The sequence below is a fragment of the Lathyrus oleraceus genome, chromosome 7, assembly GCF_024323335.1.
Source record: "Lathyrus oleraceus cultivar Zhongwan6 chromosome 7, CAAS_Psat_ZW6_1.0, whole genome shotgun sequence".
NCBI classification, from domain to species: domain Eukaryota; kingdom Viridiplantae; phylum Streptophyta; class Magnoliopsida; order Fabales; family Fabaceae; genus Lathyrus; species Lathyrus oleraceus.
In genome coordinates, this window is record NC_066585.1 from 229,902,148 (window position 1) to 229,974,236 (window position 72,089).

Sequence of the window (72,089 nt, forward strand, 5' to 3'; positions counted from 1 at the left end):
GATGAATGTACGATACCCGTGCAAAGCAAGTGGGAGCATCTCATGGAAATATTTATATGTGACAACCATCTTCTGAATCATCTTCTTGATGTTCTTGTTTGCAGCTTCAACCATCCCATTCATCTTGGGTCTGTAGGGAGAAGAATTATGGTGTGCAATCTTGAAGTCTTTGCAAAGAGCTTCCACCATATTATTGTTCAAGTTTTTTTCTTGATAAAGCTTACAACAACTTGCTTGATTACATTCGCATACGATGCTGCTTCAACCCATTTTGTGAAGTAGTCCATTGCCACTAAAATGAAACGATGTCCATTCGAAGCTTTGGCCTCAATCATCCTAATCATATTAATTACCCACATGGAGAAAGGCCATGGGGAAGAAATAACATTCAATAGTGTCAGAGAAACATGAATCTTATCTGCATAAATTTGACACTTGTGGCATTTCTTCACAAACTTGCAACAGTCAGATTCCATTGTCAGCCAATAGTAACCTGCTCTCAACAGCTTCTTTGACATTGCTTGTCCATTGGAATGAGTACTAAAGGAGCCTTCATTGACTTCAGTCATCAACAAGTTTGCTTCCTGTCTATCCATGCATATGAGCAGAACCATGTCGGAGTTTCTCTTGTACAGTACATCACCATTCAAGTAGAAATTGTCGGCTAATCTTCTCAAGGTCTTCTTATTTTTCAAAGATGCCCCAGACGGGTAAATCTGACTTTGAAGGAAACACTTGATCTCGTAATACCACGGATTTTCATATTTGACCTCCTCAACAGCAAACACATGAGTTGGTCTATCAAGACATGTCACAATCAAATTGGGAACCTCCTTCCAATACTTCACTATAATCATTAAAGCCAACATTGCAAGAGCATCTGCCATCCGGTTTTCATCTCGAGGGATATGATGAAATTCAACCTTTGTAAAGAAAGTTGAAATCCACCTCGCATAATCTCTATATGGTATCAAACCGGGTTGATTTGTCTATCACTCACCTTTGATCTTATTTACATCCTAAGTTGAATATCCATAGACATCTAAATGCTTGATTCTGAGATCAATGGCCTCTTCAAGCCCCATAATGCAAGCTTCATATTTTACCATATTGTTTGTGCACTTGAAAGACAATCTGGCTGTAAACGGAAAATGCGTGCCTTTAGGAGTAATAATCACCTCCCCAATGCCATTTCCATATTGATTAACAGCTCCATTAAATACCATGCCCCAACGGGAACCAGGTTATGGCCCTTCTTCAAGCAATGGTTCATCACAATCTTTCATTTTCAAGTACAAGATCTCTTCATCAGGAAAATCATACCGCATTGACTGATAATCTTCAATTGGTTGGTGAGCCAAATGGTCAGCCAAGATACTACCTTTGATTGTTTTCTGAGATCGGTATTCAATATCATACTCTAATAACAACATCTGCCAACGGGCAATTCTCCCAATTAAAGAAGGCTTCTCAAATATATACTTGATGGGATCCATTTTGGATATCAACCAAGTAGTATGATTCAACATATACTGATGCAGACGCTTAACAGCCTAAGCCAATGCACAACAAATCTTTTCTAGCATAGAATACTGAGTCTCAAAGTCAGTGAACTTCTTACTGAGGTAATAAATTGCAAATTCTTTGTTTCTAGTCTCATCTTGCTGACCTAGAACACAACCCATATTATCTTGAAGCACGCTCAAATACATGATCAACGGTTTTCCTTCAACAGGTGGAGACAAAACCGGAGGCTTAAGCAGATATTCCTTGATACTGTCAAAAGTTTTCTGGCAGTCTTCGGTCCAATCACATGATTGATCTTTCTGAAAAAGTTTGAATATAGGCGCACATGTGGCAGTCATGTGTTAAATGAATCTTGAGATATAATTCAAGCGGACGAGAAAACCACTGACTTGCTTCTTAGTTTTGGGCGCAGGCATCTCTCGTATTGCTTTGACCTTGGCGGGATCAACTTCAATACCCTTCTCACTAAAAATAAAGCCTAGCAACTTACCACAACGGACACCAAAAGTACACTTATTGGGATTCAAGCGGAGTTTATACTTTCTCAAACATTGGAAAAGCTTCAACAAATGCTCCACATGTTCCTCTTCATCAATTGATTTAGAAATCATGTCATCGACATAAACTTCAATCTCTTTATGCATCATATCCTGAAAAAGAGTAGCCATTGCTCTTTGGTAAGTTGCACCAGCATTCTTTAAACCGAAAGGCATCACTCTATAACAGAATGTTCCCCAAGGTGTAATGAATGTGGTCTTTTCCATATCTTCGGGTGCCATCTTGATCTGATTATATCCGGAAAATCCATCCATAAACGAAAAAACTTTGAATTTAGCTGTGTTGTCTACCAACATATCAATGTGTGGCAGAGGGAAATCATCTTTCGGGTTGACTTTACTCAAATCTCTATAATCGACACACATGCGGACTTTTCCATCTTTCTTCGGCACAGGCACAATATTGGCCACCCATTGCAGATACTCAACGGTCACAAGGAAACCGACATCAATCTGCTTCTGCACTTCCTCTTTGATCTTCACTGCCATATCAGGATGCGTTCTTCTCAACTTCTGCTTGACTGGTGGGAATTCTGGCTTCAACGAAAATCCATGCTCCACAATCTCAACATCCAAACTAGGCATGTCTTGATAGGACAAAGCAAACATATCTGAATACTCTCGAAGAAGATCAACCAACCCCTTCTTAACATCTAGACGCAGTCGAGGCCCAATCTTGACTTCCTTCACATCATCCTCGGAAGCCAAGTTGACTAACTCAATCTACTCTTCGAACGGCTGAATGGTCTTTTCATCATGCTCAAGAAGACGAGATAATTCATCACTCACTTCTTCATCACTTTCCTCCTCGGCCTCAAACACAGGGAATTCCAAATTTGGAGAAGGAGAAGGATAATTGTATTCAATAGGGCTAGAAAACAACCTGCATAATGATTTGACATTTTGATTTTAGAGAAGTGAATTTGTGACCAAATATTATGCAGATGGACAATTTATATTATTTATTTACGTTTTTTGTGATTACCATTTTCAGAATAAAGCAAAAAGTAAAAACAAAACATCATAGATGTGGATGAATAGAATTAATTTTATTAATGATCAACTTCAAAATGCCCAACAATGTTCACTCCTCCCTTAGGCATAGGAGAAGGGTTTTTAAACCATATAAAAGCAATTACTTATATCGATGCATAATAATAGGAACATCAACAACAGTCCAATTGTTGCAATCCTTTCCATGCGTCACAAAATTGGTGCAGTTTTCCTCTTCATCGTCCTCTAGCACAACAGTTAAGTGTTGTTCATTGCCATGAATGAATCCTCCGCTACGGAAGCTAAGTTACATATCCTCAGACCTAGCAATTGATGAACCTTGCTGAAAGCCTAGACCGGTTATTCCTTTGTTGTCGGAGACCTCTACCATGTGCCCCCACTGATCAACATTGCCTTCTCCAACAATCTTCTTTGCATCTTTCAATGAGGACATAGGTGCCCCAACCCTCTTTTCAGCAGCAATATATAAGGCTTGGGACGGAGTTCCAACCTCATCCTCAACTTCAACATAATAGAAAGATGACAGGTGGCTAACCAACAACACCTTTTCCCCGCCAACAATAACAAGCTTTCCATTCTTTAAAAATTTGAGCTTCTGATGCAATGTGGAGGTAACGGCTCCTGCCTCATGAATCCATGGCCTTCACAATGGACAATTGTAGGCCGGGTGGATATCCATTACTTGAAAAGTAATCTGAAAATCACTTGGACCTATCTTTACTGGAAGGTCCAATTCACCAATAACTGTTTTGCATGAACTGTCAAAAGCTTTGACGATTACACCGTTATACCTCATGGGCGCTCCTTGATATGATAGCTTTGATAGAGTTGACTTTGGCAGCACATTCAGTGACGACCCGGTGTCAACAAGCACATTAGACAAAGCATCATCTTTGCAATTCATAGAGATATGCAAAGCCAAATTATGATTTCTACCCTCCTCAGGGAGTTCTTCATCACAGAAACTGAGATTATTGCAGGAAGTGATGTTAGCCATAATATGATCGAATTGATCCACCGTAACATCATGTTCCACAAATGCTTGCTCTAGAACTCTTTGCAATGCTTCTCTGTGCACTTCTGAATTCATTACCATAGACAGTACTGAAATCTTCGAGGGGGTTTGGAGCAGTTGCTCCACCATATTGAACTCACTCTTTTTGATTAGACGAAGTACCTCATCATCATCATTAGCCTTCAAATTGCTGGATTCACCAGACTTACACTTTGAAGCACTAACCGGATCTACAGCAGGCACTTTCAGCTCCTTACTGACAGCTGATTATTCTTTATCTTTTGGGAACACCGGCCCAAACACACGACCACTTCGGGTCACCTTGGTAACATCAGCAATGCTCACTACAGAGCTAGTCGTAGGCAACGGAACCTCTTGACCATCCTTCAACATTGTTGCATTGTACTGATACGTGTAGCGGTAAATTCATGATCATCAAGTTATGGATAAGCTAGACATCAAATAACAAGAGTCTCCACCGTGTTTTTATTGTTTCCAAGGGAAAATGGGAAAAGTACGAACAAAACCCAAAAGTAAGAAGTTTTCAAATCAAAACTAATAAAATGTCAGAGATTACAGGTAAGGGGGTTGGTTACACAGAGGGAAGGTTTTAGCACCCAAAGTGTCATAGGTACTCCTAGGGAGCCCTTTTTGTGTGCATATGTATTTGGTATAAAAATGATGTTTTACAAACAAATAGAATGGGGGGATGAGAAAAGAATTTATTAATTATATTTTTGTGTTTGACAAGACCTTCGGACTTATGTCTACGTACCAACATAAAAATGAGAGATCAAAACCTCGTAGTTCGTGATACAAATTTCAAAGCGGATGCATTGCTTTTAACAAAAATTAAGTTTGAAAGGCACAAAGGCCTAAAAATGGTTTGAATGGGTTAGTTCTTTTTTGGCTTTTCTGAAAGTTTAAGTCAAGTATAGTTAAGTTTATTTACAAATTTGATTTAAGAAAAGAAGTTTGAAAATGCAATGGCATAAGGCCAAAGTTTCTATCTTTTTGCAAAGTGGTCAAAGTTTAGAACAAAACTAGTTCAAGCAAAGAAGAAAATTTTTAAAAAGGGAGGCAGAGATTTTGAAATTAAAGAAGTGGGAAGGAGATGAAGGGACTAATCCTATGCACAAAATTAAAAGTTAGGAGTTGAAAAGATATGACCGATGGGTAGCAATCCAATAGACAAGAATGCCAATAGAAACCTAGATTCCCTTGGACATTTAAAATCAAGCAACATACAAATGCACAATTATATTATCTTGAAGAGCAAAGGCATCAAATAAAGATAGCCACATCCAAGCTTTAGCCACTCCATGATCTTCTTCAAATTAGCCCATGCAACAGATGAATTCCACAAGTCACAGGTTCAAAATAACAGTTTCACAATGATCATATTGCAGATGAACTCAGAGGGATCTTGAATGATGTATCAGATGAAGTTTCAAATTGCAAGCACTTGGTTCCACAGAAAGTTGGCATTGGTCAAGTCCTTTAGCATAGGAATGTTGCATAAGTTCTAAGTCCATTTATCCAAGATCAAGCCAACAGTCCACACAAAAGTTTTTTAGGGTTTTTGTTATTATTATGTACATTAATGGTCAAAGACCACACAAACAAGCAAAGTATACACAAACAAGATATATCACACAATATGGTCCAATTGGACAAAGTGAAAATTGCATTAACATAAATAATTAGAATGGTATGAATAATCGCAAATGAATAAAGACTAAAATTAAATGACATTAAAGTAAATGGCTTCAAGTTAAAAGTTAGTTGTTAATGAGTTAGAAGTTAATATTGTTTTTCTTTTGCTTTTCATTTTTTAAGTCATTCTTTGGAGAACACTCAACCCACTTATCACAAGCATGGATCCTTGAACCAAGACATCTTTCAAAGGAAGGAAAAAAGGCCAAGTTTCCACACAATACCATGAAAGAGGGGAGACTTACAATCTTACTAACTAGAATGTTATGCCTTTTATGTCACAAATTTAGCGATATGTTAAGCAATCATAATTGGACTTATGTAGAAGTCACAACTATTTGAGATCGGGCAATAGAATTTTGGTGTTAATGCATGTTAGAGACATAGTATAATGGACTAGGCTCATAAAACATACCACACACAAAAAGCATATGCAAAAGAGGTGGCCTAATCTCATCCATAATTATGTTGATTTCTCAATCAACTAGCCTTAGGATTTTGAGATATCATAAGCCAAATGAGATGAGTGCATAAAGAATGGGAATGAGATGTAAAGGGAGGGGAATGGATCAAAACTCAAATTGGTCAAAGGAGTACTTTTACCAAATTAATATCATCCATTCATTTTGGGAGATGGAATGTACATTCCATGAATCCCCTAAATCCAATGATATTAACTTGACAAAGTCAAATCAACCTTGACCAAGGCCCAACAACAAGAGTCAAACTCAAACAAGTCATCATAATTGATCAACATAATTATTTAGAATTTATTCAAATTAAAAATACTAAAATAAGGCATTTAAATTAAATATAGTTTATCAAATTCCTAAAACCTCATCAAGACACCAAAGAAATGGCCATGAGATTTATCATTGGTCAAACAAGGTCAAAGGACCTTGGAGAAAAAAAATTAGAATTTTTAAAGACTTAAAAGTATTTTTAAACAATTAAAAATAATCACAAAGTCAATTAAATTATGAAAAAAATTAATAATGATCCAAAAAAATAAGTTTAATTCAGAATATGAAAGAGGAATTTATTTGAAATTTTTTGGTGAAACTCTCCTATTTTTTGGATCAATATTAAAATTAATATGAATTAATGAAAATAGAACAATTAAAATGAAATTCAAATAATCAAAAAAAGCGTGGGCCACTTGATCTCCCTCATTAATTGAGGTGGCAGATCAAGTGCCCATCAACGCGCTTTCCACCATAGTCACGAGTCAATGCGTAACACAAATGGTAATTACAAGCAACGTGTGAGATTAAAACGTTTTAAGTGAGATCAATGGCTCAGAACCTGTCCAGCACACCACCGGCGCTGGACCATCGGTCACCATCTTAGGCGAGGTCCACCGGACTGGTTCACTCATCACCATTAAGAAAATGAAAAAGGAGGACATGATCTGAAAGAAAAAATGGCGTAGAGCAGGAACCTGACCTCAATTTTAACTAACTCTACATATATAGAAAGATATGAGGAGTTGAATTTTGAGGTGTGTCAACTGAGTTGCTTTGATTTGACCTCTAAGCAACTCAATCTTCTTGCCTACATTGGTAGAACTTCAGACAACCAAAGATCCAAGAGAATTGAGTAGAATTGAGTGAGAATCGAAGAGATGGAGTTTTTCTGAAAATTACCTTCAATGTTTTGCAGTTCTTGTTGTTGCTTCCTCCAAACACGATCTGATCACACTTGAGAAGTTAGCAGGAAGTGATTAAAGAGGTTGCAAGGCTTTGGATCCTGGAGTTCTTGAATCTCCAACGGTTGAGATCCAAACTCAAATTTCAAATTGAAATTTCTCAGGTTTTCCTTTTGAATGAGACGGTTTCAATAGGGGGCAAAGCTGGCGCACGAAGTGTGATTCGAATGAGCACAGAGGTCATGTATTTATAGCATGAGTGAATGATATTTGCACACTTCAAAATCTGTCCAAAATTAGCAATGTGAATGGCACGAGTGCATGGGCATGTACAGGCCCATGATGCAATGCAAAAAGGTTTAAAATGATTCTAATTGAGGTCTGAATGAAGCTTGAATGGCAAGGCATTGTGAACTAAAGTTTGTGCAATTGATTCTTTCCAATGATGCAGCATTCTTAAATCCATGCACATACCTAGCAATCTTTGTCCAAAATGCATGAACCTGGGTTCTTCGGAAAGCTTGGATCAAGGGGAACAAGTTTGATATTGAACACTTTTACATTTGGAGCTTGGAACATGGAGAATTTTGAGGTGGAAGTTTGGAAATTTTAACATATTGAAAAATTTCCTAAGTGTCAAGCCATATACCTCAATATTCCACCTTACTTAACTTTTTATGTGAGCTTCAAATGAGAAAAGTGTATTCATAAAATTTGTAGCTCTTTCACCTTCAAAATAGTCACCAATTTAATGTCATTTGGATTTAGAATGATAGAGTTATGCATTTTTGAAGTTTGGAAAAATCACTTGTTCAATGGTATAGGTCAAAAATTACCTATAATGTAACCTCATATCATATGCTCATAAAAGTTGAATTTGATCTCACTCCAAACATAAAGGTTGAAGTAGACATCTTTAATTTTATTTCGAAACTTGGAAATATTTCATATAATAAAAATTGAGCAAGTTATGTCCTTGGGAAGTTGACATTCAAATTAGGGTTTAGACAAAATGACCTATAATGTTTCAACATAGAAAATGATTTTCCAAGAAAAACTAGCTCTAGGTCTCAACATGAAAGTTGTTTGGAATGTCATTTAGAGTAACATTTCTCTTGGAATCATTTTCATATGGTGAAAATTGTAGGAGATAGGGTCTAGGGAGACCCAACCTTGATCAGATGAATTTATCTGGCCAATCCACCATCAACCAACTTGCTAACCTTCAATTATTTGGACTTTATTGGCTCATGGTAGATCATATATGCATAAGATTATGAATTTTGAAGTGTCCCTTGAGAAATTCGATCAATTGGTGAGATATCTTGTTGGAGAAGTTACTCATGATACCCAATCAAACTAGGGTTTCCAAGGCAAATCATCCTCAAACTATTGAAGAAAACTTGATCAATATAATATGTAGCAATCAATGGAACTAATATATTATGCTTTGAGACATTATGGATCAATTCATGGTTGTGCTCTTTGTCATGAGGGTCTTAAACCCTAGATGTGAACTTGATAGATCAATGAGGATCATGCCCTACCTACAAAAAGTTAGGCAAACACAAAGACATATTTTTGGTTTTTTGGTTAGTGAAATGATAATATACAAGTATGATACAATCACAAAGTGCTTGGTGATCTCTCCCAAAAAAAACCAATGAAAAACGGGTAAGGAGGATGCCAAGGTCTAATCCCAATGTTAATGCTTATGATGAAATTGCATGAGGGGTCTTAGGGTCAAAATTTGGGTCTTACACTTTTGCTCCCCTTTTCACTCAAATTTTCACTAGGTCCACAATTTTCACACTTAGCTATTTTTTCCTCATTCTTTGATCATTCTTCTTCATTTTAGTTCAACTTTCACTTGTTTTGCTTTGATTCTTCGACTAAATATATGCAATGACAGGCTATCATCAGAACCCCAAACTTGAATAATTGTTTGTCCTCAAGTAATTCTCCTGCAACTCCATATTTCAACAGACAACAATTCACACAATAATAATCAAACATCACAAATTAACTATTTCTTTTACCTGACCATTGTTCTAGCTCCTAACTTTTATTCGGAGAATTCGTAAAACATCCTTAACATTGATGAGTACTCAAACTATGTCTCGCCTCATTATACTCAAACAACGGATAGGGTGATCTCTCCATCAACATGCAAAATCAATTATACTTAGCTTTATCATTTTCTAATAGAGTTCATCATATAAATCACAACACGCACACTAGAGGTCTTTTCAGGTTGTAACTTTGCTCATGTTTAGGTAGGATATTTTAAGGAAAGTAGGTTTAAACCTTTGGAGTTAGGTGCCTAATTCTCCTTCTATCATCATACCTCTTTGTCCCATTTTGACGGTACTAGAGAGTTTTAGTCCTTCCTATAATATCATTATTATTTTTTCTAAGTCTCTTTTTCCCACTTCTTTTATCTCAATTTTTTTTGAACTTTTGGACCATATTCTCTAGTACCCCCACCCTAAACTTAGAAGTTTGCTCACTTCTAAGAGCAACCCCAAACTTAATCTTTTGCATATCACCAAAGAACTAAATTTTCTACCTAAATCGAAAGAGAGGGTGGAACAATTTAATCTTTCAAGTCAATAGGCTAATAGATATGGCTATGTCACCAAAAAAGAACGCTTAGGCTCAAAGTTGTTAGCAATGAATATACCTATTACTACAGGGTGGTTTACAAAGGCTCAACGTTATAAACAAAAATGGCCTCAATGTGTGTCGGTCAAACCAGATACCTTAGTCGGAAATAGATCAAACCAGATAACTTAGTCGGAAATAGATCAAACCAGATAAAATAATAATTCATGGATACACTTTTAAAGAAAGAAAAGTGAACAATGGAATTTTTTTTGCCCAAACCTTACTAGATGAGGTATCTGTAGGTTGAGTAAAAATCCATTAATTTTTTTCTCATCCTTAGCCTTCAAGTTGCTAGTTTCTATTATGATGATCAAGTTTATTTTGGATTACTTGTTTAATAAGAAAGTGCTAAACTTACAAATTTGAAAAAAAAATCAAAACAGCTACAAACTTGTTTATCAAAGACAATATAGATATTCATGTAAGGGTTACACTTGAGTAGAAAATTCCTCTTGAGGATGGTCTTGAAAAAAAAATCTGCAAAATAAAACTGATTAAAAATGATAGGTTACTGTCGCATTACGCAAAAAACCGGCGGGAAAACGAAAACAACAGAGCCGCCACCGTGTGTTATTTATCCCAAAAGAGGGAAAGGAAACGCTCGAAGTAAACCTGGAAAAGACATGGTCTCGCGAGCAAAGAGAGATGGGATCGGGAGTCGGTTATGCGAAGGGAAGGTATTAGCACCCCTACGCATCCGTCGTACTCGACAGGATCCACGCTCAAAAGAAAGGACAAGGTTGCTAAAAACTGCTCACAAACTGCACACAAGCTGGAAGGAACACACAGAAAGACAAGAGAAACAGGACTCGGCAGGATATCGCATCCTGGGCCTACGTAGTCTGTCAGGCACAGACATCAGAGTCGACGTAGTTCGGGACAGGGGGAAACGTGCTCGCTAGGATGTCGCATCCTATGCATACGTATCTTCTCTGACAGAAGAAGAATCAGAGCACTCGTAGCTCGGCTAACGCACGCCAAACAAAACCACACAGGAAACCGACTGCCAATCGCTGGACTTACGTCAGACTCCACACAAACAGGCAAACATGGAAACCGAATGCCAATCGCTGGGCTTACATCAGACTCCGAACCAACAAACACACACACAGGAAACAAACTGCCAATCGATGGACTTATGTCAGACTCCAAACCCACACAAAGGGGTTGAAAAAGAAAAAGGGCGCCCGGAGAGATCAGCTCATCTCCTGCCTACGTACCTCATCTGGTGTGAGGATCAGGGCGACGTAGTTCCCCTACGCAGGGAAAAAGGACTAGCCTAACCAGATACAAAGGGAGACACAAACTACTAGGGAGACTACGACTCGAGCCTAGAAGTTGTCATGCATACGATCCCTAAGTTAAGGTTGCTATCTAACTTGCACAGGGAGCAAGCTATCCTAAACAGCACAGGCAAAGCAATCATACACACAATTAGCACACACTCTATACAAACAAAGTGGGCTCACACAAGGTTAGGCTGTGAAACACAAGCCAACTGGAATCGGGTGTAGTTAGCTCTTAACCCTAACATTGAGAGTTAGGGTGAAGCAGATGAAATGGGGAGTGAGGGTAAGACCTCACAGCTCTTATCCCTGGCCTGGGAGAGCTTCAGACAGATGAAAGTGGGAGTTCAGAAAGTAGGAACTCTTCTATCCACATATGACTGACACAACAAAGATCTTGGGTTAATATCCACAATGCATCAACACAAGGTGTGTGAGCAAAGTGGATGACACACTGAATAGCAGGAGATGCATTGCATATCTCTTTTATCTGCCAATTGCCTTATCAAAGGACTTTTCCTGCTTGGCACAAAAGTAAACAAACACAAGCATTGCCTCTTAAGGAGGGCTTCAGACAGGTGCCTGCCCAAGTAACAAGACAGGTCTTCCAGACTACATGAAGTCAGAGAGTTATACCTCAAATGGTTAAGCAACCAAGCAAAAGAAAAAGCAAGTTCAAATGAACTTAAGCAACTTATGCACCTGAAAAAAATCTAACTCAATCAGTATACAAGTCAAACAATCAAACAGACAGTCAATCACACAATCAGACAGACAAGCAAGCAATGCAACAATGAGCAAGGCACATGGGCACAACACAAATAACTTGGCATCAACCTACAAAACAACTCAAAGTTAGTCAATATCAACCAATTAACCAACTCAAATGAGTGAGCAACTCCAATCATAGCAATGTGCTTCTCAACCTGAAATCCACAACCCAAACAGTGAGTCCAAACCACTAGGTCAAAGCCTAGGGTCAAAAGAGGGTAAAACATTCAAAACAGAACATGAAATTCAACATGAATCAACTTCAATCAATCAAGAGCACAATCCAAAAGGTCTCATGTCAATAGCATTCACCAAATTCATTTCATGAACCAAATATGGCAAGGTATGCAAGTTGCAACCACATTGTGACAACAGAATGAACAAATGCACATTAACTAAAAAATGATTCAATTAATCTCAAGAAAATTCATGGCTAAACAGAACATACAACATGATCATCACACCAAAAATCAAGGCAATTGAGCAACATTAGGCATGGTAATCAAATTGCATAAGGCAAGGCAAACAAAACAAGCACATATGTGACACCAAATGTCACACCAACTTAGCACAAGCCTAAAACAGAAATGGAACAAGGTAAAAACCTCAAACCAAATCCAAAACAACCTCTAACATGTCTAGAAGGAGTATGCAAAGTTTCACATTCATAGGATAAAGCACAAGCATTTCACAAACAAATGAAAATCAAGACACTTCAAAAGTTCACAAATGACCATCCAGAATGAAAAATCTCAAACAAATCAGAAATGATTCCAAAAATCCCACCAAAAAATCATGAGCAATCATAACATGTATATCAAGCACCATACACAAAATCAAGGCATTTGGAGTTCATTTGGCAAGGCAAAGAAATTAATCAAGTTGGACATCACAAGGTGTGACACACATTGTCACACCTACATTCATATGATCATAAATCAGGAACCACAAATGATAAAAATGCAAACTCAACACCAAAATGTCCAATAAGATGTCTAGTTTAAGCATGAGAAATTTCATAGGCATTGGATTAACAATGCAAAAATTCCCATATTTTTTGAATCATTTATCAATTAGTTATGAATTTATGAAGTGAAAGAAAAAATAAAAAAAAACATGAGGCAAGCATATGAACATGGATGGAGGGAAAACAAATAAAATGGAATGCATTTGAAAAAATGTAACACGCTGGATTCGAACTGATGCAATATTTGAATTGGAGCGCGCAGTACATGAAACTCTGCGTTTCATTAATCTGACGTGGCAAGGCAATGCAACAATAACCAATCAAAAGGCCATGCGTATGCTGAATTGGACCAATACATGTTCTTCATTCCAAAAACACATGCAAACACGGATTACACATTATAAACGGATCAAACACGTTCTGGAAATGATTTTCTATCATCTTCATCAAGTTCATCATGTTCATACACGCTCAAGAACAAAAGTTGCCAGAAACTAAAAACAAGCATAGCATCGTGTTCACCTTTCAACATACATCAACAATCCATGCATGGTCTAACCTAATTCAACGTGTACACAAAGAATCGAGCACATACATTTTCATACATCAAACTTTAATCCACCATATCTAACACAATAATGCATGGAAATTAATGATTCGAAGCTCAGATTAACCAGTCTTCAAAGATCTACAGCAATGGCATAACAATTTCATGAATTAGAGAGATTAATTTTATGACCTCTTGAAGATGCAGAACTGGAATTGCTTGATTCAGGCCTTGAAAAGCTCAAACAGATCTTCCAAAGTGTTTGTATGGATGAATATATGAAGACTTGAGGCTTAGATGTGCACGATTCTTCCAGAAATTGCAACTGCCATGGATGAACTTCAAGCTTTAAACAGCTTCCAACTGCACGATTTCTACTGGATCTTGCTTCAATAATGCTCCATAATGCTCCATAATGCTTATAGATGATGAATGAATCAAGAAAAGTGCAATGTATTTGAAGAAAATTGATGAAAGTTTGAGAGAAAAATTTGGAGAAAATGGATCTAGATCTGAAAAAGTGATTATGATTATCCAGAAACAGTTATGCTTTGGGCTTTATACTCCCTCTTAATCATGCTGTTAATCACACTTAAGCATTTGGTAATTGGATTAGGGAAATAGAGGTGTAAATGCAAATTTGATAATTCACCCTTATGCATGGAATTTGAATGGAACAGTACACGAGTTAGGGCTTGGATTCACTCAAAATGTCATTTGGGAGCCAATGCAAGTGTTGGAATGATCAAATAATGAACCAAATTCAAACTTGAATTTTTCCCTCCAATAATCAAGTGATTTTCCAAAAAATTAAGACATGAAAAATGCAGAAAGAACCACTCCATTTGGCCTTTTGGTTTGAAAGTTATGCATGTTTGAAGTTCCATGTTCACTTGGTCATGATTGATCCATATCTCCTTAACCACACATGATACATCCATGATCTTGAACTTTTTGGAAAGGGGAGAGAAAGATCTTCAACTTTCATGTTGGACAAAATTTCATTTGAAGCTTCCTTGATGATGTAATCTTGAGGAGAAAACCTTTCCATTTTTGGCAATTTCAAATTACAGGTCACTTACTATTTTTGGAAAGTCTTGATCTGACCTCAAATTCTTCAATGTTGATGTTTGAAATGTCAAATGAGACTTGTTTGGACATGAACGAGGCATCTCTAACCATCTCCCACCTTCAAATCCATGGTTGAACTGACAGTTGACTTCTATTTACTTTCTAGGGTTTCAGATGATTTGCACAATGACTGATGCGCTCTGAGCCTTCAATGCTTGGCCAATCCACTTCAAAATGATCCTTGGGTCACATGAACTCATTGTACCAACCCTAGGGCTTTGATTCCATAAAAAACGCACTTGCTTGCTTGCACAGTGAAACCTCTTGACCAGTCTTGCCTGATGACTTGGTGGACTATGCAGATGATAATGCAATGAGCTATGCAATGGACAATGCAATGTTAATGACCTAAAAAATGAAATGAATGTACAAATGGGAGGTGCAAATTTGAGGTGCTACAGCTGCCCCTATTCAATCAACTGGGAACCCGAACGGATGAGAGCAACGACTGTCAGACTTTCAGGGTAAACAGGGATTGAATACCAAAGGACCGTAGAAATTTGCACTCCGCAGGGATCCAAGAAAGGAAAATTCACCAACGGGAGCTTCCTCTGGGATCTGATATTTGTCACTGAACCAGTCAAGATGTTTACCCATGACTCCACTGGGGACTTTGATTTTTTTTCAGCAAACAGGAACTACATCCAGACATCGAAGGACAATGAATAGTAATCACAACTAGACGCCAACGGACGACTAGGAAAAACTCGACGTTTATCGAAACCAACGGAGAGGTGACCAGACATCAACGGATGAATGGGAAGAGAGACAACCATATGTCAACGGACGCAATGGGAAAAACTCAACGTTTATCGAAACCAACGGAGAGGTGGGTATTGGGGAAAAAAGTTAACACAACCAAACGTCAGCGGACGATTGGGAAGAACTCGACGTTTATCGACACCAACGGAGAAGGAGACCAAACATCAACGGATGAATGGAATGAAATGGATGCAACCAGACGTCAACGGACAAATGGGAAAAACTCAACGTTTATCGAAACCAACGGAGAGGTAACCAGACATCAACGGATGAATGGGGAAGACTCGACCAGACGTCAACGGACGAAAGGGAGAAGCTCGACATTTATCGACACCAACGGAGAAGGAGACCAGACATCAACGGATGAATGGGAAGACTCGACCAGACGTCAACGGACGAAAGGGAGAAGCTCGACGTTTATCGACACCAACGGAGAGGTGACCAGACATCAATGAATGACTGGGAAGGACTCGACCAGACGTCAACGGACGAAAGGGAGAAGCTCGACGTTTATCGACACCAACGGAGAGGTGACCAGACATCAATGAATGACTGGGAAGGACTCGACCAGACGTCAACGGACGAAAGGGAGAAGCTCGACGTTTATCGACACCAACGAAGAGGGTGACTTTACTGGGGAAAAAGCTAATCACAACCAAACGTCAACGGACGATTGGGAAAAACTCAACGTTCATCGACACCAACGGAGAGGTGAACAGACATCAACGGACGACCTGTGGGGATAATACAACCATACGTCAACAAACGAACGGGAAAAACTCAACGTTTATCGAAACCAACTGAGAGGTGAACAGACATCAACGGATGGCCTGTGGGGAAAATACAACTAGATGTCAACGGATAACTAGGAAAAACTCGACGTTTAATGAAACCAACGGAGAGGTGAACAGACATCAACGGATGACCTGTGGGGAAGAAATGGGTGAGGTGTTACCGGTTAGTAAGTAACAAGCTCGGGAAGAATGAATATCAAAGACCGGTGTACGGGTGAGATATATCAATCAACCAAAAACATCTGAGGAAAACCTGATGAGGCATATTTCGACTCAGGAAAATCTGACTCCACAAGGGACCAAGGTTGCAAAAGGGAGCAGGAAGGAAGGAACACCAAGGATACCGGGTTGTAGGCATATAACAGGTGACCGACCAAGGCGTGAAATGGTTTGTGTTCCAAAACACTCATCATCCTGAAGAGAGCAAAAGCAAACTTGTTAAAGGATGGACATTCGATTCCACAAGGAATACCAATCTTACTCAACTGGGGAAACACGAAGGGCTTCGACCGAAGAGTGCATGAGATATATCATCTATAGCCGTCAAAACATAGATAACACACTCGCATGGCAGATTATCCATAACCGGGCTGTAGGTTGTTAAATGAATAGATCGACCGAAAACGTGAATTGGTTTGTGTTCCAAAACACTCATCATCCTGAAGAGAGCGAAAGCAAACTTGTTAAAGGATGGATATTTGATTCCACAAGGAATACGAGTCTTACTCAACTGGGAAGGACAAAACTTCGACCAAGGAGCGCATGAGATATATCATCTATAGCCGTCAAAACGTAGATAATACACTCGCATGGCAGATTATCCATAACCGGGTTGTAGGTTGTTAAATGGATAGATCGACCGAAAAGAAAGGCATCGGGATACCAGGACTAGGTATGTAAAGATGACCAATCAAAAGGGGAAACCACAAACATTACCGGCAAACGGTGAATGAAAGAGGACCCACCGAGGATAAAATTGCTTACTCGGAGCAATTACCCACAAGGAAGAGGAAGACCCGCTGGGGATAACGTTGCTTAATCAAAGCAAATATCCGAAAGGGGAAAGGAATATCAATACCAACTGGATAATGATAACCACAAAGAGGGGATTACATCTACCGGTTAGCAGGTAGAAAACCACGGAAAAGTAACCGTCATCACTAGGATGAACACAAGGGTTGACTCCACAAAGGGGAGAACAGAGGATTCACATCTACCGGTTAGTAGGTAGAAGACCACAAAGATATGACTTACAACTACCGGTTCGTAGGTAGAAGCCACAAATTCCGCTGAGGATAAGATGAATGAGTGCCGGTTAGTGAGCAACTACTCATTTATACCACAGGGAAGCACAAGAGACAGCCACAAGGAAGCCAATTTAGGATCGATCCAAAAAGGCAGACTGAATCAAGACTCATCCTAATGAGGAAAGAACTCAATAGGGAAAACCCATCCCGTTATGTGTGCAGGGAGGGAACGGAAACAACCGTCATCCACGAGGATATAACTCAGTGGGGAGCGCAGAAGGAAATGACAGACACTTTCTGCTTAAGGAGTCGACTCTATATGGAGAGATCAGACACACCCACGTCTGCTAGGGGAGATCTACTGGGGAGATCTGTATCACCAAATTGCAGGAGACAACCATCAACAGATACACGGCACAAGACGCAACATGAGTATCTGAATGCTATGATTATGCATGTATGCATTATGCATGAGGAATGTATGATGAATGTTGACGAACAGACATGCTCAACACACATAGGTCCAGGAATCAACCATCCGGTGCTACTCTTCCAGAGGGAAGGCCAAAATCACCAGAGAGCAAAGAAAAACCTGCTGGAGACTGGGACATCAGGGAACAACATCATCCTGCAGGGGAGAAAGGCCACAAGAGGCTGCAGAGGGGATCATCAATCACAACCGGGTGAAAGAGTTCCAAAATACAGGCAGACACGCCACAACAACAACTCGTGCTGGAGATCAGAGATATCAAGAAGCAACCAGATCTCTGATGAGGATAGATAGGCATTGATAAAGCTCATCATGCCAACAACTCCGCTGAGGAATCTATCCGAGGGAATGCCGGATTACTGGGATGTCAATCCACCAAATACCGAATCTTCCAAAGACAAGCACCCATGCCGGGGAGAGGAGAAGACTGCTCTGCTGGAGAGACGAAAGTTGAAGTCTTCAATAAACACTTTGCTTGGGAACTGGCCCACAAAAGTGTTCCAACAGCAAACTTGCTGGGGATGCCCCACAATAGGGCTCAAGCAGCACTCTACTGGGGATGCCCCACAATAGGGCTAACAGGGACTTGGAGGAAGAATGTTACACTGTCGGGGACATGAAGATGAACAACTTCAACCAACATTGCACTGAGCAACCTCGCTGAGGAGAAACCATAAGAGGTTCTACAGGAAAAAGATACAGTTATGCTCGAGATACGAACAAATGTCTTACCTGTTGGTAATCATACCACCCTTGGGAGAGCACTGTGGATCTCCTAAGTATCCTTCCATCATTGTGAATGTTCACTTTGTTTAAGAACAATTTTGTGAAAAAATTGTTTATTTTGAAAACAATGATACTTTATCAATTAAAACATGCAAAACATTTGTTGAGTTGAAACAAATAAGAGTGCAAATAATTGGATAAAAGCTCAAATTGATGTGATGGAATGGTAGTCTGCAAATGGCAAGACTCCATAGATCTGTACAAGTTTGAAATCGGTGATATATATTGGAGAGGGCTACATTGAACATAATGACCTCTTCTCTACCAATTCTGAATTTCGATGTATCTGAAGCTTCAGTCGACGACGAATCGAGAATTCCTGGCGGATGACAGATGTAGAACACGGTCTTGTCAGGATGCAGTTACTTGCCAAATCCCTAATTTTTTCCTAGATTGCCCCAGTGTGAGGTGCTCAATCTAGCGGGATGCAAATTATTTTTTTCAATGTCTCTAACTTTTTCCTGGATTTCCCTTTCGGGTTTTCAATCCGCCGAGACGCTCCTTTTTGCCTAAGTCACCCTTTGGGGTGTTCAACTTAGCGAGCTACTTTGTTCTTTTTTGTTTTAGGCAAAGTATTTCTTGACTGCATCGGAATTCACAGGACGAGTGAACTTCTCCATCCATTGTTGTAAGTGTCAAAGCACCGCCTGAAAAGGCTCTCTTGACAACATATGGACATTCATAGCTTGGGGTTCACTTGCCCCTGGAATCGGGCGCGAAAGACAAGACTTTCTTGAGCACAAGGTCACCTTCTCGGAACACACGAGGCTTGACCTTCTTATCGAATGCTTTCTTCACTCTCTGCTGATATAACTGACCATGACACATGGCAGTTAATCTCTTCTTTTCGATCGGATTCACTTGGTCGTAACGACTCTGAATCCACTCAGCATCAGCCAACTTGGGACTTTGAGGGTGCTATTTTTCTTTTGCTTCTTTCTTTCTTTTTTCTTTCTTTTGATTTTTGATTTGATTTTGTTTTTTTTTTATTTGCACCCTCCTCTTTCTTTTTTTTTCTCTTTTTTTTTTAAATGCCCCAGTTGGCTGTTCTGCTGATTCTCGAGATGCATCTGAGTGATCTTTTTTTCTTGCTCAAGAAGTCGGGAAATCTCATCAGGAATCCCTTCAACATCATCTTCTTCCGCTTCGAATACAGGGAATTCAAAATTTGGGAGATGGCGTTGGATCATTATGTTCAATGGGTTTAAGAATCAACCTGCATAATGATTTGATATGAAAAGCTTTTTGGAAATCAAACAAGACAATCATTATGCAGATGAAAAGATTGCTTTTATTCTTGTTTTTAGGGTTTTTTGTGATCACCAATTTCATGCAAAAAGCGAAAATGGAAAACAAATGGAAAAACAAATGTTTTAACATGCTTTTATTTGAATGAAAATATCATTGCTCAAATGTTGCCAACAATGTCGTCACTTCTCCTTTTGGCATGGGAGAAGGGTTTTTAAACAAAGTGATTATTACTCTGACTTATGAACAACTGTAGGAACGCCCACAGTGACCCAAATGCGACAGATCCCACCAGGGATGACAGATGTTAGTATCCTTTGCATCAGCAGCTTCTGCTTTTGAACAACCCTTTTCGTTGAGGACCTCAGAAGAAAAGCCGACGCCAGCCCGGGGCTTGTTATCTTCAAGCTTGATTAACATTGGGACCTAAGTCCTCAAAGCTCAGAATCCCTGATCTGATAAGGTCCTGCACCTTATTCTTCAACTGAAAGCAACTTTCCACATCATGACCAGGAGCACCCGAATGATACACACAATGTTGATCAGGCTTATACCACCACCGAGGGTTGACGGGTATAGCCGGCGGGTCTCTGGGAGTAATCAAGTTCCGCTTTATCAAAGAGGGATACAACTCTGTATACGACATAGGAATCGGGTCAAAAATGATCTTCTTCCTCTCATTACTCGTATTGGCTTGATTACCATTGTGAGGCTGGTAAGCCTGCTGTTGAGGACGATGTTGTTGTTGCTGATATTGCTGAGTTGGTCTTCTTTGCTGTTGTGATTGAGTTGCTGGAATAGTCACAGCAGCAACCTGACGGTACTGTCCTCTGTTCACATTCCTCCGACGGTGTACAGCATTTGTTTCACTTTCTCCTCTTCTGGGTGCCCCAGAGGATGGCTTCTTAGAATTCGAAGAACTTGAAGAGCCAGGATCTTGTATCTTTCCTGCTTTGATAAGACTCTCAGTCCTCTCCCCACAAACAACAACATCAGAAAAGCTACTGAACGGGAAACTCCCCATGCGGTCCATGAACACACCCTGCAGGGTCCCGATGAACATGTCAGTCAGCTCTCTCTCCAACATCGGAGGTTGCACCCTTGCGGCTAGTTCACGCCACCTCTGAGCGTACTCTTTGAAGCTTTCACCAGTCTTTTGACACAAGCTCTGCAGTTGGGTCCGGCTCGGCGCCATGTCCATGTGGTGCTTGTATTGCCTCAGAAAGGCTTCACCCAGATCTTTCTAGCTTCTGACTGATTCTTTCTTTAGATCCATGTACCAATCCAAAGACGCTCCAGACAAACTATCTTGGAAAAAGTACATCCACATCTTCTCATCGTCAGTGTATGCGGAGATCTTCCTGTAATAAGCCTGTACATGAGTGCGAGGACAGGAAGTGCCATTATATTTGTCAAAGGACGGCGCCTTGAATTTGTAGGGGATCCTCAACCCTTCCACCAGCCCCATGTCCGTTACATCGAAGCCCAAAGAGTTCTGACACTCCATGGCACGGAGGAGAGTAAACATATCCTCCTCAGTTCTCACAACTTCATCATCCTCACTGAGGAGAGTAAACATATCCTCCTGTCGGTCAACCAACGGAGCAGGATGGCGAACAGGAGCACGGGTTGCTCTGACATTAGCAGTCTCTGGAGCAAGAGGCTGTCCATTGATTCTAATACCCCTCAACTCATCACCCACAGCATAGTCATTGACAGGGATGTTAGCAGCAACTTGGTCATTAACAGGGACCCCCTCTGGTGAGGCACGATAGACTGGTGGAATCATAATTTCCTGTCTCTGGGCTAAGGCACGCAGCTCCTCTTGCCCTTGCACAACACCCTGCATCATGGTCATGAATTGGGCCATGTTTGCCCTCATCTCAGCGAATTCTGCTTGAACCTGGTCCATACTTCTCTGTTGATTCAGTCTCGTAGCGTAGCGGTGTGGACGATGATCAGCAATCCTGTCTCAGTCAAGAACCAGAGTGAGAAATCTCTCCCAAGCATGTCTGTAATGCAAGGATGATATGTGCATGATATGCATGATACGGGTACTATATTTTATCATGAATGATCCTGATAAAGGATATGCACATGCGGGTTAACTTTTTTCTTTATGCATTATTTTTTTTTTGAAATAAACATGTTATGATGCAAATGATGCGAACATGACTGGTTGGGCTGTGCATCTCGGAGCACAGGATCAAAGCTTCAGCCTGAATTCGGAACCGCAAAGTCATCTGAGACCCAAAGTCATCTGAGACAACCCAATCTGTAGAACCAAGAGTCACCAACAGGATCACAAGTCACCAACAAGTCACCGACAAGTCACCAATGGTACCTGTAATAATGATCATTCCCTCCCCACTCACGGGTGTCATCTAGGCCAGGGTAAAGTCGAGAGAAACGCAGCATAAATAACCCTTTCATAGAATAGCATCATATACACACCCGAAGTATGTAACGATAATACCCCATCAGAGTCTGAACTGCTCGTGATATCAATGTTCCGCTAAGTGGCGCAATACCACCCGCTTCCCATGAATCACTTTATTCCTAGGTGTCCTAGATTTCACTCATGGCCTGGGTATTGGGCCTTTTACCTCAAGTAACTCCCACCCCAACAGAGAGACAACACAGCACAGCCAGATGAACAGATGAATATGAATGAATGCAAACATAAATGCAAACCTAAATGCAAACAATAAATAAATGAATGCAATAAATGAAACAGCAAAAAGCAACCAAACCCTATACTAAAGAGCGCTAGGACTGACTCGCTTAGGGAAGATGGACCAGCAAGAGGTCAACTTCTCTTTATCCCCAACATAATGGTGTGGACGACGATCAGCAATCCTGTCTCAGTCAGGAACCGGCGGGAAAACAAAAACAACAAAGCCGCCACCGTGCGTTATTTATCCCAAAAGAGGGAAAGGAAACGCTCGAAGTAAACCTGGAAAAGACATGGTCTCGCGACCAAAGAGAGATGGGATCGGGAGTCGGTTATGCGAAGGGAAGGTATTAGCACCCCTACGCATCCGTCGTACTCGACGGGATCCACGCTCAAAAGAAAGGACAAGGTTGCTAAAAACTGCTCACAAACTGCACACAAGCTGGAAGGAACACACAGAAAGACAAGAGAAACAGGACTCGGCAGGATATCGCATCTTGGGCCTACGTAGTCTGTCAGGCACAGACATCAGAGTCAACGTAGTTCGGGACAGGGGGAAACGTGTTCGCTAGGATGTCGCATCCTATGCATACGTATCTTCTCTGACAGAAGAAGAATCAGAGCACTCGTAGCTCGGCTAACGCACGCCAAACAAAACCACACAGGAAACCGACTGCCAATCGCTGGACTTACGTCAGACTCCACACAAACAGGCAAACATGGAAACCGAATGCCAATCGCTGGGCTTACATCAGACTCCGAACCAACAAACACACACACAGGAAACAAACTGCCAATCGATGGACTTATGTCAGACTCCAAACCCACACAAAGGGGTTGAAAAAGAAAAAGGGCGCCCGGAGAGATCAGCTCATCTCCTGCCTACGTACCTCATCTGGTGTGAGGATCAGGGCGACGTAGTTCCCCTACGCAGGGAAAAAGGACTAGCCTAACCAGATACAAAGGGAGACACAAACTACTAGGGAGACTACGACTCGAGCCTAGAAGTTGTCATGCATACGATCCCTAAGTTAAGGTTGCTATCTAACTTGCACAGGGAGCAAGCTATCCTAAACAGCACAGGCAAAGCAATCATACACACAATTAGCACACACTCTATACAAACAAAGTGGGCTCACACAAGGTTAGGCTGTGAAACACAAGCCAACTGGAATCGGGTGTAGTTAGCTCTTAACCCTAACATTGAGAGTTAGGGTGAAGCAGATGAAATGGGGAGTGAGGGTAAGACCTCACAGCTCTTATCCCTGGCCTGGGAGAGCTTCAGACAGATGAAAGTGGGAGTTCAGAAAGTAGGAACTCTTCTATCCACATATGACTGACACAACAAAGATCTTGGGTTTATATCCACAATGCATCAACACAAGGTGTGTGAGCAAAGTGGATGACACACTGAATAGCAGGAGATGCATTGCACATCTCTTTTATCTGCCAATTGCCTTATCAAAGGACTTTTCCTGCTTGGCACAAAAGTAAACAAACACAAGCATTGCCTCTTAAGGAGGGCTTCAGACAGGTGCCTGCCCAAGTAACAAGACAGGTCTTCCAGACTACATGAAGTCAGAGAGTTATACCTCAAATGGTTAAGCAACCAAGCAAAAGAAAAAGCAAGTTCAAATGAACTTAAGCAACTTATGCACCTGAAAAAAATCTAACTCAATCAGTATACAAGTCAAACAATTAAACAGACAGTCAAGCAAGCAATGCAACAATGAGCAAGGCACATGGGCACAACACAAATAACTTGGCATCAACCTACAAAACAACTCAAAGTTAGTCAATATCAACCAATTAACCAACTCAAATGAGTGAGCAACTCCAATCATAGCAATGTGCTTCTCAACCTGAAATCCACAACCCAAACAGTGAGTCCAAACCACTAGGTCAAAGCCTAGGGTCAAAAGAGGGTCAAAAATTCAAAACAGAACATGCAATTCAACATGAATCAACTTCAATCAATCAAGAGTACAATCCAAAAGGTCCCATGTCAATAGCATTCACCAAATTCATTTCATGAACCAAATATGGCAAGGTATGCAAGTTGCAACCACATTGTGACAACACAATGAACAAATGCACATTAACTCAAAAATGATTCAATTAATCTCAAGAAAATTCATGGGTAAACAGAACATACGACATAATCATCACACCAAAAATCAAGGCAATTGAGCAACATTAGGCATGGTAATCAAATTTCATAAGTCAAGGCAAACAAAACAAGCACATATGTGACACCAAATGTCACACCAACTTAGCACAAGCCTAAAACAGAAATGGAACAAGGTAAAAACCTCAAACCAAAGCCAAAACAACCTCTAACATGTCTAGAAGGAGTATGCAAAGTTTCACATTCATAGGATAAAGCACAAGCATTTCACAAACAAATGAAAATCAAGACACTTCAAAAGTTCACAAATGACCATCCAGAATGAAAAATCTCAAACAAATCAGAAATGATTCAAAAAATTCCACCAAAAAATCATGAGCAATCATAACATGTATATCAAGCACCATACACAAAATCAAGGCATTTGGAGTTCATTTGGCAAGGCAAAGAAATTAATCAAGTTGGGCATCACAAGGTGTGACACACATTGTCACACCTACATTCATATGATCATAAATCAGGAACCACAAATGATAAAAATGCAAACTCAACACCAAAATGTCTAGCAAGATGTCTAGTTTAAGCATGCGAAATTTCATAGGCATTGGATTAAAAACCATCATTTCACAAATGAAATAGTAAGGCAAGGTCAAGAAAGCATGCATGTACACAAACCCTAGGCAAAATAAATTTTCAGTCAAGCACAATTTAGGGAAAAATAATCAAAAAAAACTAGACACAATAAGGAAAACAATACAAAAACTCCCATAGTTTTTGAATCATTTATCAATTAGTTATGAATTTATGAAGTGAAAGAAAAAATAAAAAAAACATGAGGCAAGCATATGAACATGGATGGAGGGAAAACAAATAAAATGGAATGCATTTGAAAAAAAGTAACACGCTGGATTCGAACTGATGCAATATTTGAATTGGAGTGCGCAGTACATGAAACTCTGCGTTTCATTAATCTGACGTGGCAAGGCAATGCAACAGTAACCAATCAAAACGCCATGTGTATGCTGAATTGGACCAATACATGTTCTTCATTCCAAAAACACATGCAAACACGGATTACACATTATAAACGGATCAAACACATTCTGGAAATGATTTTCTATCATCTTCATCAAGTTCATCATGTTCATACACGCTCAAGAACAAAAGTTGCCAGAAACTAAAAACAAGCATAGCATCGTGTTCACCTTTCAACATACATCAACAATCCATGCATGGTCTAACCTAATTCAACGTGTACACAAAGAATCGAGCACATACATTTTCATACATCAAACTTTAATCCACCATATCTAACACAATAATGCATGGAAATTAATGATTCGAAGCTCAGATTAACCAGTGTTCAAAGATCTACAGCAATGGCATAACAATTTCATGAATTAGAGAGATTAATTTTATGACCTCTTGAAGATGCAGAACTGGAATTGCTTGATTCAGGCCTTGAAAAGCTCAAACAGATCTTCCAAAGTGTTTGTATGGATGAATAGTAGAAGACTTGAGGCTTAGATGTGCACGATTCTTCCAGAAATTGCAACTGCCATGGATGAACTTCAAGCTTTAAACAGCTTCCAACTGCACGATTTCTACTGGATCTTGCTTTAATAATGCTCCATAATGCTTATAGATGATGAATGAATCAAGAAAAGTGCAATGTATTTGAAGAAAATTGATGAAAGTTTGAGAGAAAAATTTGGAGAAAATGGATCTAGATCTGAAAAAGTGATTATGATTATCCAGAAACAGTTATGCTTTGGGCTTTATACTCCCTCTTAATCATGTTGTTAATCACACTTAAGCATTTGGTAAGTGGATTAGGGAAATAGAGGTGTAAATGCAAATTTGATAATTCACCCTTATGCGTGGAATTTGAATGGAACAATACACGAGTTAGGGCTTGGATTCACTCAAAATGTCATTTGGGAGCCAATGCAAGTGTTGGAATGATCAAATAATGAACCAAATTCAAACTTGAATTTTTCCCTCCAATAATCAAGTGATTTTCCAAAAAATTATGTGATGAGAATGCATGGCATGTGATGTATGTTTTGGATAATATATGTCAAGACATGAAAAATGCAGAAAGAACCACTCCATTTGGCCTTTTGGTTTGAAAGTTATGCATGTTTGAAGTTCCATGTTCACTTGGTCATGATTGATCCATATCTCCTTAACCACACATGAGAAATCCATGATCTTGGACTTTTTGGAAAGGGGAGAGAAATATCTTCAACTTTCATGTTGTACAAAATTTCATTTGAAGCTTCCTTGATGATGTAATCTTGAGGAGAAAACCTTTCCATTTTTGGCAATTTCAAATTACAGGTCACTTACTATTTTTGGAAAGTCTTGATCTGACCTCAAATTCTTCAATGTTGATGTTTGAAATGTCAAATGAGACTTGTTTGGACATGAATGAGGCATCTCTAACCATCTCCCACCTTCAAATCCATGGTTGAACTGACAGTTGACTTTTGTTGACTTTCTAGGGTTTCAGATGATTTGCACAATGACTGATGAACTCTGAGCCTTCAATGCTTGGCCAATCCACTTCAAAATGATCCTTGGGTCACATGAACTCATTGTACCAACCCTAGGGCTTTGATTCCATAAAAAATGCACTTGCTTGCTTGCACAGTGAAACCTCCTGACCAGTCTTGCCTGATGACTTGGTGGACTATGCAGATGATAATGCAATGAGCTATGCAATGGACAATGCAATGTTAATGACCTAAAAAATGAAATGAATGTACAAATGGGAGGTGCAAATTTGAGGTGCTACAGTTACCTCCCATCCAGCGCTTCTTTTCCATCATTAGTTTGACGTCCCAAGCTTAAAACATGTCAGATGTAAGGGATACCCTCATGCTGGTGAAAAGTCCTTTTTTCCTTCTTTTGTGAACTTCACTACCTTTCTCTTCCAATTAATAGTATGTATCTAGATCCCCCACATATGGTGTCCATTTATATGCATTAGACACCACCTTTTCCTTATTAAACTTCAAAATCGATTCACCTATGTCTACATCTATAATTGCCTTCCTGATTGCGAAGAATGGGCACCCGAGAATCACTGCCCCTTATAAATCATTTTTCATGTTGATCACCACAAAGTCTACAGAGAAGGTCAAACCATCGACATGAACTAACACATCTTGTACAATACCAAGTGGATGTGTCACAGATGAATCGGCTAAAGTGAGTGTCATGTTGCTCGGTATGATCTCTTATATCTTCAATTCCTTAAATTTACACAGTGGTATGATATTGATGCTCAATCCTAAGTCACATAAATCATGTGGGATTTTCAACCCACCAATGGTACAAGTGATGTTAAACTCCCCTGGATCCTTCATCTTTGGTAGGACTTTCGGCGGTTCCGCCATCTCCACTTTCTTTGTCATGTTGACCTGTTCTTGAGTCAACTTCTGCTTTCTACCTTTCAGCAATGCCTGCATAAACTTAGCAAACTTGGGAATTAATTCTAAAATTTCATGAAAAGAGATATTTAACTAAATTTCTATCAACACTTCTTTAAATTTGTCAAACATTCCAGCCTCATCCTCATGTACTAGTTTATTCTTAATGATGGGATATGGTGGTTTCATGTAATCTGGTAAAGGTGGATTTGGTTCATTCAGAATTTGCTTCCTTGTTCTCCTCTAAGGAGAATTTTTGTCTATAAGTTGATAAATGGTGAATCCTCTTTCCTCCTTGTCAACTTTATTTTCACCATCCTCTTTTTCACTTCAATCTTCCTTTTCTCAATTTCAACCTCTTTAACTCTTTCAGCTTCACCCTTTTAAGTATCTACCCCAAAACCCATTTCCACAACCTTGCTTGTTTTATTCTTAGGATTATCAATCATCTTACTGGTGAATCCTCCAATTGAGCTTGGCAAAGCAGCTATTTGTCTGGATAATTGACCAATTTGTGTCTCCAAATTCTTGATTGATGCATCATGGTTTCTACTCATAATTTTATGGTTCTTATTTACCTGATCAAAGATACTTTGAGTGACCTTAATGAAATTCTACAAGGTTTTTTCCAACTATGATGGCTTCCTTTGAAATGGAGCTTGTTGGCTTTGTTGCATCCCTTGGTTAGCATTTTCATTTTGATAATTATTCCAATGGAAATTTGGGTCGTATTTCCATCATTGGTTGTATGTGTTTGAGTATGGGTTGTTCTTTTGAAAATTAGAAAATTTGTCATTCTCACTTGTTCCCTCCAACGAACACCTTCCATTAACATGTTCTCCTCCATATAAATCACATATAAGTATGTGTACCTGGCTCACGTTAGCTTTAACTAAGCTGCTTTCAACTAGCTTTTTATTTAACAATTCAATCTGAGCTAAAAGAGCAGTGTGGGTATCAATAGGTAACATACCTTTAGGCATACCCACGGTTTCCATCTTGACCGACCTTTCACTTTTGGAACCATACTCATTCATACACATCTTTTCAATGAAATGTTTTACTTGTGGTTCAGCCATTTGTCGGATAGTACCTCTCACAGAAGCATCAAATAACATGTGAGTTTGACTCTTGAGACCTTTGATGAAGTTTTGCATATGCAACATATTATTCATGTTGTGATTTGGGCATCTACGTAACAAAAGTTTGAATCTTTCCCAAGAGTCATAAAGTGACTCAGTTTCCTACTGCTCAAAATTCATAATTTTTGCTTGGCGCTCGCTAAACTGAGTAGTAGTGAAAAATATTTCTATGATTTTATCCTCCAATTCCTTCCAAGTTTGTATTGTTTCATTCATAAGGCAAAGTAACCAATCTTTCGGCCTTCCAATCAGCGAGAACCCAAACAACCTCAATTTAACCTAGTCTTCAGTGACATCAGTTGGTTTACACATTGATTTTTTTTTTGAAATTCTGGTATGCATATCCTGGATGTCGTAAACGATGTCATGACATCAGGGTCAACATATTATCACACCACAAATAATGTTAGGATTTAAATAACAACAAGATAGGAAATAACACAAGTAGTTGTAACCTAGTTCGGTGCAACATCACCTATATCTAGGGGCTACCAAGCCATGAAGGAAATCCACTATCATGGAATTAGTTTGAAGTTCTGAACAACCTTAGGTTTTACAAACTTCTCACCTAATCTCTACTCGTGGATGTTTCTGTCTAAGACTCTCCTAGATATGAGACCCCTCTCACATTCCTTCAACCATACAACAACTTATAACAGAAATATACAATCCACCCTTGCTTAAAAGCTTATAAGGGATTGACAGTTACAACTTAATAAATCAGGTCCAATTCAAGTATCGAGGAGATACTCGAGTGACTCACAAAATACAAAGACACGAAACCCTAATTTAGACAATATTTTGCACTACTTCGATACCTTCTTAGGTTTAGAAATGATCTATAAATAGCAGTGGAAACACATGGGCTTCAGGCTTGATTCACAGCAGGTCCAAGGACTCAGCACAATCTTCTGCAGATTTAATTTCAATCAGATCAGATGTTTCCTAAAAAACTTTGACATCTTTACTTCGTAAACAAGTCAAGGAAAAATAGTCTTTTGCTTTTTAGAAAATTCTCTACATATTTAGTCAACTGAATCTCCAGAGTATCTTCAGATAAACCCTAAAAGGAAACAAATATCACAAGATACTAAAATAGATCACACTCCAATGTTGAACCAACATGTTAGGAGATCTTTTTCAACATTTAACAATAATACTTGTTTTTCCAAAATGCAGCCAATCACTGCATATCAGACCTAACAATCTCCCCCTTTGGAAAATTTCGGCTAAAACAACCTTTGCATAGACCAACAAGAATGAGGGTAAGGATCCTAGTAAGAAACCATCATGCAAATAACCAAAATCCTTTTCCCCCAAGAACACCAGAGGTAGGTGCAACGGGAAAAAAATTGCCTCATACTAGAGAGATAAACTCTCACACGAAAAACTTGCCTAAGAGAAAAATGAATTCTCTTTAGTCTGGATGTCAAGACATTATTCCTGGCATTATTAAAATCAGCAGGCCATTTTTAACAAAACAAAAAAAAATGCCCCCATGGGTAGTAGATCCAGGGGCAAGAGCTACCCCAAGAGTTACTCCCCCTCAATACATGTTACCCCTCAGTGGGAAAGAGTCTGGTTGGGCTAACGAATACAAAGAACTAATCAGAATAATCAATCACAATCACACAACTATTTATCCCTTTATACATGCTCCCCCTCAGTGGGCAAGAATCAGGGTGGGCTAACGAATACAAAGAACTAATCAGAAAAATCAATCACAATCACACAACTATCTACTCCCCCTTTTTAGCCAAAACATTTACAATTATAACCAAACATCAGAGATAGAAAATCTGTCAAAAGAGATTTTACAAACAAAAAACAACCAAGAGCACTTTAAAATGCAAAGTATTCAGGGCATTGCCCACACAAAAAACAGAAGAACAAACAACACACAAAAGAACCATAGTGCTTCAATCCTCATCACTGATGGTAGTGTCTTCATCATCACTTGCATCATAACCTTCTTAATTTTCCTCTTCTTCACCTATTCCAACACCTTTCAAAGTTCCTTCTTCTTCAGATAAGACCTTTATTAACATTTCAATCTTACGTTTCCTCTTAGTACAACTTTTGATAGTTTCACCCAAGGTCTTGCAGGTATCTTTTAGCTCAGCAAGGATGTATGTTCTAATAGTAGGCCAGGAAGATGTATGTCCAGATGTCATGACAATGTCTGGAACATGTTTCCCATTGAACACCTTATAATGTAATGAGAGAGGAGGGTCCCCTTTGTAAATACTGTCAGAACTGATTAAGATACTTGGATGTTGACTCAGAATAACACCATGGATCAATGAGGGAAAGACTATTGGCATATTCATAGCATAAGAGGCATCATACTTCATAGTTTGATCAAAGATATAGGATCCAAAATCAAAGCTTGACTTGGTCCCTACAATATAAATAAACTTACCTAATCCTATAGCAATGTTGTAAGTGTGATTAGTTGGTACCCAATTAGCAGCTCCAATTTTGTGAAGTACAACATACTTCACACTCAAGGCACTCGTGGACAGCTTCCCTTTCATTGGCCATTCCTTTAATTGTTTAGCAGTAATCTCTCTACAAATAACATTGTTAGAGACTTCAACTTCAGCTTTTTTTCTTCATTTCTGCCCAAAAACCTATTTATTATTTTAGGATAAAAACTCACGCATCTTCCTTTTACATACACTTTTCTAAACTCCTTGCTCCTCTTGTTATCACATTCATTAGAGATGTTTACAATAAATTCTTTAACAAGCATTTCATAACACTTTCCAAACCCAGTCACAGTTTTCATTAATCCAGCCTCTTGAGTCAGACTCGTCGCCTCTTTGCATTCAAAAGCATATTTTCCTAGTTCCCTTCCAAGTGCTAATCTTCTTTGATAAACAAATTTCCATTTTTCAACATTCTCCACAAAGTGAAAGGAAATGTTGTCATTTGGAACTTCAGGAATATTTGCTGGAATCTTTTTCTCAAATGCTTGCTTTCTGGCAGCAGAAATGATGTCCTGAACATTATGTTCGACATCATGGTCAGAATCACTAGACTTAGAGGAACTTCTTTCCTCTTAAGATATTTCTTATTAGAAATGGGAGTAACTACCTTGATCCATCTTTTTGTATGGACAACACTAGCTCTTTTCCTGAGAGATTTGGAGGGCATGTTAGAGGATTCAATATCTTGACCTTTTTTGTTCTTTAACTTTTTAGCTATCCCTAGAGCCAGACTTTGACAAATGGGTACATCATCAGAGTCCAGATCCTCTATATTTACTATGTCAGTGGATTGATCCTTTTTCTCAACAGAGTTTTCATCTTTGTCATCCAGATCACCAGTTATCACTTCAGACCCCTCGTTGTCTTTCGATTTTTCAGGAGACAGCGTAAACACATTCACATCAGATTTATCCAGGGGGTTTCAGTAGTGTTATCAGGTTGGGACACGGATGTAGATACATCTAACACAACATTAGCCTTAGGTTAAATACCTAACACTCGAGAGATCAGCACACAAATATTCTTATCTACGTCATTTATGTCCGCAACGATCATGATGAATTTACTCAAAGTAGTAACAGACCTAGGTCTATTACTGGTTTTAGAGGCTTCAACATCTTCCATAACATTTGGAATAACAAGACATTCTTTATAAACACCAACATTAGGTTCAACACTAATGGGATCAAGATACAGACTAGTCATAGAATGGAATTTCTTTACAGCAGTAGAGGGTTCAAGGGTTTTTACTTTTTTAGTAGTCATGGATGGAGAGGAAGAGGTACTTACTTTAGAGGGATTACCTTTCCTTGAAGCAGATGTTCTATCCTTCCTTATAGGGGTTGCATGGACAGGAACTATCGAGAGCGGAACGACATCAGTAATGACATCAAAGAGATTTACCTCAGTATCTACATTTTTAGGGTTGGATTGCTCCTTGGTGTGCTTGTTAGGAGTTAAGACAGAAGGTTGAGACATTTTGGAGATTTTTGGTATGGACTGCAAATAGAAGATAGAGAGACAAGAGTGACTGAGAGTAAGGTTGAGAGAGCTAATAAATAAGGTGGTGTGAATGATGTTTATAAAATAGCTAGGATGACGCGTTGGGAAAATAAGGAAAAGTTGTAATGATATTCCTTGAGTTTTGTGCACCATTAAGTGGAGGGAAGAGAAAATTTTATTTTCATACCAGTAATTGTTATAATTCTTCAAGCATGCAAATTCCTAATTCACCCCTTAATTGTTCAAACTAATTTGCATCTAAGGCTTTAGTAAAAAATATCTTCCATATGCTTCTCAGTGATTACATGCTCACGAGTAACAATTTTGTCTTCAACAAGATCCCTAATAAAATGATGACAGATATGAATATGTTTAGTTCTGTTGTGCTGAATAGGATTCTTGGAAATGTTAATAGCACTTAGGTTGTCACAATATAATGTCATAATGTCTTGTTGGACATTGTATTCTTCTAACATTTGTTTCATCCAAATTAATTTAGAACAGTTGCTTCCTGCTACAATATATTCATCCTCATCCGTAGATAAATACACACTATTTTACTTCTTGCTGAACTAAGATATAACATTATTTCCCAAGAAGAAACATCCTCCAGAAGTGTTCTCTCTATCATCAACATTGTCTGCCCAATCTGCATCACAGTATCCTATAAGCAAGGGATTTGCATTATGAGAATACAACATTCCATAGTCACTAGTTCCATTGATATACTTCAGGATCCTTTTCACTTGAGGAATATGACTCATTTTAGGTTTAGACTGATACCTTGCACATACTCCTACAACAAATATAATGTCAGGTCTGCTAGTTGTTAGATACAACAAACTACCAATCATACTTATGTACAGACTTTGATCCACATTTACACCTTTTTCATCTTTACTCAATTTCAAGTGGGTTGGTGCAGGTGTCCTTTTATGACTAGCATTTTTCATGCCAAACTTCTTTACTATACTATTAGTACACTTGCTTTGAGAGATAAAGATAGTGTCATCCATTTGTTTGACTTGGAGCCCAAGAAAGTAAGTTAATTCACCAACAAGACTCATTTCAAATTCAGATTGCATCTGCCTGACAAAATGTTGGACCATCTGGTTTGACATGCCTCCAAACACATTGTCATCAACATATATTTGAGCTATCATGAGTTTACCATGATCTTCTTTAACAAAGAATGTCTTATATGTTCCTCCTTTCTTGTATCCGTTGTTGTCAAGGAACTCAGTGAGGCTTCTGTACCAGACCCTAGGTGTTTTCTTTAATCCATAAAGAGCCTTCCTTAGTTTGTAAACATCGTTTGGAAAGTTAGGGTCTACAAACTCCTTGGGTTGTTCAACATAGACTTCTTAATTCAAGTACCCATTTAAGAAGGCATTTTTCACATCCATTTGAAATAGCTTAAATTTAAGCAAACAAGTCACTCCTAACAGTACTCTTATTGACTCAAGACGAGCAACAGAGGCAAAAGTCTCACCAAAATCAACCCCTTAAATTTGAGTGTAACCTTGAGCAGCAAGTCTAGCTTTGTTTCTGGTCACAATTCCTTTTTCATCAGATTTGTTCTTGTAGATCCATTTTGTCCCAATAACATTCATTCTGTTAGGCCTAGGAACTAAGTCCCATACTTCATTTCTTATAAATTATCCTAATTCTTCTTGCATATCATTGATCCAAAATTCATCAATCAAGGCTTCCTTCACATTTTTAGGTTTAAACTTAGAGACAAAACAAGCATTTGAAATCACATCTCTAGATCTAGTGGTGACATCTTCATTGAGATTTCCAATAATGAGTTTTGTTTGATGATCTTTTTGAATTCTGATAGAGGGACCTTTGTTGACTTCATGGTTGTATGGTTCAGTTCCTCTTGGTTCATTGTCTGACTCAATAACTTCCTTATTTTCAAAAGTGTCAATCTGCTGGGATGATGTGCCAACATCTTCATCAACATCAGTCCTTTTTTCTATGATATTATCATCCACTACAACATTGATCGATTCCATCATGACTTTAGTTCTGGAATTAAAAACTCTATAGGATCTGCTATTTGTAGAGTACCCTAGAAATATTCCTTCATCACTTTTGAGATCTATCTTTCTTTTTTGTTCATGATCAGCCAAAATGTAGCATTTTCTTCCAAATACATGAAAGTATTTGACAGTAGGCTTCCTTCCTTTCCTTGTTCATAAAGAGTAGCTGAAGTACCAGTTCTTATAATGACTCTATTATGAATATAGCAAGCAATATTCATTACTTCAACCCAAAAATGGTAGGGTAGTTGCTTGGCATGGAGCATGACTCTAGTTGATTCTTGTAGAGTCATGTTCTTGCGTTCAACAACATCGTTTTGCTGAGGGGTGATGGGAAAAGATAACTCATGACCAATACCTTCAGAGGAGCAAAATTCAGAAAATTTTATATTTTCAAATTCCTTCCCATGGTATCTTCGAATCCTGATAATTCCATATTCCTTCTCTCTTTGAAGCCTTTGACATAAATATTTGAACACCTCAAAGACATATGATTTTTCTTTGATGAAGTTCAACCAAGTGAATCTTGAAAAATTATCAATAAATACATAGGCATATCTTTTCCTACCAAGGCTCTCGACCTGCATAGGCCTCATTAAGCCCATATGAAGAAGTTCCAAATTTTTTGATGTGGTCTGATGTTGTAACTTAGGATGTGATTGTTAAAACAAGATTTGGTTCTGCATCTATACCTTGAGTTTTGATGATAACAATATTATATTTGTGTGAGAATAATTTTGGTACCTTAATGGTTTGTTATTATGTAGCTTAAACGACCAGTTTTGATTTTGAGTATATGACGTGCAATGTCATCAATTTTTGAACAATGAGTTCCAGATCTGCTTCTGCGTAAGCTAGTAGAAGTTCTGAAAGATGTTCAATGTTAATGTTGCAATGATCTTTCTGCTTCTGTGTTGATTCACTCCTGAGAAGCTTCTAAGGAAACATTATGTTGTTGCTGCAACATTCTCTCAACTTGTGCTTCTGGACATGACTCTGATTACCAAACTTCTAAAGAATGGCAAGCTTCTGAAGTTATGTAACATAGCCAAAGATTCTGAAGATCTCAAGTCAGACGTTTGAAGTTATCAAGGTTCTAACTGTGGATACTGAAGACTCTGAAGATACTGAATATCTCAAGCCAGACTACTGACGTTGTCAAGGTTCTGACCAAAGATTCTAAAGCTTCTGAATTCAACTCTGTGTTTCTTCATTTCATGCTTTATTAACTCTCATCAGAAGCTAATGAACTTGAAGATAAGATCAAATGGGAACATGATCAAATAGTACATAGTACAAATCAAATATCATTTCCACTACCTGATTTTGTGGGCAAAGGATAGTACTATACATCACACATGTCATTGATTTTTTAGGCAAAGCATAGTATGCAGTATCACTCCTTTCACCATCCAATAGTGGATAGTCGCTCTATGAGCTTTCCCTATTTTCCCTCCAACAGTCTTCTTCTTATGCTATATAAGTGAGACTTGGAGACTTGAAGAAGACGTCAGTGATATATTATTTTGACAAGTTTATTTCTTTGTGAAAAATTATCATTATTTTGTACACTGTTTTTTTATGTGTTTGTTTATCATTTGTATAAAATCTGCTTGTATAGAAGCAACTTGTAACACACAAAATATTATTCAAACTGTTTGTTTGATTCCTTAAGGAGGTTATCCTTGAGAAGACAAAGAACGTTATTCTTTGTGAGTCCTTAAGAAGACTAGGGTATAGTTGGATCCTTGAGAAGACAAAGAAGGGTATTCTTTGTGATTATTGTAATATGTTTATTATAGTGGATTAAGTCCTTGTGTATAAGGCAAAATCACATTGGCGGGTGGACAGGAGTAGTTTTTAGTTTCAAGCGAACCAGGATAAAAATACTTGTGTTTTTATCTCTTTGTTATTAACTTGTTAGTTGTGTTCTTTGTTTTGGAAAAAACTTTTGCTTGTAAAACCCAATTAAAACCCCTTCCCCTTTCTTGTGTTTTTCACACCTTTAATTGGTATTAGAGCTCTAATTCTAATTGTTATAAAAAATTATCAACACTTCACCGTGTTCAATACTGATCCAGTTTGTGTGAGAAACAATGGTCGCTGCTAATGTTGTTAACAATAATGAAAGAGATCACTACAGTGAAAAACCACCAATCTTTGATGGTGATAAATTTGATTATTGGAAAGATAGAATAAAAATCTTCTTTCTTGGTTACGATGTTGAGCTCTAGAATCTTGTGGTCGATGGCTACGTTCACCCAGTTAGTGCTGAAGGAAATATTATAGCAAGAAGTACTATGACTGATCAACAAAAGAAAGATTTCAAAAATCATCATAACGCTAGAACTATATTGCTAAATGATATCTCTTATACTGAGTATGAGAAGATAACAAACATAGATTCTGCCAAATCCATTTTTGACTCTCTGAGGATGACTCATAAGGGGAACGCTCAAGTAAAGGAGACAAAGGCCTTGGCCTTAATCCAGAAGCACGGGGCATTCTAAATGGAAGATGATGAAACAGTTGAGGCTATGTTCTCAAGGTTTCATATGCTTGTTGTAGGACTAAAAGTTCTGCGCAAAGGATACTCTACAGTTGACCATGTCAAGAAGATTATCAGAAGTCTTCCTAAAAAAATGGAGACCTATGGTAACTGCTTTGAAGCTGGAAAAGGATCTAAACAATATCAATTTTAAAGAAATTATTAGTTCTTTAAGAAGCCACGAGATTGAGCTTCAGGAAGATGAAACTTAGAAGCGAGGTAAATATGTTGCTCTAAAGTTTAAGCCTTAGAAGACAAGAGCTTATCAAGCTGAGGAAGAATCGAAAGGATCTGATGAAGACTCAGAAGATGATGATGAGCTTTCTCTAATTTCAAAGAGAGTCAACAGACTCTGGAAGCATAGGCAAAATGGTCAAGGAAAGTTCAGAGGATCCAGAAGGACTGTTGGTCATTTTGATTCTTCGTCTGGACAAAAGAAGCAAGGTTCTGGAAAAGAAGTTATCTGCTTTGAGTGCAAGGAGCTAGGCCACTACAAAAATGATTGTCCTAAGCTAAAAAAGGACAGAAGGCCTAAGAATGATTTTTCTAAAGGCAAGAAGGGGCTAATGGCCATATAGGATGACTCAGAATCTAAAGAAGATTCTGACGAAGAAAAATCCAATGTTGTATTGATGGAAACTACATATGATCCTGAAGGTTCTGAAGAACCGGAAGACAAGGTACTATTAGAATTAGAATCTGACGCTGATTCTGAAGAGGTGTTTTCTAATCTATCTCACTCTGATCTTGAATCATGTCTCTCTGAAATGTTGGAAAGGTACCAGAGTCTTCAGGGTAAATACAAGGACCTTAAACAAGTCCAAGTAGTTACTTCTGAAACTCGCAGTGAGCTTGAGAAATATATTTCCTCTCTAAATGAAAAAGTATTTTCTTTAGAAAGCAACAAATCTGCTTTGAAAATAAAAATTTTAAAACTAGAGGAGGAAATAGTCTTAGAAGCTTCTGGTATTGATTGTGTCACTATATATGACAGAGCATTCTAGTACTTTCTAGCTAAAAGCATAGATAGAAGCAAAATGGCTTCTCTGATCTATGGAGTTAGCAGAAATGGAAAGAAAGGTTTAGGTTGTACAAAAACTATAAAAACTGACAAAAGTCAGAAGGTAAAACCAAAACCTATCTATGTGCATTTCGTTCCTACTGGCACTGAGCTTGATATTTTTGTACAGACACATATAAAGGATAAGAACTTAGTTTTTAAACCTAAGTATCATACACGAATTCCCCATGATTGTCCTTCTGCTAAAAGACCCAAAGTTGTAAGAAACTTTGGGAAAACTAACAAAAGAGGACCCAGAAAGTGGGTACCTAAGGATAAAATAATTTATGTTGCAGACTTCCTTATCAGCTCAGCTGAAACACCAGTCATGGTACTTGGACAGTGGATGCTCGAGACACATGACGTGAAGAAGGTCTATGTTCCGAGATTTAAAACTTAAGCCTGGAGGCTTTGTTAGTTTTAGAGGAAACCAGGAAGGAAAGATCATTGGCTCTTGAACTATCGGTAACGGTAAACTTCCTTCTATTACTAATTTTCTTTTAGTTGATGGTCTAATTCATAATCTATTGTCTATTAGTCAACTTAGTGACAATTGTTATGATATCAGTTTTAATCAAAATTCCTGTAAGACTGTTAGTCAGAAAGATGGTACAATCCTTTTTAACATAATCGAGAAAGAACAACATTTACAAAATCTAACTTTATAATCTTAAGGATCAAAATGTAAAATGTCTAATGTCTGTTAATGGGGAGCAATGGGTATGGCATAGACATTTGGGCCATGATAGAATAAGAAGGATTTCTCAGCTAAATAATCTTGGATTAGTCAGAGGCTTACCCAACCTGAAGTTTCTCTTCAGATGCTCTTTGTGAAGCATGTCAGAAAGTCAAGTTTTCTAAAACATTTTTCGAAGAGAAAATCGTTATTTCTACCTTTAGACTGTTAGAACTTCTGCACATTGATTTGTTTGGACCAGTGAAACTCTATCAATGGAAAGAAGTATGGATTACTCATCATTGATGAATATAGTCATTGGACATGGGTAAAGTTCTTGAAACACAAGGATGAGTCACATTATGTGTTCTTTACTTTCTGCTCACTAGTTCAAACAGAAATGAACTGCAAAATAGTCAGGGTCAAAAGTGATCATGATGGCGAATTTGAAAATAAACATTTTGAAAACCTTTTTGATTCAAATGGAATTTCCCATGATTTATCCTGTCCTAGAACTCCACAAAAAATGGAGTTGTAGAAAGGAAGAATATGACTTTGTAAGAAATGGCTTGCACCATGATTCAAGAAACTGACATGGCTAAGCATTTCTGGGCAGAAGTAGTTAATACAATATGTTATATTCATAATAGGATTTCCATTAGACCTATTCTGGGTAAGAATCCTTATAAATTTTGGAAGAACAGAAATCCCAACATTTCTTACTTTCACCCTTTTAGATGTGAATGTTTTATGTTGAACACTAAAGAGAATCTTGGCAAGTTTGATTCTAAAGCATAAAAGTGTTTAATGTTAGGATATTTTGAATGCTCCAAAGGTTACATAGTCTTTAACACTGAAACACGAATTGTTAAAGAATCAATTCATGTTAGACTCAATGATAAGCTTGACCCTAAAAAGTCAAAGCTAGTTGAGAAATTTGCAGATTTGAAGATTAATCTTTCAGAACGCAAGGATACTGATTCTGGAGAAAAAGAATCAGAAGGAAAAGCTAAAGAATATGAACAACCAAATCATATACGACTCAACTAGAGGCTATCGTTGGTCCAACCCATCAAAAGAAGAGTAGATCAAGAACCCCTCATTCTGAAGAACTGATTCTGGAAGATAAAAATGCTCAAGTCAGAACAAGATCTTCATTCAAACCTTCTGAAGAGTCTCTTCTAGGTTTGGCATCTCTGATAGAAACCATATTTACCGATGAAGCTCTTCTAGATAATGAATAGATTTTTGATATGCAAGAGGAATTAAATCAATTCACAAGAAATGACGTTTGGGATTTTGTTTACAAACCAAAAGGCTTCCATGTCATTGGAACCAGATAGGTCTTTACAAACAAGCTCAATGAGAAGGGCGAGGTTGTTAGAAACAAGGCTCGACTGGTGGCACAAGGTTATAGTCAATAAGAAGGTATAGACTATACAGAAACGTTTTCTCTAGTTTCCATGTTAGAGTCTATTCGTCTCTTAATTTCGTTTGCAATCAACCATAACATCATCCTTTATCATATGGATATTAAGAGGGCATTCTTAAATGGATATATTTTTGAAGAAGTATATGTGCATCAACCTCCTGGTTTTGAAAGCTCTCAAAATCCTGACTCTATTTTTAAAATGAAAAAGTTGTTATATGGTCTGAAATAAGCTCCTAGTGTTTGGTATGATAGACTGATCAACTTCCTTTTAAAAATAATTTTACCAGAGGGAAAGTGGACACAACTCTCTTTTGCAAAACTTTTAAGAATGATATTTTGGTTATGCAAATTTATGTTGATGATATTATTTTTGGTTATGCTAATACATCGTTGTGCAAGGATTTTGCTAAGTCAATGCAGACAGAATTTGAAATGAGTCTGATGAGAGAACTCGAGTTATTTTTGGGAATCCATATTGATCAACATTCAGAAGGAACGTACATTCGTCAAAGAAAATATACAAAGGAACTTTTAAAGAAGTTTAAATTATCAGAATGCATGCAAGCAAAGACTCCAAGGCACCCTACGTGTATTCTGGAGAAAGAAGAGGTAAGTAGTAAGGTAAATCAGAATCTATTTAGAGGTATGATTGGCTCTTTCCTTTATCTAACCTCTTCTAGACCTAATATTTTATTCAGTGTCTGCTTATATGCTCGATTCCAATCAGATCCTAGAGAAATTTACTTAACTACCATTAAGAGAATCTTTAGGTATCTGAAAGGTACTACTAACCTTGGTTTGTTTTATAGAAAATTAAGTGAATACAAATTAGTAGACTATTGTGATGCTGACTATACTAGAGATAGAATAGGAAGAAAAAGTACTTCTGGAAGTTGTCAATTTTTGGGAGACAATCTGATCTCATGGTCCAGCAAGAGATAGTCAACAATTGCACTTTCAACAGTTGAAGCTGAATATATTAAAGCTTTTAGATACAAAACTCAGATACTTTAGATGAAGAGTCAGCTAGAAGATTATCAGATATCTGAGAGTAACATTCTTATTCTCTGTGATAATACTTCTGATATTTGTTTATCTAAGAATTCTATCTTGCATTCTAGGGCTAAGCATTTTGAAATTAAACATCACTTTTTACGTGACTATGTTCAGAAAGGATTTTTTTCATCTAAAATTTATTTACACAGACCATCAATGGGTTGATACCTTTACAAAACCCATTGTTAAAGATAGATTCGTTTTCATTATGAAAAACGTATTTATGGATTTTTGTCTAGAATGAAAGGATGTAATTCATAATGTTTAAGTCTTCAAAATTCTAGATTAGATTATGAGAATATATTTGTTGACTATGAAACATGAGCTTTATGAAGTAAGGAAGTTTCATGAATCATAAAGGTTCTAATCAGAAGTAATCTTATCGATTTATCTTCCTGCTTCTGAACAGTCGTTAAATTAAATGGTTGTCATATCATTTGAGTTCATGTGGTTTTAAATGGTGATAGTTGTCCCACTTTCTGAGCATGCGTGATAAAAGTCTGACACATTGGGTTTCACAATTCTTGGAATTAGGTTTAAAACTCTTATGATTCCCTCTATGACTGTGTATTTTTACCTTGTCATCATTGCAATTTTTTTATATAAACCCACTTCACTCACATTTTCATACTACACACACAATATTCCCTCACTTTTTATTTCAAACTAAATACCTCTCTGCAACTATTCATCGTCTCCTTCATCTTCAAAAATGGCTGCTCAACAAAAACCGATTCAACAACAACTCTCTCCCAGCCGCTCCATGGCTGATGAAAACCATCCGACATGGAATGGATCCCTGAATTAACTCTCAACACTCATGTCAACAAGTTAATGGTACTCTGCAAAACAATTGTGGACTTCAAGAATTTGAAGGACAACGAATCCGACTTCTCTAAAACCTTGGAACTTCAAGGATGGAAGAACTTATTTGACAGACTAACTAGCCCTGTGTACCCAGTTTTGGTGAAGCAGTTTTTGGTGCATGCCACGGAAGAAAAGGAAACAATAAATTCAGTTTTCATGAACACGAAGATTGTTATTACTGAAAAACCCATTGCTGACTTAATCTCTCACAATGCAAAAGGTAAAAGAATTCACAGTGTCAAGATCAATGTTAAGAGAGAAGTTGTTATCGCTCCTGCCATCTTCAAAGTTGGAACCAATCTTGAGGATGATAAAGGTCCTAGTTCTAAGGATTTTATAAACAACCTAAGAGTATGGTTCAAAATTATTATGGGTGGCATTTATCACAGGCCTAGCACCAACATTTCTGACTATGTCAACACACGTCATAAGTTCATGATGTTCTTTCTGGATAAGGGTCTCAAGCTAGGACTTCATTCTATCTTGTTCAAGCTTATGAGGGATTCTATCAGAAAATCCAGAACTGGTGGGTCTTCGAAGAAGAACAAAAGCAAGTTCATCCCAAATGGAAGGCTCATTTCTGACATTCTTGTTGAGAAAGGTCTTGTGGATGACCTTCTGGTCAGTGTCTTAACCGATGAACTTATGAAGGATGCTGGAAAGATATTTTGGGGGAAGAATCTTAAGAGCATGGGTCTCATTTCTAAGGTTGTAAGGCCATATTTCATTCCTTCAAAGGATGACATCTGTGGAATGAGAACCTCAGTAGATAACTCCCCAATCTTCACTAAGATTGATCCTCTAGAGGTTTTACAGTACTATCTGGAAAGTTGTCAGAAAGATGGAATTGATCCATTTGTGGATCTTTTCAATCTACCTGAAACATATCCAGATGTTCATGGGAATAGGAAGAAGGAATCTAGAGGAGAAGTATCTTCAAGACCTCATAAGATGAAGAAGAAAGTTTTTGTTCTTATGGATGAAGATGAGGTGCCTCTCAGTGAGCGCCATAAAGTTATGCTTCTGAAGAATACATCTGGAGTTGTCCATCATTCTTCAAGATCTTTTGACATTACTTCTGCAAGCTTCCTGAAACTAGCACTCCTTTTGTTTCTGATTCTTTCATTTCCAAAAGGATCTTACCAATCTAGTCTCCTCCCACTTCTCAACCCATTCCAATTATTTCCCAAATATATGAACCAATTTTACTTCCACCTCCTCCAAAACATCCATTATAGAACCTGTTACAGAAACTCCTCAAGCTTTTGACACTCTGCCACACCAACAAAATCAACAGATACCACCAACACCATCTCCTTCACAGTTACAAACTTCACCCCCTCCACCACCACCACCACCTGTTTCTGCTCCCCAAACATAAAATCCAAATAGAACAACCCCCAAAACATCTCCTTCAAGAGATTCTGAAGACCATGTGTCTGAAGTCACTCCTGGGGGCATGTTAAACTTTGAACCTGAACCAGTTATATCTGACCCAGAAACACCTCTAATCATTACCCTCTCACTTCCAACACTTTTTGGTCCTAATCTTGATGAAACCAAAATTGACCTCAATGTAAGTTTACCCAAACCACCCAAACCCTCTCCCAACATTGGTAAGATTCTGAGGAAGTTTGAATCAGAATCAAAAAGTCGTCTGCATGAAGAAATTACAATTAGTCATTCTTCAGCAAATCTGGTTGAGAGTGATTCTGCTTGGGAAGCCTACAGAAGATGGACTAATTCCAAGATCTCTAAGCTGAAGAATTCTGGGTATAAAGTATATGAAAGAAACATCCGTTCTGGGTTTTTTCCCTTAATGGAAATCTGGAAGTCATGAAACTCCCAGTTATGTCTTCCTGCTCCAAAAGTTAAGGAAGTCATTCAAGAATTGGTGGAAGAGGTAGTCGTTCAGGAAGATGAAGTTGTTTTCGGACATCAGGATTGTATAATGGAAGAAGTTGTTGCTCAGATAGTTGTTTCTGAGACTCAATAAGTTGAAGCTTTTCTTTCACAACCTTCTGCTAGAACTTCATCTAGAGATATTTATGATGCGCTTCGGAAGACTATTGAGGAAATCAAAGTTGATAATGCATTGGTCAAAGAGCGTCTAGAAAAATAAGATATGATGTTTCAATTGATTCTATCCAGACTCTCTTCGCCTCCTCCTCAGAACCCCTAACCCTTTATTTTCTTAAACTTTTTGTTGCTTCTGTTTGTATCTTTTCTGTCGGTTGCCATTTATCAATGAAAAGTGTGTTTGTTTCTCATTATTTCTTTTATTATTTTGTCTATGTCTTTTTGATTGATGACAAAGGTCGAGAAACATATCTAAGGGGAAGATTCGTAATTATTTTGACATACCTAAATTCCTAACCAAGAACCCAAACATTGTTTAATGTTTTCTCGTAACAACTACTTTGAAGAATAGTTTGTTAAATGTTTTGTAGGGTTATGTTCAAAAATCAGTATGATTATGTTCAAACATCAGAAGCTCTATGAAGTTTCAAAGATCAAAATACAAGTTACCAATTTCTAATGAAATGGTCTTCTATCTGAGTCTGTAAATCCTCATGCTGATGATTGAGAATTCAAGGAATTAATAACCATGTTCTGAACTTAGAACTTTGGGTACTTGGCATCAAGTTATGAAGAATTTGATAATTTTGGTATTGACATATAGCTATGAGGAGTAGCTTCCTCCATAGTAATAAAACTAGGCAATCAAGGTATTGAGAAGACATCTCAACCAGGTTCTGAAAGTTCTTTTCAAGAGTTCTACTCTTCAAAGGCAATCTAGCTCTGAAAGAGAATTTCAAAGAGAAACAGATTTCAAGTTCTGACTGAAGACAACTAGCTCTAAAGTTTCTTCAAAAAGAACTCAACCAAGCTTCTAAAGTGAAGCTCATTAGTATGCTGATGTTAACAACCCAGTGATCTGGAAAACATCAAGCAACTTCTGAAGATTAACCAGATTCTGAATGAAAATCACTCTAGTACTTCAAAAGGTTAATTAGGAAAGTATTCTTTCATTCTGATTTTATCTTTTTAGGATTATACTTCTCAGGTGGAGCTTTGTGCTTCTGTAAGATGTATTCTTCTATAATTACCCTGTACAAAATTGTTCATCAAAATACATTTTTTCCATCATCAAAAAGGCGGAGATTGTAAGAATAGGATTTGGTTTTGCATTTATACCTTGAGTTTTGATGATAACAATGTTGTATTTATGTGAGAACAATTTTGGTACCCTAATGGTTTGTTATTGTGTAACTTTAACATCCAATTTTGATTCTGCGTATATGATTTGCAATGTCATCAATTTTTGAACAATGAGTTCCAAATTCGCTTATGCGCAAGCTATTAGAAATTCTGAAAGATGTTCAATGTTGATGTTGCAATGATCTTTTTGCTTCTGTGTTGATTCACTCCTGAGAAGCTCCTAAGGAAACAATATGTTGTTGTTGTAACCTTCTCTCAGCTCGTGCTTCTGGACGTGACTTTGATCACCAAACTTATGAAGAATGGAAAGCTTTTGAATTTATGTTACGTAGCTGAAGATTCTGAAGATCTCAAGCCATGCGATTGAAGTTATCAAGGTTCTGACTATGGATACTGAAGACTCTGAAGATTTTGAAGATCTCAAGCCAGACTATTGATGTTGTCAAGGTTCTAACCAAAGATTCTAAAGTTTCTGAATTTAGCTATATGTTTCTTCATTTCATGCTTCATCAACTCTCACCATAAGTCAATGAACTTGAAGATAAGATCAAATGGGAACATGATCAAATAGTACATATTACAAATTGAATATCCTTTCCACTACCTGATTTCGTGGGCAAAGGATAATACTAAACATCACACTTGTCACTGATTTTGTGGGCGAAGGATAGTATGCAGTATCACTCCTTTCACCATCCATCAGTGGAAAGTCGCTCTATGAGCTTTCCCCATTTCCCCCTCCAACGGTCTTCTTCTTATGCTATATAAGTGAGACTTGGAGACTTGGAGAAGACGTCAGTGATATATTATTTTGACAAGTCTGTTTCTTTGTGAAAAGCTATCATTATTTTGTACATAATTTTTCTTTAAGTGTTTGTTTATCATTTGTGTAAAATCTGCTTGTATAGAAGCAACTTGTAACACACAAAATATTATGCAAATTGTTTGTTTGATTCCTTAAGGAGGTTATCCTTGAGAAGACAAAGAAGGTTATTCTTTGTGAGGCCTTAAGGAGACTAGGGTATAGTTGGATCCTTGAGAAGACAAAGAAGGGTATTCTTTGTGATTATTGTAATCTGTATAGTATAGTGGATTAAGTCCTTGTATATAAGGAAAAATCAACTTGGCGGGTGGATTGGAGTATTTGTGTTTTCATCCCTTGACACTAAGGTGTTGTTCTCTTCTTTTCCAAATAGGGTGTGGGCTAGTATTTTGTGGAAGTAGCGGATAGCAGGGTTGTGTATCATTTGAGAGTGCATCTGGTGTGGGTCAGGGTGGTGATTTATAGTTAAACTACCCCAAAAGTAATATAGGTCAATGTCATCGATTAATTCCTCCTGGCGGATAGTGAATACAAATGGGCCACTAGGAAATCCTAGAAGGTCAGCAAGGTCTCTACGGTTATAAGTGAAATCCATACCAAACAGCCTAAAGGAAATCAACCCTTTGTTGAGTCCGTAACCATGATCGGGGTTATAAACTAGGGAGCTAAGGAATTCTAGGGTAAGCTCACGGTATGTGACAATCCTTCTCTTAATAGCAGCATTCTCCCAACCTAGCTGGTTAAACATAAACAAGATACTATCGTGGATACCTAACCTATCCATGGTAGGTCCATCATAATATATGGATAAAGCCATATCCTTCTGAGCTAAATAATCATAACGCCTTCTCTGAACTCTGCCTCTGAAAACTGTATCTATTTGTTGCATGATGAAAGTTAGTTACTAACTAGTTATAAGCTTGCCTGTTAATCAGTATTCAATATTACTAAGTTAGTAGCGAGAAACAACAAGTACATTATTGCATAGAATCAAGGAAAGGGAGCAAAATAAAAGTAATAGTCAAAGAAGGAAAACGCTTAAAATGCAAAACATAAAAATAAAAAAATCAATAACAAATTAGAAAGAGGTGGGTTGTCTCCCACTAAGCATTTTGTTTAATGTCGTAAGTTCGACAGTAACATTGCGATATATCAGTTTTGGGGTTGAGCGGGCAGCTCTATAACTCTTAGACTATTTGAATAATCTCTATTGTCAATATTATGATAATGTTTTAATTGCTTCCCGTTTACAATGAACGGTTCACTATTCTTACCCTTGATTTCTATCGCACCGCTTTTAAAAACTTTTGTAATTTCGAAAGGGCCTAACCACCTAGATTTAAGTTTTCCGTAAAAAAAGCTTAAGTCTTGAATTAAATAGTAACACTACGTCGCCGACATTAAACTCTTTCCTAGATATACGTTTATCGTGCCACTTTTTAGTTCGTTCTTTGTATATCTTGGCATCTCATAAGCGTCTAGTCTAAGTTCTTCCAATTCATGAATGTCTAAAATTCGCTTCTCTCCCGCGGAAGTATAATTTAGATTTAGGGTCTTAATTGCCCAAAAAGCTTTGTGTTCTAACTCCACGGGGAGATGACATGATTTACCATAGACTAATTTAAAGAGTGTGGTCCCTATTGGGGTGTTGTAGGTTGTCTTATATACCCACAAAGCTTCATTTAGTTTAGATGCCCAATCTTTTCTAGATATTCCGACAGTCTTTTCTAGAATTTGTTTGATCTCTATATTCGAAACTTTGACTTGCCCACTGGTTTATGGGTGATAAGGTGTTGCTACACGACGTCGAACTCCATACTTCAGAAGAAGTTTACCAAAGATATTTGATATGAAATCGGAGCCACCGTCACTAACTACTAGTTTTGGCACCCCGAATCTAGGAAAGATTATGTTCGTGAACAACTTAATCACTACTCGTGTGTCATTTGTCAGAGAAGCTACAGCCTCGATCCATTTTGAAATGTAATCGATAACTACGGGTATGTACTTATTACCAAAAGAAGACGGGAATGGTCCCATGAAGTCAATCCCCCACACATCAAAAACTTCCACTTCTAAGATGCTTGTTTGTGGCATTTCTTCGCGTCTTGAAACGTTGTCAGTGTGTTGGCATCGTTCGCAATTTATAACCACATTATGGACATCTTTCCATAGCGTAGGCCAAAAGAGGCTAGATTGTAAGATCTTAGCACAAGTTTTTGAAGTGCTCGCGTGCCCACCATAGGGAGCGGAATGGCAATGAGAGATGATATCGTCTATTTCATCCTCAGGAACACATCGATGGAAAATACTGTCGGTACCTCTCTTGAAAAGAAGAGGTTCATCCCAGTAGTACTATTTTAGATCATGAAAGAATTTCTTCTTTTGTTGGTATGATAGGTCCGGTGGAAGTGCTCCAACAGCTAGGTAGTTGACAAAATCAACATATTATGGCAGAGTTATATTCGTATGAATTTCTTCCACGGATTCTTCTATTTCGGTATCATTTAAGGTTAGCTCAGACATGTCGCTTTCCATTTGGGCTATAAGTCGTTCGTAAGGGAAATCATCATTGATTGGAATTTGTTCAGGCTTATTCCCTTTGATTCGTGATAAGTGGTCTGCTACTATGTTCTCAGTACCCTTCTTATCTTTTATTTCTAAGTCAAATTCTTGTAAGAGTAGGATCCATCTTAAGAGTCTTGGTTTGGCATCTTTTTTACTTAATAAGTATCTAAGAGGATTGTGATCAGTATAGATGATGATTTTCGCTCCTACTAAGTAAGAACGGAATTTGTCTAAAGCGAACCCAACGGCTAGGAGTTCCTTTTCAATGGTGGCGTAGTTCATTTGGGCAGGATCTAATGTTCTACTTGCGTAGTAGATCGCATGAAGTTATTTATCCTTCCTTTGTCCTAGCACTATGCCTACGGCATAGTCACTCGCATCACACATGATTTTGAATGGTAATCTCCAGTCAGGTGGTTGCATGATAGGTGTCGTGATTAAAGATGTTTTTAATTGTTCAAACACTGTTAAACATTTCTCATCAAAGATAAAGTCAGCGTCTTTCATTAATAAACCAGTTAGTGGTTTGGTAATTTTCGAGAAATCTTTGATAAAGCGTCGGTAGAAACCGGTGTGTCCTAAAAAGCTTCGTATTTCTCATACGGTTTTTGGAGGTTGAAGATTCTCTATAATTTCGATCTTAGCTTTGACTACTTCAATTCCTTTATCAGATACTATGTGTCCTAACACGATTCCTTGTTGCACCATAAAATGGCATTTCTCCCAGTTCAGTACGAGATTCACCTTTGTGCACCTTTCAAGTACCATTTCAAGGTTTGATAGACATCCTTCGAAGCTCTGCCCACAGACAGAAAAATCGTCCATAAAGACTTCCATAATGTCGTCTATAAAGTCAGCGAAGATTGACATCATGCATATTTGGAATATTGTGGGAGCGTTACATAGTCCAAATGGAATTCGTCGATAAGCAAATGTACCATAAGGGCATGTGAAGGTTGTTTTCTCTTGGTCGTCAGGATGGATAGGAATTTGAAAGAATCCTGAATAACTGTCTAGATAACAGAAGTGGGAATGCTTAGCCAATCGTTCAAGCATTTGATCATTGAAAGGCAGAGGAAAATGATCCTTTCGAGTGGCTTTATTTAGTTTCCTATAATCGACGCACATTCTACTTCTGGTCACAACTCTCTGTGCTATAGATTTGCCCTTCTCGTTATTAACAACTGTAACACCCCCTTTCTTAGGTACTACATGAACGGGGCTAACCCATTGACTATCGGAGATCGGGTATACCATTCTTGCATCTAATAACTTCTTTACTTCATCCTTGACTACAGTACTTAAGATTGGGTTGATCCTTCTCTGGTGTTTTCTAGAGGTTTTACAATTTTCCTCTAGCATAATGCGATGCATACAGATAGAAGGACTTTTTCCTTTTAGGTCGGCGATGATGTAGCCTAATGCAGTTGGATATTTTCTTAAGACACCTAGTAACTTTTCAGTTTCAATCTATCCTAAGTCTGCCTTGACTATTATTGGTCTTTTGAGTTCAACGTCTAGGAATTCGTATCTTAGGTTCTTTGGTAGTGCTTTTAATTCTAAGTCTGGTTTCTTCGGGCATGGCATGTGGTTGGGTGTAAGTGTTAAGCATTCGCTTAGACTGTCATTTTGGTATGGTTCACGCCAATTATCATCTTCAAAGATTGGAGGGATTTGGATTTTCATTATATCAGAATATGTGGTTTCTTGCATCACCATCTCTCTTACACACTCGTCTATGACATCAAGTAGATAAAAGGTATCGTCTATAGCTGGCGCTTGTAAGAATTGTGTCAAGATGAATTCGACTTTTTCTTCTCCAACTTAGAATGTTAGCTTACCTCTTTTCATGTCTATTATGGCTTCGGTGGTAGCTAAGAATGGCCTTCCTAATATAATAGGTGTATTGGCATCTTCTTTGATGAACATGATTATGAAGCCTGTAGGAATGTAGAATTGTCCTACACGTACTGGGACATTCTCTAGAATACCAACAAGATATTTGATTGAGCAGTCAGCTAGTTGAACAGACATCTTGGTTGGTCTTAGTTCTCCCATGTTGAGCCTTTTACAGATGGATAAGGGCATTGCACTAATGCTGGATCCAAAGCCGCATAGAGCTTTGTCTATGACGAACTTTCCAATGACACAGGGTATGGAGAAACTACCTGGGTCTTTTAGTTTGGGAGGCATGTTGTTTTGGATTATTGCGCTACACTCAGCAGTAAGTGTAACTGTTTCGTTATCCTCGATCTTTTTCTTATTGGATAGGATCTCTTTAAGAAACTTGGCATATGAGGACATTTGTGTGATGGCTTATGTAAAGGGAATTGTAATATTCATTTGCTTCAGAAGTTCAACAAATTTCTTAAATTGCCCTGCAGATTTAGAATTTGCGAGTCTTTGAGGATACGGAATGGGTGGTTTATAAGGTGGTAGAGGCACATAAGGTTTTTCTTTCTCTTCGGCCTCTTGGGTGTTATCTTCCTTCTCCTTTGGTTCACTTACCTTCTTGTAGTGGGGTATTCGTTACCTTTAGATTTATTGACTAAATCAAAAGTAAACCATACAAGTCGAGTCGCCATCGCACTTCTATTTATCCAAAGGAATGGTTAGAAAGAGAACAAAAACCTAATAGTTTTATCGAATCAAAAACTAGTAAAAATGTCATAGATTGGGGTAAGGGGGTTGGTTATGCAATGGGAATCTTTTAAGCACCCAAAACATCCTAGGTACTCCTAGGGAGCCCTTTTCACATTTGTTGTAAGGTTGGTATTTTGTGAAAAAATTTGTTTGTACAAACATGATTGAAGAGATGAGAGAAGAATGTACAAGTTATTTACAATTTGTGTTTGGATGGATAAACCCATTGCCTACGTACCATCTTAAAAAAGATTAGGATTAAAACCTCATAGTTCGGGGTAAAAATCTCAAAACAAGTGGGTGAATTGATTGGTCCAAAATCCTTAAGGTCTTTTGTTATCCAAGGGAGAAAACTCAACCTAAAACCACAAATCGACCATGTGAGGATAGCTTCAACATGCTAGTGAGGGGTTAACCCTATAATAAGCATGGAAGACTCATTGTCCATCACTAAAGATATAGGTGAGTATTATATCTATCTCAAGGATAACTCAAACCTAATAGCTAAAGGTTATGAAAAGTTTTTGATAAGAAAGTGGCCATTGAAACCACAAAAGCATTTGAATGGGTTATATTTATCAATGAAAAGTATTTACAAAATATGGTCGAAGTTGACTTAAAGATCCAATTCAAAATAAGTGTTATGAAAAGAAAGTTTGAAAATCAAAAGCATAATGCTTAGGTTTCTAATGTTTGAAAAAAAGTGTTAATGTTTGCACAAAAGTTTTGGCTTGGGTTAGAGTGGAGGAAAGAAGAAGAATGGCTAAAGTCCTAATCATACAAGAGGTGGAGGATAAGAAACAAGACCACAAATGGAGTTCCGCTCTTGAGATCATATTGATGATCCAAGTAGCCCCCATCCTTTGTAATAAGCAAGCAAATAAGTATATACTCAAGCAATCAATCAAGCAAACAAAGCTCTTAGGAATCTTTCAATGGCTCTTAGATCTCTCACTTTTGAAGCATATGGCGATGGTTCTTCAATTTGGCTCAAATATGATTCCCTGGCACAAAAGCACACACATCAAAGAGTTCCATGAAGTAAATCAAGAATGGACAAGAGTTAGTTTAGAGATTTGGTCCTTCTAATCCATCTTCAACATTGAGGCATTTTTACTGCATTTTTGCATAGGGAATGTCCTAGAAACTAAGTCCATTTGTCCATTTTTGCATTTGGTCCACAACAATCAAAACAAAACACAAGCACAATAATATATTCACAATTATGTGCTCAAGTGAGCAAAAGGAAAATTGCATTAACATAAACATGTGCTCAAATGAGCAAAGGGCAAAAGCAAATGAATAATATGTACAAGAATAGTAAATTGCATAAATGTAAAGTGCAAGAATTAAATGTTAATGGTTAATGGTTAGTGTTAGAGTTAGTGTCCCATAAGGCAATTTAGCGCTATGTTAAGCAATCGTAATTGGACTTATGTAGAAGTCACAACTATCTGAGGCCGGTCAATAATAATGTAGGCAACAACATAAGTTAGAGATCTTCATTAGTGAATCAAGCTCCTACAACTTGCCATGCCAAAGAGAAGATGAGAAATGATATTGTATTGATTTAGGTTCTTTGCTTGATTAGGAAGCAACTTATCCTTAATGAAAAACCATTCACTTGATCCATGATCAAGATGAATTAGATTTGAATCAAGGAAGGTTAAGCCTCCCATGTATCAAGGCTAACCACCAATCTTTAACTCATTGATCAAAAAAGAAAAAGAAGAAGAAAAAAGAATAAGAAGAATAAGAAGATGAAGATGAATATTAAAGTACATTAATGGAAATGGAATGAAATAATCAACAAGCATTGACCAAAGATAGAGAAGATCAAGGTCAAACAATGGTAAACAGAAGTAAGATGAAGATTAGAAGTCAAGAAATAAACAAAATATTTTTGGTATTTTTCAATATTAAAATAAAACTTGAATTAAAATAATAAAGAAAGGTCAAACTTCAAACTCACTTCAAATCAACTTTGAAAAGTCCAAGTGAATTATCGTAAGTTCAACAAGGTCAAACAAAGTTTGACAAAAAATTTCAGCATTTTTAGAAGTCATAAACTATTTTTAATCAATTAAAAATGCATAAAAATAACCTAATTGAATTAAAATCTCAAATAAATCTCAAATCAATTAATAAATTGATGAGAATATTTTTCATAGATTTATCATCATTCAAAAAGGTTGGAAAAATATTTTTGTATTTTTTGAATATCAAAAACTATTTTAAATGAATTAAAAATAACAAGAAAAGAGAAAATTCCTAAAAAATATCAAATGATAAAATAAAAAAAAATCATTTTTAAAAACTAGAAATTAAAAGAAGAAAAATGAAATTGGTCTCACATATTTTGGACCAATAATGAAGGAGATATGAATTTTTAAAATGAAATGGAATTAAAAGAAATAAAAGGAAATTAAAATCAGAAATTAAAATGCTGAAAAAAATGTGGAACGTCTAATGTGATCTCATTAATTGACGTGGATAATCACGTGGCCAGGAGGCGCGCGCTCACCATACACATTAGTCAACTGAATAACACATGGCCTATGGAAAAGTCATAACAATGAGTGGATGGGATCTGATCTGGAAACACACACGCACAGTCCAGATTGAATCTGGAGATTGGACGGTGACCTGCGCCACCGTCTTCTCCGGCCAGCTTCCGGCGAAGCTCAAATTTGCAGAGAAATAAATGTTCATTAAATGCCACGATCTAGGTACCAATCGAAAGCTGGGGTGATGTACATCACCCCTGTGCCAACCAAATCCACTCTAGGTTTCTACATTAAGAGAAACCAGAGGTTGAATTTCTGTGGTGTTCAACTGAACTTATTGGATTTTGAAAATTCAAGGCTCAAATCAACTGCATCTATGGAGAGGACTTCAGATCACACAACAACAACAAGAAACAAGCAAAATATGAGTTGATTCGAAGAAAATAAAAAACTTAAGTAAACCTCTGATTTGCAGAGTTTGAGAGCACAATTTCTTGCTATGGATGCTTGCAGTTTGTTCTTTGGATCAAAATGAAGAAGGCTAAGGAACTTTAGATCTGAAAATTAATTGATGAAATTGAATTTTAGATCTGAAAATTATGAATGAAAATGGTGAGTTCCTTTTGAGTGTGGTTGAGGGATTAGTCGTGCAGCATTTAGGGCGCCTTTAGGTTGCTGAAATGAGAGGCATGATCATTGTATTTATAGAAGAAAGCAGCTGATATGCATGAACATTTCATTGCATGAATGGAAAGGGCCTCCACGCATGGGCTTGTACAGGCGCATGGAGGGCCCAATTCCACTTGGATTTGGCAGCTAATCATCAGCATATGCAAATTGGACATGCAGATGGTGTAGTATTGGCTCATGCAATGCAAATTTAAATGATTTTCAAAAATGTACCAATATGTTCATGTCTTCGAAAATGCCATGTCCATACTTGAAACACAACCTTATAAGTAATGGTTGGAAAGCTTTTTGCATGAGGATCATTTGTTATGTTGATCAAAACTTCATTTGAAACTTGGAAATTGATGAAAAGTGGTCATGAAGTGTAGGGTGCAAAACATGTACATGTGAGAATTTCAAAAATGACCAAAGTTCAAGCCCTTATGTTTCAATGATGCAAGCTCCAAATGAGAAAATCTTCAATATCACAGTTGTAGATGTTTTCAAGGCAATAAATTTGGACTTAAATTTTGCATCATTAGATTTTTGATGAAGAAGTTATGGGTGCTTGAAGTTGGACTTTTTCACATTTCAATGTCTTTGGTCCAAAGTGACCTATAATGTTTTGCATTATCACATGTATTTCTTTTGGGATTTTGAAATTTTTCTCAATATAACATTTGAAATAGACATCTTAAGCTTTCCAATTCATTTGATCCCACCTCAAAATCATGAAAAATGAAGGAGTTATGTCCTTGGGGAGTTGGCCCAAAATTAGGGTTTCAATCAAAATGACCTATAATGTCTTGAAATGGATGATGACCTTCCAAGCTTCAAATAAATTCTTGATGAACATGAAACTTGTTCATATGGTTCTTAAGACCATATTTTCTCTTGGGGTCATCTCCATTTGACAAACACATAAAAAGTTAGGTCTCAGTGTATTTCGAAATAGTCAGATGAATTGACTGATCAACTTCTCAAGTCCAAACTTCATATCTTGATGAATTGATGATTGAGGACACTAAATAAGTTCAAATATGCAATGTTATGATGCCATGAGGGATCTTGGGGTAAAAATTAGGGTCTTACACTTCTCAATTGTTGTTTTGTCAGGTTTTTGGTACAATGCAGGATTTTGGACTCTTGGATCTACGGGTCCGTCTATATCTTTTCCACTTCTCAATATAACGGAATTTGCATGTCCTTTTGGATTAGGTTATGGCTGTCCAGGAAATGTGCCAGCGGGAGCAGCAGTAGATGCTTGTTGTTGAGCCACTTATGAAATATGTGTTTCAAGCATTTTGTTGGGGGTGGCTAAGGCGTCTACTTTGCTCGCTAATTGTTGAAGTTGCTCACTAGTATGTATGTTTTGGTTCAAGAAGTCTTTGTTTGTTTAAGCTTGGGTAGCTATGAAGCTTTCCATCATTAGTTCAAGGTTGGACTTCCTAGGAATGTTAGGAGCATTAGTAGTTGGCTTTTGATATCCAGGTGGAACATCGGGTGCTTGGCCAGGTGCATACAAGGGGTTGTTGTTCTTGTACGAAAAGTTGGGATGGTTTTTCCAACCTGGGTTGTAGGTATTCGAATAAGGATTTCCTTGTGCATAATTTACTTGATTAGTGGGGACTCCTGCTAATATCTGACATTCTGGTACAGTGTGTCCAGGAATTCCACATAACTCGCAGTTTGGAGTCACGACAACCATGGTGGTTGCGGGTGGTATGGTTAAGTTGTCTAACTTTTGAACAAGGGCATCTACCTTTGCGTGGACGTGGTCAAGGCTACTGATTTCGTACATTCCACTTTTTGTTTGGGACTTTTCTACTGGAGTTCTTTCACCTCCCCATTGGCAATGGTTTTGGGCCATGGTTTTAATGAGTTGATAGGCTTCGTTGTATGGCTTGTCCATAAGTGAACCGCCCGCGGCAACGTCTACTATTAGTCTTGTGTTATACAGAAGCCCATTGTAAAATGTGTGAATGATCACCCAATCTTCGAGACCGTGATGTGGACATATCCTCATCATGTCTTTGCATCTCTCCCATGCGTCGTAGAGAGATTCCGCATATTTTTGTCGAAATCCATTAATTTGAGCTCTCAGCATAGCAGTTTTGCTTGGCGGAAAATATCGGGCTAAGAAAACGTTCTTCAGTTCTTCCCATGTAGTGACTGAGTTGGATGGCAAGGATTGCAACCAAGCCCAAGCTCTGTCTCTTAGAGATAAAGTAAAAAGGCGTAGTCTTATCGCATCTTGAGATACATCATTCGCCTTCATAGTGTCTGTGTACTGCACAAACTTGGTCAAATGTTCATTAGGCTCATCCGTAGGATTTCCAGCAAATTGATGTTGTTGGACAACTGATAATAATGAGGGTTTCAACTCGAAATCGTTTCCATCGATAGCAGGGGCAGCGATGTTGTTGTGAGGTTCTTGTTGGGACGGGGTAGCGTAGAACTTAAGAGGACGATTATGTGGTCCCACTGCAGCCATGGTTGGTTTTTCAATTGGTTCAGTAGTAGGAAAGAAGATATCGGGAATATTGTACCTTCGTTGGTACTCTAGTATTCGTCGTCTTAAATATAAGAAACGCTCTAATTCTGTGATTGGTGGTGCTAAGTGTAGCACCTCAAATTTGCACCTCCCATTTGTATATACATTTCAGTTTTAGGTCAATAACATTGCATTCACATTGCATAGCATGATACATCTCATCAGGCAAGACTGGTCAGGAGGTTCAATTGTGCAAGGCAACAAGAGCATTTTCCATGAGATCAAAGCCCTAGGGTGGTTCCATTGAGTTCATATGATGCAAGGATCATTTTGAAGCAATTTGGCCAAGTGTTGAAGGCCCAGAACTCATCAGTCCATGTGCAAATCATCTGAGGCCCACAAAAGTCAACAGAAGTCAACTGCAAAGTCAACTGTGGATTTGGAGGTGGGAAGTGGTTAGAGATGTTTCATTCATGTCCAAACAAGTCTCATTTGACATTTCAAGTATCAACGTTGAAGAATTTGAAGTCAGATCAAGACTTTCCCAAAATAGCAGGTGACCTGTAATTTGAACTTTCCAAAAATGGCAAGGTTTTGGACCAACTTCAACTCAAGATTACATCATAAAGAAAGCTTCAAATGAAATTTTGTCCAACATGAAAGTTTAAGATCTTTCTCTCCGATTTCCAAAAAGTCCAAGATCGTGAATTTCTCATGTGTGGTTGAGGAGATATGGTCCAATCATGGCAAAGTGTGTTTCAAAGTTCAAATGGACATAACTTTTTAACCAAAGCTCCAAAATGAGTGGTTCTTTTTGCATTTTGATCCTTATAACATGTACTTTCCAAGCATACCATTCCATGACATGAATTTCATTTGCATGGTCTTTGGCTTATTCATGAATATTTTTGAAGAAAATTGCATAACATCATTTTGCTTGGTCATGAGCATAAAATATCACTTCAATTGTGTGCATGGGCTTTGTTTAAGAGGAATTGGACCAGAAATATGCACTGTTCACGTGCTACTCCATGCATGGGGGTGAAATATCATTTTTGCACAAACACCTTCCAACTTGCTAATCACACTTGCATTTGGCTTAAACTAGTTTTAAACATGATTAGTAGGAAGTATAAAGGGATAATCATAACTGTTTCCACCATTTAACACTGATTTCAGATCTGAATTGCAAAAATCACCAAAATTTTCTCTCAAACTTTTTTTCAATTTCTTCACACAAGAGCTATTCCTGTTGCTTGATTCATGTTCATGAGGTGTTTTTGAGTAGAATTGGACGTAAATTCAAGGCAAATCGTGGCATATTTGTTCAGATTCAAAGCTTGAAGGTTCCATGGCAATTGCAAATTGAACTGGATTCATGTGCAGTTAAGCTTCCAATTCATCTTCAATTACTTCATCAAGCAGTATGGAGAAGAATTGAAGCATTGCCAAGCCTTGTAGCACGAGTTCCAGGTTCTGCTCAGCAAGAAGGTCAGGATTCGACCTCTTTTATTTTGCAAATTGTTATGATGTTCTTGTAGTTCGTTGATTAGTGATGATGCTGATGCAAATTTTGAATGATTTGGTGCAATATTCACAAAGATATGTTCAATTGAAGTTTTGATGCCATTTTTTCTTTTCTTCGATCTGGAATTGTTATGGTGTTTTGGTGTAAATCATTGCTTGATCTTGCATGTACATGGGATAAGGAACCAATTGTATGAGCTTCATGGAAATTTCTGGACATTTTAAATCATTGTTGTGGAGAAGAAATAGGTTTTACTAATTTCTGGACATTTTTTATTTTTCTGGAAATTTCATATGAAGATCTTCATGATCTTCATCTTCCACGTATGAGCTTCATGTTGTTTCCAGAACTGCTAGGATTTCGCTACCATTTAGCTAGGAAAAATTCATCCGTTTGCTACAAAATCTGGAATTGTTGGGCGCTAGGGTTAAGCTAATACGATGTCGTTTTAGGAAGCGCACGCTGGGAATTCAAATTCGTCCTTGGTTCGAATCCAGCCGAGTCCACTTTTCAAATTGCCTTGCAATTATTCCTTTTCCCTCCAATTTTCATACCTTGGCTCCATTTTATTTTTCAAATTCTTTCCAAACTTCAAAAAATCATATAAAATTGAAAAATGCTCCAATTGATCCCCAATTTTTTGCTATGTGCTCCTTGATTTGTCTACTTTCTTATGATCATTAAATTGCAAATTGCGCTTGGCTGGAAAAATATTTTTCTCTAGGGTGATTGAATGCATATACATGTTTGACCTTGCCTTGTTCCTTTGATCATAAAATGCTCAAAAATGATCCAATGCTTCTGAAATTTTGTGTGTGGATTCTAGACATGTTGAGTGACATTTTGGCTTTGGTTTGAGATTTTTCCCATGCTCCCATTCTGTTTTAGGCTCATGCTAACTTGGTGTGACAATTTGTGTCACACATGTGATTGTTTGAATTATGCTATATGATTGCCATGCCTAATGATGTCCAATGCTTCTGATTTTTTTTATGTTGATCATGTTATATGTCTTGTTTACTCATGAATTTTGCCAAGATTATTTGAGTCATTTTTGATTTGATGTGCATTTGTTTCTTCTGATGTCTCAATGTGATCACCATTTGCATGCCTTGCCATGTTTTGCTCATGAAATGAATATGATTAATGATTTTGATGTGGGACTTTTTGAGATTTGTTCTTGATTGAATAAGGATGATTCATGATAAATTTGAGGTTCTGTTTTGACTTTTTTCTCCATCTTTGACCCTAGGCTTTGACCTAGTGGTTTGTGGCTTACATGTGGGCTTTGATTTCAGGTTTAAACATCCAAGTCCATAGATGATGATGCTTCCTCATTTGAGCATTGATGTTTGCTCTTGATTACTAACACTTGTGTGTTTTGTAGGTTGATGCTAACTCATTTGAGTTTTCCTTGTGGCTTGCACATTGTGAACTTTGTCTGTCTGTTTGTTATTGCCTGTCGATTGTTTGTCTGTACATTTGAACTGATTGGTTTAGATTTTTCACAGGTACCTAAGTTGCTTTGAGTTCATTTTGAACTTTCTTTGCTTTGCTTGGTTGCTTAACCACTGAGGTATGATTCCTTGACTTCATGTAGTCTGGAAGACCTGTCCTGTTATGTGGGCAGGCACCTGTCTGAAGCCCTCCTTAAGAGGCAATGCTTGTGAATGTTTACTTTTGTGCCAGGAAGGTAAAGACCTCTTTAGAGGCAATTGGCAGATAAAAGGGATGTGCAATCCATTCCCTGCTATTCAGTTGTGTCATTCACCTTGCTCACACACCTTGTGTTGATGCATTGTGGATAATAACCCAAGATCATGTGGTGTCAGCCATCTGTGGAGAAGAGTTCCTACATTCTGAACTCCCACACTTTCTATTTTGAGTCAAGCTCTCCCAGGCCAGGGATAAGAGCTGTGAGGTCTTACCCTCACTTCTCATTTCATCTGCTTCACCCTAACTCTCAATGTTAGGGTTAAGAGCTAAAAACACCCCATTCAAGTGGTTTGTTTGTCAAGGTTGACATGACCCCTTGACTAAAGCCCAACCTTGTATGAGCCACTTGTGTGCATATAGTGTGTGTGCTTGCTTTATTATGCTTGTATGTGTTTGACTGCGCTGTTTAGGATAGCTTGCTTCCTGTGCAAGTTAGATAGAAACCTTAACATAGGGATCGTATGCATGACAACTTCTAGGCTCGAGTCGTAGTCTCCCTAGTAGTCTGTTATCTCCCCTTGTCTCTGGTTAGGTTAGAAGTTCTTTCCCTGTTTAGGGGAACTACGTCGCCCTGATCCTCATACCAGATGAGGTACGTAGGCAGGAGATGAGCTGATCTCTCCGGGCGCCCCTTTTTCTTTTTCAACCCTTTGTGTGTGTTTGGAGTCTGACGTAAGTCCAGCGATTGGCAGTTGGTTTCCTGTGTCTTGTTTGCTTGTCGGAGTCTGATGTAAGTCCAGCGATTGGCATTCAGTTTCCATGTTTGCCTGTTTGTGTGGAGTCTGACGTAAGTCCAGCGATTGGCAATCGGTTTCCTGTGTTGGTTTGTTTGGCGTGCGTTAGCCGAGCTACGAGTGCTCTGATTCTTCTCTGGTTAGAGAAGATACGTATGCATAGGATGCGACATCCTAGCGAGCACGTTTTCCCTATCCCGAACTACGTCGACTCTGATGTCTGTGCTTGACAGACTACGTAGGCCTAGGATGCGATATCCTGCCGAGTCCCGTTTCTTTTGTCTTTCTGTGTTTCCTTCCAGCCTTGTGCAGTGTGTGAGCAGTTTCTAGCAACCTTATCCTTTCTTTTGTGCGTGGATCCCGTCGAGTACGACGGATGCGTAGGGGTGCTAATACCTTCCCTTCGCATAACCGACTCCTGATCCCATCTCTCTCTGGTCGCGAGACCATGTCTTTTCCAGGTTTACTTCGAGCGTTTCCTTTCCCTCCTTTGGGATAAATAACGCACGGTGGCGGCTCTGTTGTTTCGTTTTCCCGCCGGTTTTTCGCGTAATGCGACAGCTGGCGACTCTGCTGGGGATAAAAAGTTGACCTTTTGTTGGTCCATCTTCCCTAAGCGAGTCTCTCCTAGCGCCCTCTAGGATAGGGTTTGGTTGCTTTTACTGCTTTATTTATTGCATTTATGATTATGCTGTGATTGTTTATGTTTACATTTATGTTTGCATGCATCATATTTTCATCTGTGCTGGCTGGTTGTTTGTCTCTCTGTTGGGGTGGGAGTTACATGAGGTAAAAGGCCCAATACCCAGGCTATGAGTGAACTCTAGGACACCTAGGAATAGAGTGATTTTTGGGAAGCGGGTGGTATTGCGCCACTTAGCGGAACTTGATATCACGAGCAGTTCAGATCCTGATGGGGTATTATCGGTACATACATCTGGTGTGTACATGATGATATTCTATGAAAGGGTTATTTATCCTGCGTTTCCCTTGACCTTACCCTGGCCTAGATTACACCCGTGAGTGGGGAGGGAATGATCATTATTACAGGTACAATTGGTGACTTGTTGGTGACTTGTTGGTGACTTGTGGTCCTGTTGGTGACTTGGTTCAGATGACTTTGGGTCTCATATGATTTTTGGGTCTCAGATGATTTTGTGGTTCCAAATTCAAACCGAAGCTTTGAACCTGTGCTCCGAGATACACAGCCAGCCAGTCGTGTTTGCATCATTTGCATCATAGCATATTTATTTTCAAAAAATAATGCAATAAAAAAGAAAAGAAAAGAAAAGAAAAAAGCTAATCCCCTCATGCATATCATTTCTCAAGTTCATTCAGGAGTCTATTCACTGTGAGAGATGGCAATTGTTCCAGAGTTAAAGAGGAAAACCTGCAGCTACAGTTTTCACCGTGAGCCATTGACGTCTTTGATAGAGTTGAGCAACTTTGTGACCGGCGGTAATCAGAAGGTGTTTGTTGATCACTATGGGGATTTGTTGACACTGTTGAAGATGGTGGTGAATCCAGTACCGTTGCAGACTCTTCTCCAGTTCTATGACCCAGAGCTCCGTTGTTTCACTTTCCAGGATTATCAGTTAGCTCCCACTCTTGAAGAGTACTCCATTCTGATGAATGTCCCGATAAGATATCAGGTTCCTTTCCGGGATGTTCCAAAGGAGGTGGATTTCAGGGTTGTTGCCAGAGCTCTTCATTTGGGTGTCAAGGAAGTGAGTGACAATTGGAAGTCGAGTGGTGATGTGGTGGGGTTGCCTTTGAAGTTCTTGCGGAGGATGGCTAGAGAGGAAGCAAAGAAAAGGGAAATTGGGAAGCTTTTCATGCCCAGTTAGCCATCATGATTTATGGGATTGTGTTGTTCCCGAGTATGCCTAACTTTGTGGACTATGCTGCTGTCGTTATTTTCCTTGGAGGAAACCCAGTTCCTACTTTGTTAGCTGACACTTACTATGCTATTCATAGCAGGCATGGTAAGGGTGGAGCTATTAGATGTTGTCTCCCATTATTGCTCAGATGGTTCTTGTCTCTTCTTCCAGTCAGTGGACCTTTTGTGGATGCTCAGAGCACTCATAAGTGGACTCAGAGGATTATGTCTCTTACCTCTTATGTCTCTTACCTCTTATGATATCAGGTGGCAATCTTACCGGATGGATGTGCGTAATGTCATCATGAGTTGTGGAGAGTTTCGTAATGTGCCACTCATAGGAATTAAAGGTTGCATCAATTACAACCCGGTTCTTTCTCTTCGCCAGTTGGGGTTTGTGATGAATGGAAGACCGCTTGATGCTGAGATAGCTGAGAGTGTGTATTTTGAGAAGCGGAGTGACCCTGCTAGATTGGAGCAAGTAGGAAGAGCTTGGAAGACCATTGGTGTCAAGGATGGAGCTGTGCTAGGGAAGAAGTTTTCCATTGCTATGCCTGATTACCTTGATTGGGTGAAGAATAGAGTTGAGACTTTGTTGTTGCCCTATGATAGGATGGAGTCTTTGCAAGAGCAACCACCTTTGATCCTTGCTGAGAGTGTGCCTGCTGAGCATTACAAGCAAGCCTTGATGGAGAATCGTCGGTTGAAAGAGAAGGAACAAGATACTCAGATGGAGCTTTATAAAGCCAAAGTTGACAAGTTGAACTTGGCTCATCAACTCAAAGGCATGCAGGGTGAAGATGCTGCTAGATTGAAGAGCAAGAAGAGGTCCTATGAGGAGATGGAGACCCTGTTGGATGCAGAACACCGGGAGTGCTTGAGGTTGCAGAGAGCTGAAGCCAGTTATCAGAAGAAGATAAGGGACCTGGAAAAACAGCTTAGAGATAAAGACATCCAGTTGAAGAAGGAGGTAGACTTGAGACATGCATCAGAGAGCCAGCTTGGAGAAGAAGTTGTGGAGCTTAGAAGACAACTGGAGGAGAAGCTCACTCCTCTTCCAGAGTGTTCAGAATGTGACCTGTTGATAGACCAGTGCCAGTATCTGAAGACTCTTATTCCGGGAGGACATCTGTCTTAGCTCGTATCTGTTGTTTATGTTGAGAATCACCTCCAGGCTTGTTGGATGGGATTCATTGTTGTACTCTGATCATTTGGATCTTTGTCTGAATATTGTTGTATGATCCTTGTTGCTCATGTCTATAGATGAGATTGTTGATGTTTCGCCTTGTGCTTATTATCCTGCGTAGTCTGCTTCTGTGTTGTTCATTGTTGCAGGTTGCCTTCTTGAAAGATGAATTAGGCTCTTGAATGCCCGAGAAATGAACATATCATGTGCATCATACGCATCATAAGCATCATACACATCATTTTGCATTACAGGTGTTCTTGAACGAGACTTCTCACTCTGGTTCCTGTGTCAGGCAGGATTGTTGATCAACGACCACATCGCTACTCTACGAGGTTGAATCAACAAAGGAACATGGACCAAGTGCAAGCTGAGTTGGCTGAGATGAGGGCTAACATGTCCCAATTCATGACAATGATGCAAGGGGTCGTTCAAGGGCAAGAGGAGCTGCGTGCCTTAGCCCAGAGACAGGAAGTTGTGCTCCCACCTCCTAGTCGTGCTTCACCAGTGGGTGTACCTGTGAATGATAATGTTGCTACTGCTGCTCCCGTCAATGACTATGCTGTGGGTGATGAGTTGAGGGGTATCAGGATTAATGGACAGCCTATCGCTCCAGAGACTGTTAATGCCAGAGCCACCCGTGCTCCGGTTCGCCATCCTGCTCCGTTGGTTGACAGGCAGGAAGACATGTTTACCCTGCTCAGTGAAGATGATGAGGTTGTAAGAGTTGAAGAGAGGGATCGGAAGGTTGATGCCCTAGCTGAGAAGATCAGAGCCATGGAGTGTCAGAACTCTTTGGGGTTTGATGTCACGAATATGGGTTTGGTGGAAGGATTGAGAATCCCTTACAAGTTCAAGGCGCCTTCTTTTGACAAATACAACGGTACTTCCTGTCCTCGCACCCATGTGCAGGCCTATTTCAGAAAGATCTCTGCCTATACAGATGACGAAAAGATGTGGATGTATTTCTTCCAGGATAGCTTGTCTGGAGCTTCCTTGGATTGGTACATGGAGTTGAAAAGAGAATCCATCAGAAGTTGGAGAGATCTGGGTGAAGCCTTCTTGAGGCAATATAAACATAATATGGACATGGCGCCGAGCCAGACTCAGTTGCAGAGTCTATGTCAGAAATCTGGAGAGAGTTTCAAAGAGTACGCCCAGAGATGGAGGGAATTAGCTGCAAGGGTGCAACCTCCGATGCTGGAGAAGGAGTTGACCGATATGTTTATTAGGACTTTGCAAGGTGTGTTCATGGACCGGATGGGGAGCTGCCTGTTCGGTAGTTTTTCAGAAGTTGTGATTTGTGGAGAGAGGACAGAGAGTCTCATCAAAGCCGGAAAAATTCAGGATGTTGGATCTTCATCTTCGAAAAAGCCATTTGCTGGGGCACCTCGCAGAAGGGAAGGTGAGACTAATGTTGTGCTTCGTGGGAATGTGAACAGAGGTCAATATCGCCAGGTTGCTACTGTAACCATCCCAGCACCTCAACCACGACAACAGCAACAACAAAGAGTTCAACAACCGCCACATCAACAAAAACAACAGCAACGTCCGTATCAGCCAAGACAGAGAATGCCGGATCGTCGCTTCGATCCGTTGCCGATAACATACGCCGAATTGCTGCCCGAATTGCTTAGATTGGGGTTTGTTGAATTGCGTACTATGGCTCCGTTGACAAAGATACCGCCTGGGTATGATGCCAACGTTCGATGTGACTTCCATTCTGGTGCACCGGGGCACCATATTGAGAACTGTAGGGCTTTTCATCATAAGGTCCAGGACTTGATTGACGCCAAAACAATCAATTTTGCTCCTGTGCCTAATATTGTGAACAATCATATGCCTCAGCATGGTGCGTATAGGGTGAACAATGTGGAAGATGGAGAAGCTGTTGACCTGGTGGTCAATGTTGGTGATGTTCAGACTCCGTTGTCCGTTGTGAAGGATCGTCTGTTAAGTAGGGGAGTGTTCCCAGGCTGTGATCAGGGCTGTTCAGTTTGTGAAGGTTCAGAGAATGGTTGTGATAAGTTGAGGGCTAGTATTCAGAGATTGATTGATGAGGGTTGTCTGCAGTTTAATCGGGCTGTGAAAGATCGTGGGGTGGTGTCAACCGTCACCATTTATTTCAAACCGTCCGAGGGACGTGGCTAGAGAACTGTCAATGCTCCTACAACTATTGGTACTCCTGTTACCATTTCTGATCCAGTAATTGTCAGTGCTCCCACTACTATTGATGTGTCTGGTAGAATGGCTGTTGAGAACAGTAGGGTTGTGCCGTGGAAATATCATAATGCCCACCGCAACAACAGAAGATCAGAAAGTCAGGCCAGACCAGTGAATCAAGCTCCAGTGACAATTGGTTTGCCTAGTAGAGTTCCTGCAACTGTTGGTCCGGTGGTGGACAATGTAGGGGGACCTGGAGGTTTCACAAGAAGCGGTCGTCTGTTTGCACCGCAGCCGTTGAGAGACAATAATGTTGAGGCTCTCGCCAAAGCAAAGGGCAAACAAGTTGTGGTGGAGGAAGAACTTGTACAGAAAGAAGTGCCCGAGGGGTCTTTTGAGAAAGATGTGAAGGAGTTTATGAAGATTATTAAGAAGAGTGACTACAAGATTGTAGATCAGCTGAATCAGACTCCGTCCAAGATTTCTATTCTCTCATTGTTGTTATGCTCTGAGGCACACCGTAACGCCTTGCTGCAGATGTTGAATATGGCTTACGTGCCTCAAGAGATCTCTGTCAACCAGCTGGAGGGTGTGATTGCCAATGTCAGTACCAGGCATGGTTTGGGGTTTACAGACTTGGATCTGACGCCGGAAGGTCGTAACCATAACAAGGCCCTGCATATCACCATGGAATGCAAAGGCGCAGTATTGTCACATGTGTTGGTGGATACTGGCTCGTCTTTGAACGTGTTGTCCAAGAAGACCTTGAGCAAGATTGATGTTGAAGGGGTTGTCCTGACTCCCAGCGATCTTATTGTTCGTGCTTTTGACGGATCCAAACGGTCTGTTTTCGGTGAAGTCACTTTGCCGGTGAAGATTGGCCCGGAGGTGTTCAGTATTGTTTTCTATGTGATGGATATTCAGCCAGCATATAGTTGTCTTTTGGGGCAACCCTGGATACATGCGGCTGGGGCAGTTTCGTCAACTCTCCATCAGAAGCTAAAGTATGTTTGGAACGGTCAGATTATGACTGTGTGCGGCGAGGAGGACATTCTGGTGAGTCATTTATCCTCTTTCAAGTATGTGGAGGTGGATGGCGAGATCCATGAGACTCTATGCCAGGCGTTCGAGACCGTTGCTATTGAGAGGGTGGCTTTTGCTAAGTAGAAGAAGCCAAGTGCCTCAATTGCATCATACAAATAGGCTGTGGAGGTTGTCAACTCGGGCAATGCAGAAGGCTGGGGCAAGATGGTGGACCTGCCCATCAAAGAAGATAAGTTCGGTATTGGTTATCAACCTCTGCAGGCAGAGCAGGGTGTTCAAGGGCAGAAGGGGCCGAGTACCTTTACCAGCGTTGGGCTGATGAATCATGGTGACGTCTTTGCAACCGGTAGTGAAGACTGTGACAGTGACTATGATGTGGACAACTGGGTGCGCCCGTGTGCTCCAGGCGAGAGGGTGAATAATTGGACAGTCGAAGAAATGGTCCAAGTTACTTATCAACCTGGGTACTGAGGACGCTAGAAAAGAGATTAAGATCGGGGTTGCTTTGAAGGAAGATGTCAAGAGAAGGTTGATTGAGATGCTGAGAGAGTATATGGAGATATTCGCCTGGTCGTATCAAGATATGCCTGGGTTGGATACCGATATCGTGGTGCATAGACTACCTCTCAGAGAAGATTGTCCTTCAGTCAAGCAGAAGCTTCGGAGAACTAGTCCTGATATGGCTGTTAAGATCAAGGAAGAGGTTCAGAAGCAGTTGGACGCAGGTTTCTTGTCAGTTACTACTTATCCCCCGTGGGTGGCCAACATTGTTCCCGTGCCGAAGAAGGACGGCAGAGTCAGGATGTGTGTTGATTACCGGGATTTAAACAGAGCGAGTCCGAAAGATGATTTCCCATTACCTCACATTGATGTATTGGTTGATAACACGGCTCAATCCTCGGTTTTCTCTTTCATGGACGGTTTCTCTGGTTATAATCAGATCAAGATGGCGCCAGATGACATGGAAAAGACGACATTCATTACACCTTAGGGCACGTTCTGCTATAAGGTAATGCCATTTGGGCTGAAGAATGTCGGTGCTACCTATCAGAGGGCTATGACGACTCTCTTTCATGACATGATGCACAAAGAGATTGAAGTGTACGTGGATGATATGATTGCGAAGTCGCAGACAAAAGAGGAGCACCTGGTAAATTTGCGGAAGTTGTTTGACAGACTGAGAAAGTTCAAACTGAGGCTGAATCCGAACAAGTGTACGTTTGGGGTAAGATCCGGGAAGCTATTGGGTTTCATTGTCAGTGAGAAAGGGATTGAGGTTGATCCAGCGAAAGTCAAAGCTATATAAGAAATGCCTGAACCAAAAACTGAAAAGCAGGTTCGTGGGTTTTTAGGGAGATTGAACTACATTGCACGGTTTCTATCTCACCTAACTGCCACGTGTGAACCGATATTCAAGTTGCTAAGGAAAAATCAAGCAATCAGGTGGAATGATGACTGTCAGAAAGCTTTTGACAAGATAAAAGAGTATTTGCAGAAACCTCCGATCCTTATACCTCCAGTTCCTGGGAGGCCTCTGATAATGTACCTATCAGTGGCTGAGAACTCGATGGGGTGTGTATTAGGACAGCATGACGAGTCTGGTCGAAAAGAGCATGCCATATACTACCTTAGTAAAAAGTTTACCGACTGTGAAATCAAATATTCACAGCTTGAGAAAACTTGTTGTGCTTTGGCCTGGGCTGCTCGCCGACTGAGGCAGTATATGCTGAACCATACTACCTTATTGATTTCTAAGATGGATCCAGTGAAGTACATCTTTGAGAAGCCGGCTCTCACCGGACGTGTTTCCCGTTGGCAGATGATTCTAACTGAGTATGATATCCAGTACACATCGCAGAAGGCCATCCAAGGTAGTATTCTGTCAGACTACCTTGCCGAGCAACCGATTGATGATTATCAGCCGATGATGTTTGAATTCCCTGATGAAGACATCATGTATCTGAAGATGAAAGATTGTGAAGAGCCTCTTGTCGAGGAAGGACCGGATCCTGATGACAAGTGGACATTGATGTTTGATGGGGCTGTGAATATGAATGGAAACGGTGTTGGGGCAGTACTTATTAATCCTAAAGGTGCACATATACCTTTTGCTGCCAGGCTGACTTTTGACGTAACCAACAACGAGGCTGAGTATGAGGCTTGTATCATGGGGATAGAAGAAGCCATTGATCTGAGGATCAAAACTCTTGACATTTATGGAGATTCAACTCTAGTGATTAATCAGGTCAATGGAGATTGGAATACCAACCAGCCGCATTTGATTCCTTACAGAGATTACACCAGAAGAATACTGACGTTCTTCAAGAAGGTGAAGTTGTATCATGTCCCCCGGGATGAGAATCAGATGGCTGATGCCTTGGCTACTTTGTCTTCTATGATCAAAGTCCATTGGTGGAATCATGTGCCACATGTTGCGGTGAATCGACTCGAGAGGCCTGCGTATGTGTTTGCAGCCGAGTCTGTTGTGGATGAGAAACCGTGGTACTATGACATTAAGAATTTCCTCAAGAGTCAGGAGTATCCTGAAGGAGCATCAAAGAATGACAAGAAACCCCTGAGAAGGCTAGCTGGAAGCTTTTATTTGAATCAGGATGATGTGCTATATAAGAGGAACTTCGACATGGTTCTGCTCAGATGCGTGGATAGACACGAAGCAGACATGTTGATGCAGGAAGTGCATGAAGGTTCGTTCGATACCCATGCTGGTGGTCATGCAATGTCCAAGAAATTGTTGAGAGTCGGTTATTACTGGATGACTATGGAATCCGATTGTTTCAAGTACGCTCGGAAGTGCCATAAATGCCAGATCTATGCTGATAAGGTGCATGTACCACCAAGCCCTCTGAATGTCATTAATTCTCCTTGGCCATTCGCGATGTGGGGCATTGATATGATTGGGAAGATTGAGCCTACTGCTTCCAATGGACATCGCTTCATCCTGGTTGCGATTGACTACTTCACCAAGTGGGTGGAAGCAGCTTCCTATGCTAATGTTACCAAACAAGTGGTTGCCCGGTTTATTAAGAAGGAAATCATCTGTCGTTATGGGGTTCCTGAGAGAATCATTACTGATAATGGTTCGAATCTCAATAACAAGATGATGAAAGAGCTTTGTAGGGATTTCAAGATTGAACATCACAATTCTTCTCCATACAGACCTAAGATGAATGGTGCTGTAGATGCGGCAAACAAGAATATTAAGAAGATTGTGCAGAAGATGGTCGTGACGTACAAGGATTGGCACGAGATGCTGCCTTTCGCTTTGCATGGGTACCGTACTTCAGTGCGTACGTCGACCGGGGCAACCCCTTACTCCCTTGTGTATGGTATGGAAGTTGTCCTATCTGTTGAAGTGGAGATTCCTTCTCTGAGAGTCTTGTTGGATGTCAAGCTTGACGAAGCTGAATGGATTCGAACAAGGTTTAATGAGTTGAGCCTTATTGAGGAGAGGCGGTTAGCAGCTGTGTGCCATGGGCAGTTGTATCAGAGAAGGATGTAGAGAGCCTTTGATCAGAAAGTGCGCCCTCGAAGCTATCAGACTGGTGATTTAGTTTTGAAGAGGATCCTTCCTCCCGGTACAGATAACAGGGGCAAATGGACTCCTAATTATGAAGGTCCATATGCTGTTAAGAAGGTTTTCTCTGGTGGAGCCTTGA

At 39.0% G+C, this 72,089-nt stretch overlaps 1 protein-coding gene and 1 non-coding gene across 2 annotated transcripts; one reads left to right on the plus strand and one right to left on the minus strand.

The window, feature by feature from the left end:
• Positions 1-31,527: 31,527 nt before the first annotated feature.
• Positions 31,528-33,525, minus strand: LOC127103096 (uncharacterized). The gene is made up of 4 exons (XM_051040383.1): positions 33,039-33,525; positions 32,654-32,910; positions 32,236-32,558; positions 31,528-32,125 (listed from the first exon to the last, which is right to left on the minus strand). The coding sequence occupies exons 1-4, from the start codon at positions 33,523-33,525 to the stop codon at positions 31,528-31,530; spliced, it is 1,665 nt and encodes a 554-aa protein (XP_050896340.1).
• A 24,143-nt stretch (positions 33,526-57,668) lies between these two features.
• LOC127108634 (small nucleolar RNA R71) lies at positions 57,669-57,775 on the plus strand. Its single transcript, XR_007796160.1, has one exon. It is a non-coding gene; the product is annotated as a small nucleolar RNA R71 (small nucleolar RNA).
• The last annotated feature ends 14,314 nt before the right edge of the window (positions 57,776-72,089 follow it).

Coding starts and splice junctions, on each gene's coding strand:
- LOC127103096 (XM_051040383.1), bottom strand. CDS start 33,525: ATGTCTCAACCTTCTGTCTTAACTCCTAACAAGCACACCAAGGAGCAA. Junction 32,559..32,653: donor ATACAAAAAGATGGATCAAG/GTAGTTACTCCC, acceptor CATAATGTTCAG/GACATCATTTCTGCTGCCAG. Junction 32,126..32,235: donor AGCAAGGAGTTTAGAAAAGT/GTATGTAAAAGG, acceptor TGTTATTTGTAG/AGAGATTACTGCTAAACAAT.